This window comes from Brassica rapa, chromosome A02 (genome assembly GCF_000309985.2).
Source record: "Brassica rapa cultivar Chiifu-401-42 chromosome A02, CAAS_Brap_v3.01, whole genome shotgun sequence".
Lineage (NCBI taxonomy): Eukaryota > Viridiplantae > Streptophyta > Magnoliopsida > Brassicales > Brassicaceae > Brassica > Brassica rapa.
Window position 1 is genome coordinate 26112630 of NC_024796.2, and position 68187 is coordinate 26180816.

Below are 68187 nucleotides of genomic sequence, written 5' to 3' on the forward strand. Positions count from 1 at the left end.
TCTCTAAGCTAGGGCCTAGGGTTTTCCCACTTCGTCGCTTAACTCTCACCTCTGATGATAAACCATTACACTCTAAATTGCTCTATTCAGTGTCGCATATCATTGAAACTCTTTAAATTGATAGAATTTCATAGTACTACAGAAAACTTGATTAATATAATTTTTCTTTGTTGTTTGTTCTACTTTCCGAAGTTGTCCACTAAGACTTGTACGTCATGAAGGGATTCACTAATTTTCCAGACTTCAAATCCGAATTAGAACACATTGGTAGTTTCAAGGAGGAGGTGAACAAAATTGTTTACACAACCGACAACTACAAGAACAACCAATGAAAAAGAAACACAGCTTCTTGGACGGACTAAAAGAGTTCTCGCATATACCTTAGAGGAGCTCATGGAAATTCATTTTTTTATTTTTGTTAAAAGATCTCGCCTTGACCATATTTATAGGGTTATGTATATTCTCTTGCTCTATGTCTAATAAAAGGTTTCACTATTGTTTGGGGTTTCTAAGCTATTGTAAATAATTATTTTCTTATACTTGCATAGTTTGCGGATTTACTGGATAGCTAATGGGGATGACAATTAGTCAGCGTATCAGATGTTGAATCTCAACGGATATATGGGTCTCTGTCCGATATATTCATGGGAAAAATATTGCTAGAAATCGAATTCATGAAGATAAATCGAAATTTTTTTTAGACATCCACACATAAAATATGAAATATCAACACATAAAATATGAAATATCAACACATAAGAAATCACCGGTTATTCTTATATCAACCTAATCAATCTATTATAATATAGATTATATACAAAGATTATATACAACATGGGAAAACAAAAGTTAAAAAAAAAAGATCCCATACATAAGACTATACAATGCATCAATAATGTATCCGGCTCCGCGGAGGCTATACCAACTAGTTGAACTTGAATCAAATGATTCAGATAATTAAAAACAGAGCAGTACATGTTCGTATAAACCGGGATTAAAACAAGAATCAAACCGGTCAATAATTACTGCTAAGTAGCCGTTTACTTGTATTTTTTAAAACGACAAAAACAGATTAAGTAAAAACAGAGCCATGAATGAGAGAGAGAGGGAAGAAGAAGCAGAGCAATCGGCGCATTAATGGCGAAAACAAATGCCATTAATTGTTTTCTTCTTTCATCTTCCTCTACATTTATTGCTCCTCTCTCTCTCTCTGACTCTCTTTGTTCTACGTGCAATACAATCCAGAGCCATTGAATTGATGTCAGGCCGTTAAACTTTAAAAAAAAAGGAACACGACGAACATACACAAACCCATAACTCGATTTATCACCTTTCACTAATCTATGATCAAATCCTTAACATGGGTTTATCTAAAGATACGACCTTTAATCATGGGTTCGATCTGATTTTGATTCTAACTCAAGTTCCATCAGAGACTTCTTCTCTTGCCCTTCAGTTCCTAGCGAGCTTGGAGCAGAACAAGAAGATGTGTTGGATCCATTGAACGGCGATAACGGTTTAGGTGGAGGAGCTGAGCAAACTGGAATCACCGATCTCATATGAACAGATGGAGCAAGTTTCTGATGGTTTAACCCAAAACCTCCAGCAAACATCTCGGGGAATGGAAGAAGTTTACTATAACAGTTTCTTCTCTCCATTGATGATAAAGGAAACGACTTTATTATCATCTCTGGTTTTGCATCATCTGGGCTCCTCTGTTTTAGCCCTGCCTGTTCTTGAGACTTCTCTAGCAAGGATTTGACTTTCGATTGTTGTTGGAGATTTGTTGTTGAAGGCCAGAGTCTCGGTGGTAGTAGTGTTTGGTGGTGTTTCAGTGATGATGGTGAAGCTTCATTGGTATATGGATTAATCATTCTGAGCTTCTCACACAACATGTCTCTTGTGTCATGTCGGATTGCTCTTCTCCTTGAGTGATGTTGTTCTCTTCTTCTACCTTCTTTGGGTCTAAATCTTGAGAGGACTCTTGCAACTACCTCTCTTTCTTTCTCTTCACCTCTTTGAGAGTCCAAGCTTGTTGGCACTGTGTAACACACATGATAGACATTAACAAATGGATTTTAAAAGTTTTAAATTTGGAGGTAATTAATATTAGCTCACTTTTTCTCAAGGAGAACCAAGCTGCAATAGCAGCGTTCTTCTCAGCTTGCTTCTTAGTCTTTGCTGATTCTCCATTAAATCTCATCCCAGCAAGCTCCACAGTGCAAGAGAACGTTGGAACATGACCAGGTCCTGATCTCACACTTGTGTAAACCGGTAGATCAAGACCAGCTCTATGTGCCGTCTCTTGAAGCAGATTCTTGTAGATCCCAGTCTCATCCTTTGAGAACAAAAGGGTACAAAAACATCATGAGACTTTGGAAAAAAAAAACATAGAGAGATGGTGGAAGTGAGAGGAAAGACTTACAAGAACTCTAGCGGTTAGAGACTTTGAAGGACCCTTTGAAGAGAGAGCACTGAGAGCAACTTCAGCAGCTGAATGCTCAGCTTGTCTGAGAGTGGAACAATAAGTAGGGCTTTCAAATATTTCACCGTTGAAGTTTACACAAGCTTTGAATCTTGGAGCATGATCTGGTCCTTCTCTTGTGCAGGTATATGATGGGAGGCTGAAACAGCTTCTCTGTGCTAGCTCTTGCAACTGATTCTTGTACATACTTTTCTTTGGCCTGAGTGATAAGGGTTGAGAAGAAGATGAAAGAGTAGTAGACAACTCTAAATCAAACCCACCTGCTTAAATTGGTATTTAAGATTTGGTGCCTCTTTATAAATGAACCAAAGAGATTGTCTCTATTATGTAATGGACCAACTTGTTAAATTGCCATTGTAAAAAAAATTTTGGTGTAATGAGTGTTTGAATGAGAAAAAAAGCTTTATGGCCTCTGATGTTTTAAGTGAATTTTAAAAATGAAAAGAATCGTTTCAGAGTTTTTTAGAGTTCTCTATCACATGGTGGTTAGTAAGGCTCGTAATAAAGGAGGAGCAGAGGCTACTTAATGATAATAGTGACATTTCAGTTGAACTATGGTCCATGACTCCATGTTATTTGTATATATGTACATATATGTCTCTGTACATAACACTGAGGAAAATCTTATTGACTCTCTTGAAAGATCCTGTATTTATGATCTGATATATCTGTTAGATTTTTCATTTTCATGAAGTTAGTTTGATCTTCATGATTCAAGGGGTTTTTTTTCAAATGCAAAGTGATGTCCATATATTTGTAAGATGATTCCAAAAGGCTATCTTCACATAACTCAAGGCTTTAATTATTGATTTGGACATTTTCTTAGACTATCTTTGACTCAGCAGAGACCTCAACACACTCTTCTTCTGTAACCTTATCTTATAATTAGGAGGAGCATTACTGCATTAGGGTTCTTACGCATTAATTGCAGAGCCATGCTTCAAATGAAGGACTATATATAAATATGGTTCTGTCTTCTGGTCCACGTGTCTTAATAATTCAGTTGCAGCTTCTTGATGATAAGATAAGAAAGAAACTAGTTTTGTTTGTTTTAACGTAAAACATATGTCTCTGGTTAAATGTATAAACACAGCTAAAACAAGAACAGTCTGAACAATCCACAAGAAGCTCACTCATACAAACAAGTAAACACAACACACCACACCACACCACACCAATTCAACCTTTTTTGCTTACCACAACAAACCCAACACAAAAACACTTTCCACATTAAGAACATTGCTACTTCTTTTGCCTCAACAAACCACAAGCCTGCATAAAACTGATTTTAAGCTGAATAATCCAACAAATGTTCAGCTTTGTTCTGTCTTCCTTCCGTGCTAAATCTTGTATCTGAACTATGTAGGCCGGTTCTCAGTCACTAGACCACTTCCACTGCTGCTTCCTCCACCGTTCTGGTTTTGCTCTCCTCCCACTCTAGCTGCTAAGGCCATAACTTCTGGGGACATATCCCAGCTTCCGCTTTTCCTTCCCCAGCTTGAGCGCCTCGGGTGCATACTCGGCCTATCACTCTGTTCATCAACCGTCGTCCTAACATCTGGAGAAAGCTCTCCCAACTCACCGTCCTTAACATGTAGCCTCTCATTGTTACCATCTTTGCCATCACCACCATGTTCTGACATTGCTGAACCCATGTCAGCCCAAACAGCCTTCCTTCCCATCTCAATATCATCACTGGCTTTACCCATGTTTGGACTCATGAAACCCCCTGCTACAGATCTTGGAGGCAATGGAGGTTCACGATGGACCATGGCTCTAAAGTCGTTCTTTGAAGGAGGGATAGCAGAACAAAACGTTTCTTTGAAGTTGTTAACCACTCCTTTGTTGTGTGGGTTGCTTCTCCGGTCATATCTGTATCTGAAATTCTCATATGTAGTCTGCAAGAAGAAAGGGTTTTCAAAGGTTACAACGACTCCAAGGAGGATGAGGATTGGATTGGTAGCAATATTACCTGGTTTGTGCTGATGAGATATAGATGGAAAGCTGTCAAGCCACCAACGAACCACATAGATATGAATGTGTAGAGTATCAATACAATAGAAGCAGGAGTTTTGAGCATTGCCTTCCAAATGGTTGTATGCTCTGACTCAGTGATCTTCCTTATGTAAACCCAACAGAAGGCAAACACATATATACAGAGAAGTGTCGTGGAGAAGACAAACATGAAGAAGAATCTGTAGTTCCTCTGCAACAACCACCAGAACATGAGATAGTTTTTATGAGAACAGTCTTTAAGTTTGGACTGTGACTTACTCGCCCAATACATTGGCCAACCCAAGGGCAGTGATGGTCAAACTTTTCAACGCAGTTGTTACAAATAGAGCAGTGGGAACAGCGAGGAGGCCTATAGAGCATGCAAGTGTCACAGTACTTGACCTTAAACGTAACCCCATCAACCTCTACTTCCTTAATGCGAGGGAGTCTCAGCTGAGGAGTCTGGCCAGCTCCTGCATCCACGTTGCTGTTGTCAAGAGGTTCAGGCTCAGGAGGATGAGCGTTTCTAGGGATGATTCCTGGATCTCTTCCGGATGTAAGCAGCAGAAGAATCAAATCCTGAAGGAAAAAGATGTGCATGCTTTTATCATTACAACATCTTCAATGCAAAGAGAGGAAAAAGTATTACTTACATAAATGGTGAAGACGACGGCGACAGATACTATGGATACTCCCCAGTTATCAGAGAAGTCATCCATTAGCTTCCTGGCGACAAAGATGCAGAAGATTGTAACAGGGACAGCGATGAGACATATTGTTAGGGCCAGTGATCTCACGTCTGGTCCGAATACAAATCTTCCCTGAAGAAAGAATTTCTGAAAAAAAAACGGAGAAAACAAAAATGTAAAGTTTCATAAAAAAACTGGAGGAAGAATCAAACTGATGACTTGAGTTTATTACACAGGAGTCATGTACTAACTAACCACTAGAGGTAGTGTTTACTATCTATAACAAGAGAAGAAGCCAGGGATTAACGAGTTTATGGTTATGATTCTAATATCGAAAATGAAATAGGTTTGTTAAGCATTCAGTTAAGCAAAAAAGAGAAAGTGATTTTCAGTAAAACTGCTATAAATAGACATCAGTTATATAATCAACCTATGTAACACATTGAAGCTAACACTAATCAAATTAAACTAAAATGCCCCATAAATAGGGTAATTACATCAAAAAAAGCTTACGCCACCATTGAAAACGACATGAAAACATAGGATCCTCGACAAAACACTTGTTTGCTTAAAAAGTAAAAACACGAATAAAAAACAAAGTTCCAATTTTGAATATAGATAGAATAGCAAACAAAGCAACTAAGCAAGAGAAGATGAAAATATAAATTCAAATAACAGAGAGAGGAGAAGAAGGACAAACATTGCTGCCTTTCCAAGTTTGGTAAACCCGTAAATCAGAGTTGGATCCCGAATCGGATCGCGGAGGCGGAGGCACTACATACATCTCTCTCTCTTCAATCCTCAACCCCTCAATTTCTATTTTTTTCTATTTAAAAAAAAAAACAAAAGAGATGGTAAACTCCGGCGAATTGATTCTTTAGATTCCGGCGAAGAAAGCCGACAAGGTCACGAGTAAGCCAGCGATGATAAAAGAAGCTCTCTTTTTTTTTTTTTTCTCCTCCAAGTAAGTCTAATGGTGGGTTCCCTCCCCCACGCTTTTTTTACTTCTTCCTTTTTCTTTTAATATAGTATAAAGAAGAAACAAAGGGACTCGATATTTAGCTGATGTGTCACTTTATCATTGGTTTATCACTTTGTTTTGTGGGCCCAGTAAAGGAAAAGTCCGCAAATTTTTTTCACAAAACTTTTGTTCGATTTTGAAAAGGATATACTACTATATTAATTGATTGTGAAAGTTAAAATAAAAAAAATGTTTTTACTTTGAAAATCTCGAGAGAACAAAAAAAGTGGAAAACAAAAAAATGATGACAGCGAACCTATGCATATGCGTATGGGTTATGATGGACTCACCTTCTGCACAAACATTAATATTTGTTTTCAGCCTTGAAATTTGAATTATACCCCCCAAGTGGGCCTAACAATATGTCCATTATAAAATTTAAACCTACTAATATTTTAAAAAATATAATTTAATCTTTTTAATATTTTTAAAAATAAAACACAAGTACAAATTTTTTTTTTTAAAAATAAATGTTTTCACGTCTTTGTCGAAAACCCAAACATATTGTAAATAGTCCTTTCTAACGTTAATCGAAACCGAGTAACGTAGATGATAGTCCCTTCTAACAGTTTGACGATATATAAATAGGAGTGTCAAAAATACAAATGTACAAGTAATTTCAGAGAGGGAGAGGGAGTAATAAAAGTGGAATTCAAAGATCAGAGACTATCGATTAGATTCTTTTCCAAAAATCCGTTGAAGTACTCGTAGGGTTTACGTGATTTTGTCTAGTTAGTCGATATCTTTCCTCTTCTAAGCTTCATTTTATAGTTTATACATTTAGGGCATTGGACTTTGATGCCATTTGTAAACTAATAGCTCATCGTTTTGAGCTATTAATTAAGAGTATCATTGGTAAAATATAAAAAACAAGTATGTAATTTCTTAGACTCATTGGTTCAAATATAGCGGTTGTATTGTAAGTGCATATATATCCATGAACTTTTAGATGTAGGTGTTTGTTTTTATTTTAACATTGTGAAGCGATTTACACAACTGATTTGTTTTTAAAAAAAAAATATTTTTGTTTAACTATCCACAACTGTAAAAACTATAAACTTTTTTCAGTTTTTCATCTTTCTAAATTTGAAACGTTACGAAATAATGGACAAGAAGTGTTTCTTGTTATTGTCAAACACCAACATATATAACCGATCAAGAAGATATTACCCATTTTTTAAATAATCAAAGAACCAAAATGTTAAGAAGCATTGGAGTTATGCATATCGGTAAACCAAGAAAAAATAACATTTGTACCAACCAAATTCGGTTTAAGTATATAGCAGTTGACAAACAAACAAAATTAAGCAAAGAAAGTATCAGCAACTTTGCTCTTTCTCCGTTCAGCTCTTGTACAACCCTTAGCCCATCTCTTAGCATCAGAAACATATCTATCTCTCTCCAAACCTTCATCTCCTTCATTAACAGTTGACCCTTCAACTTTCTTCCCCTTATCTACTCCTCGTCCATATCTAATGTCATTTCCCTTATCTTTCCTCGCTATGTACTCAACCAAGACCTCCAATGCCTCCACTACTTCTCTGATTGTTGGCCTAGCTTTTGCGCGTTCCCGCAGACACATATACGCTAACTGAACGGCTCTTCTCACAGCTTCTTCCAAGTACGGATCACCTTGTATTCCTAACATCGGATCTGCAATCTTTCTTATGTTTAGGTTCCTGAAATATGGCAGTGCCTGTAAAGCACCAGCAAAGAGTCATCATAATTCATAAGATCATTTGGTTGCGTATGAAAGAAGCAACATCGATAAAACGTTCACCATAACAATAACTTAACTAAATTAAAAAAAAAAAAAAATTCTCGGCTAGCTGCGTTTATATATATTGATTTTTTAAAATTTTGGGAATTCAAAACTAATGTTTCATGTGGCTATGCCCAGAATTGTCATAGTCAAAACCATATATTTCTTCAGCGTTTAGGGTTAGTCAATATATGTTCGTACGTAAAATCATATTTAGAGAGTTACCCATCTAACAAGCAAACGTTGTGCACCCATGGTTGAGTCCCCAATAGGTTTGCGTCCAGTGATAAGCTCCAACAGCACAACTCCAAAGCTATAAATATCAGACTGCAGCGTCAGTTGCCCAGTAGCCGCGTACTCGGGTGCACAATACCCTAGCGTTCCCATAACTCTAGTAGTGACATGAGACATGCCTTCATTCGGACCAATCTTTGCAAGCCCAAAGTCAGAGAGCTTCGGTTCAAACCCATGGTCCAGCAGTATGTTTGCAGTTTTCATATCTCTATAGATCACAATAGGTTTTGAATCGTTGTGAAGATACGCTAACCCTTTAGCTGCTCCTAAAGCTATCTTCATCCTTGTGCTCAAATCTAAAACCTCTTGAGCAGATCTGATATCTGAAAAAAAAAATAAGTACTGTATTATAAATTTTGTTTCTTGAGGATGAAGTATAGTTTTGTTTTTTGTTTTACAGTGGATGTTATCTTCTACAGATCCAAGAGGCATATATTCATAGACGAGGCATCTTTGATCGCCTTCACAGCAATAACCATACAGTTTCACGAGGTTTTTGTTTCTCAACATTGAAAGCATTAGGACTTCCACAATAAACTCTTTGTTTCCTTGTATACTACTCCGACCAAGCATCTTAACAGCCACATCCTTTAACTGTAGACCAACAACATAGCCACACACACAAAAAAGATTATCCGCTCGTTAGAGACATCATATAGTCTTTTCACAACAACAACAACAACAAGAGCAGTTCAAGAGATTGTTTGTGATTTGATTGATCAAAGACTACAGTTACCTGTCCGTCAATCTCTAACTCTCCTTTGAATACATCGCCGAATCCACCTTGTCCGATCCTAGCATCCAGGCTGAAGTTGTTTGTTGCGGTGGCGAGTTGCAGGTATGAGAATTTTTTGATTTTCTGCGGTGGCGGTAGCAGTGCTTCAGGATCTGATGAAGACGTTGCTGGATTGGCTACACACACGATGAGAGTATGTATCACATGTTACACTAGGAACAAGTGGATTAAAGACACTTCGATAAAACCAAATAAACAATGTTTTGACCTAGAAACACACAAACCCTTGTTCGAGATTTATAATATCATTCATACATTAATGTGACATAAGACTGTAACTAGGTGTGTAAATAACAAAGAATGAAGAAAGGAACATAGGAAGTGAGATGTAACCAGAAGACGATGATGGTTGGTCAGGTATGGATTCCTGAACAGAAACGGGTTCCTGATTCTCCACATTATTACGTTTTGGTCTAAGTCCGAAACACAAGCAAAAAGCCATGTTTGCTCTAAAATTGATATTTCCGATTCTTTTCCGTTTAGGGGTGTCACTAAGGTCACAGCTATACACACAATTGCTATAGGATTACTGCTGGTTTTACCGTAACAGATATGAACTGAAGATTTGGATACAAGGACCAAGAGGAGAAATCTAAGAGAAACGTTGTTGAGCTATGAAGAGAGATCTGTTGGATAAGGTAGAAGATATAATGAATTAGAAGGGAGTTTTATTGAAAACTTGAGGCTTAGCGAAGAGGATTAGAGATAACGAGATTGAAGTTTTGAATGGGTTTTTCTTTGCAAATGATAGACACGTAATCAACAAGAGAGCATGGTTGCACCAAAATGGTATACGTTGACACCAATTGTTTCTTTCCTATACATAAAAGGTATATGATTTTTTTTTTGAGGAAATAAATCGTATATTAGATACCTTTCTGTGGGTAATAATATCCTACTGTATAAATTCTTGTTACGAAGTTTAAATCATCATCATCATCATCATCATCATCATATAATATAAAACTAAGCAAATAATAATATTTTTTGGTTATCATCGAAAAAACAAAAAACCTCCAACATTTTAATCGAATAAACAAAACAAATATTGATTTAGAATGATAGTTATATTTTAGTAGATTAAAAACAAAAAAAACTTATCTAAAACCAAACTGATATCCAAATTAAACATATCTAATATCTTCTTATCTTAAGAAATAACGAAATTAATAATTTTATTCCATGCAAGCCGCGGGTTATTACCTAGTTTTGCTTTAAAATATTAACTAAATTTTAGTCTCGCGCTTTTTAATTAACTGTGTGCTGTACGCTAAATAACGACGCTTTTTGTATTATTCATGCGTTATACTAAGTTAAATAACAATTAGAACCAGTCTTAATCTAAAGCCCAACAAACAAAACTTTTAAATGAAAACGAAAAAATTTAAAGAACAATAATTATAAAACTATTTTGTAATATATTGGGCTTAGATTCTGTTATGAAGTTTTGTGATTTTTTTTGTACATATGCTTATGAATGGATATAGCTACCTTGAACACAAAATTTGATTGTACTAGCTTTAAAACATATATATCACTATGTTATCTTTAAAGTAATTCTTTGTGATATCTATTTGATTGGCTAGATTATTATGTTTTAAAATTAAATTAATTGTTAACCTCAGACTTATTGTTATACGCAAAGATAACTGCACTTTTTGGTATTATTCGTGTGTTATACACAATTAATATAACTAGAACTTTTTCCGCGCTACGCGCGGATGATGTACTTTAAATTTGTCAAATTCATAATTTTAAACTGTATATTTTATATTATAGAATATATATATATAATATTTTTTAGTTATTCATGTATTGATCTGCAATAAATTTGATCTCTATTACTTAAACACATCAGTTTAAAATTTCAAAGTAACGTTTGAGTTGGGCTAAGATACCAATGCGAGAAGAGAACAACTATATAGCAAGGTTGGTTCGGGTGGTGAAACCTATTATCAGGGTTTTCGTTTTCAGATTCTTAGTAGTTAATGCTTAAGGGATAATCTCGCTGGTCTTAGATTATTTCACTGTAATTAAGTTGACACTGAATTTCTCTAAGATAAATGTGTAAAATTTTATAAACTCACCGTAAACCAAACCCATAGGCATGAATGCATTATCCCACATGGGATCATTAGGTAGAAGACTATGGAAACCTTGAGGGAGATATAATTTAAACACTTTTTTTTTGTCACTGACTTAAACACTATAGTTTGGTCTGTCACCTTTTCAGGTATTTAGTTAAAAGCTCGCAAACATAAAATTAGGAATTGGTTGTAATGAAAGAGCTACCTTATTGTACCTGCTAAGAAACTTACTCTTAACATTTTTCCATTGTGGTCATTTGTGGGCCTCTCAGAGTTTTTAATAGACGTCCAGAGATGGACTTCTCTAGCTACCTCCCCTCTCTATATCCTTAATTTTTGTTTTCTGAACTCCTCTCATCCTGGTCTTTTGCAAGTGTATTGTTAGACTCGTCAATTAGGTTGAAGCTTAAGCTTCTCTGACTTCTCTCACGTACCTTCAAATAAAAAGAGAAGACTTTTTTTGGTCAAGTGACCCAATTAGATATCACCAACCAATATAGAGAAACATGCAAATATATTTGTTAAATCCCTATGAACTACTCGCAAACGAATCCATGAAAAAACTTATGTACCAATAGTAAGGTACGATGAAACTTCTCTTTTATTCCATAAGTTAAAATCATAATAATCATGCCCATTTTGATCAAAAAACTAAATAATCACACCCATAAGTTGAAAGTATAATAACTATAAAACAAAAGCTTTTTAAGTAGCCTTCTGCTGTCAAAAGCTAGTTTTCATTTTTTTCATGATTGTTTCACAGGCCCCACTATGATGGTAAATTGGCTACATATGCTTTGTGCTCTCCTACGCTTGGTGACATGGTTAGGCAAGTTATAATAGTAACTTGGCTAGATATGTTTCGTGCCTACACTTAATGACATGGTGCAACATCATAAGGTCATTAATCATGGTTTCCTGCAACAACATCAACAATTTCCTCCTAGAAATTCTCTTATATGTACTTAAAATAATTATTTAATGAGGGTATATGTATGGCCAAAGCCAATGACCAGTCTTGGTCAGCATCAGCATCATCTATAATAATATACTCATAAGCAGGTTGTTACACATTCTTCTCTATGGTTCATCTTCCTCTCACCATCAACATTCCATGAAACTCATATGTCTCTATATTAATTCTTCTGCTTATCAAAACCCCACTTAAGCTCATCTACCTCTCCATTGTGACCAATAAAACCTCTAGATATATCTCTCTTAAGAACAATTTGTGCGCCTCATTCTTGATTTTCTTGGCTAGTTCCCAATGTAAAATTCTCTGCCATTTACCTTGTACACCATATCAACTCGAGCACGTTAGATGAGAGATATAATTATATTTTTCCAACATAGTGCAAGCTTACTATTCCTTATATAAGCAGGAGAGTCTTCAATGTGGAAACAAAAACTTTAATAAAATGCTTGAGTCTTGATAGATGCATTGAGCTACAAAAAAGACGCGTGTGATGTCCATGGAATTGTTAAAGCTCTATTTGAATCTTAGCGTGGGTGCAAACGGAAGTCAACATAATCATTTCACTCGGAAAAATGCAAGGTTCATCGGTTTTCTGTGGTTATTTTTGTTTCTCAAAAAAAAAACAATCTAGTAAAACTGATTACCTTTTGCACCCATGCTAAGATTCAAATAGAGCTTTGACAATTCCAAGGATAGATACATTGAGTTTCACATAACATTTTAATAATTTTAATTGTTTCGATATTCCTTGATATCAGCAAAAGCAAAATTATTAATTATTAAACCGACTCTTACATCTGGTTCGCTTGAGTACGGTACGTCTCGAGTCTGGTTAAATTCTCCCAAATACGATATATTAAGGGGTCCAGTCAACAATTTTGTCTTACCTCGAATAGTGTTGGGTTTGCGGGTCAACCCGCCCCGACCCCCCCGTTCCGCAGCGGATCGAATCATTTTTTCGATTCAAAAACTCGATCCGCATAACCTGCAAACAAAAACTTTTATATCCGCACCCGCCATGCCAAAACCCGCAGGTAATATTAATTATATTAAAAATAATTATTTTAATTAAAAATGATTATTTTTTAATTATATAATAATTATTTTAATCAAAAGTAATTATTTTTTATTTATATAATAGTTATTTTTAAAAAATACTATTAAAATAAAATATTTACAATTAAAATTATATAAATATTTACTGTTTTTTTATATATTTTACGAAAAATGTTTTTTTCAAAAAAAAAAACTTTTTTTTAGTTTGCGGGTTGGCGGGTACCCGCGACTCAAATTCGGCTGACCCGCACCGTCCCGCTCAAAATAATCTCGACCTGCACCCGCACCTGCGATTTAAAAATTTCAAATGGCTTGATCCGCACCCGTTCCGCGGCGGATCAAACGGGACAGAGCCCGTAGGCGATTGAAATTTCCAGCTCTAACCTCGAAGTACGTTTATACATGAATCTAGGTGTTCGTGACTCAACAATACAAATTCATGTCCACATTATACATCAAAATGTACACACGCACAATGTCTTTTTGCAAATACTTAACATCAGAAAACATGTCACGGTCCGTGGATGCGCCTTGGATTGCGTACAAAATCATGTCTAAATTAATTAAAAATTAAACCACCAAATATAATTAATTCTGGGTTACAAAACCCGGTTTGGAAATGTAAACCTAAAAAGTGTAACCTAATTATAAAAAAAAAAAACTCTACATCTAAACTTTTTTCCGTCAACTTCATCTCCTTCCCGTCAACTTCAGCTCCTTCGGTTTGTTCATCTCTGAGGCCAAGACCACCAGCCAAGAACACCACAGGTAAGCTTATTCAGCCTCCTCCACCGCGCTAAGCTACCATTGACGAAGTCGAGACCACCACTGTTGACGCCGAGACCACCATTGTTGACGCCGAGACCACGACCATCAAGCTTCTTCAGCCTACTCCGCCTGAGGCCGAGACCACCAGCCAAGAACACCACAGGTAAGCTTATTCAGCCTCCTCCACCACGCTAAGCTACCATTAACGAAGTCGAGACCACCACTGTTGACGCCGAGACCACCATTGTTGACGCCGAGACCACGACCATCAAGCTTCTTCAGCCTACTCTGCCTTTTTTACTAAGAACAGAAAAACAAAACCGGAATCAGAGAACACGAAGAGAGAGAGAGAGAGACGAAGCCCGAGACACCGTTCTGTAACACCACTTCTTCTCCTTCCCGGTTCCTTCTTAAATCTGTAAACAAAAAAAAAATTAATTACAAGTAATAGGAAGGTGAAAAGAAAGACGGAACAAATAAGAGGAAGGGGAAGTGGCTTTAAGACGAAGACGAAGTGTAAAAAGAGAGTTGAAACGACAAAGTGTAAAGGTCTAGGACAATCAAGCTGGGAAGGAAAAGACTGGGCCATTTCAAAATTTAGAAGCCCATTTGAATGCCCGATTCTAAGTTGATAGTGCGGTGCTGACATGGTCAAATAAATGTTTATGATTGGCTGGAATTAATAATCCTACGTGGACAGCCTAAGAACTCTAGATATCTTCATTTTAGTATAGTATAGATTAAGGCCGATCCTAATTTAAACCCAACCAACAAGATTTTAAGTGAACATTAGATTTTGATCCGCACAATGCGCGGGTGTTTATTTGTAGTTTTATATACATAGATATTTATTTTAGATAATTAATAGTATATATTTATAAAAATTTAATCAGATATTTAAATATTTATATAACTATTTCAGATATAATAATTTAATCAATGGTTTAAAACTTTCATATGTATTTTTTGTTTCTTATTATATATATTTATCTTATTATATATAATTTTTTTCATTTTATAAACAATAATAAAATATATATTAATTCATAATAATAGTTCATTTCTAATTACAAAATTAGTGAAAATATTTATATATAAATATTTTGAAAACTAAAAAATTGTTAAAATATTTATCAGTAGATTTGTTAGAATAATTATATATAATGAAAAGATATCATGATTAAAGTAGTTAAAAATATCTTATATTATTAGCTTTAATAAAATAAAAGTTAATTTTTTATATGTATTAAATAGTTTGCTAGTGTTAACCCGTCTTACCAACATATTATAATTTTGAACATAAATATTTATAATTATAATTATATAGCAGATAAAAAATATGATATAATTTTTATTTTTATTTCATAAATGATAATTGAACATATTAATGCATAATAATATTTCAAAATTAATTACGAAATTAGTTAAAATATTTATATATAATTTTTAAAAAATTGAGATCTTGTTAGAATCTTTTCAAACAGATTTGTTAGATTTTTTAAAATATATATTTTTATATTTAAAATAAAAATATCAAAAGATATTATGATTAAAATAGTTCAAATATTCTATGTGTTATTAGTTTAAATACAATATAGTTAATAAAATTTCTAAAGGATGGTCCAAAATAAAAAAACAAACACACATGAAAGAAGTCGTGATTTTTATTTTAATAGAATAGTTAATTGTAAGTCCAATATATTGCATTTTTATATTTTATGAAATAATATATTTTTATATAAACATAATATAGAAAAATTAAAATAATGTAATATAATGAATTAACTTATCTCTCGTTTATTGTATTTCAAATCTATGTATATATATATTGTTTATAGTGTTTCAGATAATTATTAACTAAATAAATCAGAAATTGAAGTATTTTTAAAATTTTTTAGATTTTGAAATGATATGAAATGTTAATTATTTCATTCAGTATCCAAATTAATATCATTATCATTCAAAGTAATGAAATAAATGTTACTTCACACGAGCACACAGTTTGTATAATTCTAAATTGAAAACATCAAACTAATTATTTTGGTTTATAAATGAATGATATTAATCTCAATTTTGTGATTATATTTTAGTTGTCACATAGGTATGAATGAAAGACATAATCTTGAAAATACTTTATTGTAGTGTATAGTCAAATGTCCGCTACATATTATGAGTTTAGATTGTTTTAGTATAATATTAGTTTTTAATAAAATAAAGAATAGATATCTATTTTTAATCAATTATGTTGATGATTATATTTTTTTAAAAGTTAAATGCATATATAACGACCTGATTTTTTCGCTGAATATAAGGAGACTCCTAATGCAATTAATATGTGGTTTGAAGATTAAAAATGATTGATCATTTTATCTTTAAAGAATAAAAAAACATTTAACCAAAAAAAATTAAAGGATGATCCATTTTAAAATATCACACATGAAAAAAATCATGACTTTTTTTTTAATATAATAGATAAAAAATTTAAAAACATTAACTATAAAATTGTTTTTTTCAGATGAAAGAAGGCATAAGGCTACGATTACATTTGATATATGTTTGTCACAAAGCTAAAATTAAAATCTCTATAATTTTATTTGATAATTCCGTTTTTCACGTTAACTATCCACAAAACTAAAATAGAAAATTATATACATATTTATAAAATTAATTTCAAAATATCTTATAATAGTAAGTAATTAAGATATATTTTAATATAAAATAATAGATATCATATCTGGTTTGGAAAAGTTAATATTAAAAAAAGAAATACAAATTTCTATATTTTGTCTATATTTATAAATAATAATATTATAATTTTTGTTTTTGTTTTGGTGTTGTTAAAAGTATAGTTTTCCTTATGAGGCTCAAATCAGGCGTATATCAAAATAAATGTAGGGCACAATGTAGGAATGTCAAACAGGTTGATCCGTCCCGTTCCGTACCGCAGTGGGTTCGTCTTCGAGCGGATCACGGTGGGTCAGACCCGCGCAGGCTGTGATCCTAAAAATGGCTGACCAAACCCGTACCGCAAAACATGTAGGCCCTTGCGGATCGCCCGCGGGACATAGAATTATAAATGGACATATGGCTCCTGAACGCTTCAAGACATGATTCAGGATGCTTTATCAATTTCATGACGCATCAGTAAGTTTGTTTAGTCGAGGATTGAACTGGATAAAGCAATACACTTGTTAGTTGAAGATTTTAGTTGTATCAAAACACTAGTTTATTTACTTTTGTTAGACTCTAAATATTTTAAAAATAAACAATACTTTAGTAGCTGAATCCAAATATTATAACTCATCCAAAATTAAATAAAACCAACACCAAATCAAAGATGCTAATCCAAAAAATAAATAAAAAGAAAACATCAATCACACTTCTTGTTTTTCATCTTTATCACCAACAAACGACAAAAAGATGGAAATTTCTCTTCTTCACCATCAACTTCATTCTCTGCAAATAAGAATAATAGAAGTCAGTTAAAGATATATTGAAACCTAAAACTCCAAAATGTATGATAATGTGAACAAATACATATAGGCAAGACTATGAAAAACCCATGGCAGGAACTAGATCTTTTTCTTCGGTGGAAAGTGAGTTTTCAAACTTCTTATGATGACTCGAAGAAGCTCCACCGGTGCAGATCGAAGGCGCATGGGAGACCGGAAGCATCATTGACCCTGAAACCACCATCACCGGAGCTATCGAATCACCTTCTCTCTCTCTCTCTCTCTCTCTCTCTCTTCTCTCTCTCTCTCTCTCTCTCTCTCTCTCTCTCAATGTTTTAGGCGAAAGCAGAAATGGGGACTTAGAGTTGTGGGTCTTTAAAATCCCACAGGTTAAGCCCATCCCGCTTTCGACCCGTCCCGCTTTGAACCTGTCCCGCTAGGCCTGTAATTTTGCGGGCTTACCAAATGGAGGCCCAATCCCGCCTTGCAGCCTTTACAGGTCAGGCCCGCGGTCCAGGTCTTTGATTGTCATCCCTAGTACAGTGTACCAAGGATGCAAAACTCAACGGCGGATAGACTAGCACGCAATATTATGAAGCAACCGTCTTTTATCGTTCACATGGGTGCATATCACCCAGTTTGGTTTACAAAATCAGTATGAGTCTGTAAAGTTGATGACAAAAAAAAAGTACGGCAATTCTCCTAAATAGACTATTTTCAAGTTTTGTTCACAAAATAGACCACAAGGAAGAAAATGAACAAACTGTTTTATTTAATAGGTAAAAGAACCGTAATACCCTAAAAATACAAAAAAAAATATATATATTTTTTATAATTTTAATTATATGTTTTCAAATTCGAACTTTTTGACTAAATCTAGGATCCTAATATCCTAGATATACAAAATGTTTCATTTTGGCGTTGGATTTTTGCTTCTGACATCATCTGAGAGTTTTGTTGGCCCGTTTCATTACTCTCCAACCGCCACTGTAGGAATGCTCAAGGAGATAATTGTCTCTGAATGGCCTAAAGGTGAGCTTAGAGTCTTTACTACAAGTGCTCTTTAAGTTTGGTGAACAGTTTCTTCACTAGTGGCTTGATAGACAAAGTCTAGGCTATTTTAGATCTGATTGTATTACTAATCACTTGTCTTAAACTATTAGACATCTGTTTAGAAACTGGTTCTGGCTCTCTTCAAGACTATTCTTTATTCTTCTACATTCAACAAAATCTTTTCATTTGTCACACTTTTGATTTCCAGTTTTACTTTTTAATGTGATGTCCCTAGACAAGAATATTGTTCCAAAAGCAGCTAGTGACATCAAGTTTATAAATGATGGTAAGATGTTGGAGAATGGTAAAATTGTTGCTCAGTGTAAAGCTCCATTTGATGATCTCCCTAAATCCGTCATTAAAATGCACGTTGTCGTGCAACCGTGTCCAACAAAACCAAGACCAGGTCTTATTCTGTTGCTTTCTCACCTCAGTACATCTTGCTTATAGAATGAATGCTTAGGAGTTCTATGTAATTTGGTTATTGGTTTGTTATCTTCTCTTCTATAGCAGAGAGGAAAATTAAAGAGGAAGAAGCCTCACAGAGAAGCTTTTGCTCATGTATCATAATGTGAGAACAAGTACTAGATCCAAAATCTGAACACAAGACTTAGGAAGCTTGTTTGGAGTCTTGCTTCACTGGGTTTTTTTGCACGAAGACCGTACAAACATAAATTTACCATCTTCATGCTTCATATTATGCATTCATCATAAGTTCAAACAAATCTTCATCAATGGCGTTATAAAGCTGGTCTATTGAAAGTTTATTTTTTTGCATTGTGATGAAAACTCTTCTTTTGGAGAATAATTATTATATAAGGAGAAGAGCTTCTAGTATGTGGTTCTGTTCATCTGTACACCTTAAGACCTATTTATTCTCCATCAGTATCTGCCCAAACATTTGTGTCAACAAATCATTAACCAGTGATAAACCGGTACAAACACTAATGATATATATGACATAATCCATACATAAGACAGAAGTGGCATTACCTTTCTATTCACTTTTTATTATCTCTTCAGAAGTTACATTATCAAAGTTCAGTACTTTTTCGACTTGTTATTATCTCCGCATCCATCCATTTCCTTAGGAAACTCATATTTTTAAACGTATATCTACTTCCGTCAATAATATTTCCTTATTTTGTACTATATAACTAGGATAAGACCTGCGCTTTGCGCAGGGTAAGTTTATTTGTATATATTATCGATAACTTTCTTTTTATATTTGATTATTTTATTTATACATATATAATATGTTTTGTTGATATTATATCATTTATTCCGATGGACCGGATCAATTTTTTTTAAAAAACTGTTGAACTAAACTATAATTAATATATCATGGATTGGTTGGATTGGACATTAAATAAATTATGACACAAAAACTTTAGTTTTTTTCCCTGAACACATTCTTGAAAAAAAAGTAAACAATTTGTTTTTACAGTTGAATTATTTTGGCATTTATCTTCCATATGATTTTGAAAAGTTTCGCATCAACCATCGAATTGATACATGTCATTTTAATGTTTTTAGTCGTATGCTTAAAAAACTTACATTTTGTAATTTACGGTCATTTAAAAAAAATTAAAATATAACATATAAGAAATAATCTAACATATAAGAAAAAAATAACATATAAGGTTTCCTCATTTTTGTAATCTAAAGTCATTTCAAAAAAAAATATAACATATAAGTTTTCCTTATTTTTGTAATTTAAAGTCATTTTAAAAAATTTAAAATATAACATATAAGAAAAAACATATTTTTTATTATATGGTTAATGTGATTGTTTAATTTTTTTTAATAATATAAAATTAAACAAAAATGAAGAATGATATAAAAATTGTTATCAAATATTTATTATTCATAGTCATTACTTGTCTTATATATGTTAATCATATTATGTAATTTCGTAGCTTTTATTTAAGGAAAGATTACACTTTTCTTATATTTTGGCTTAATATAATATTCCATAGTAATTGGATTTGGACTAACATTTTTTCAATTGATTCTTAAGCTGCCGCGTAAGCTAAATTGTCATCCTAATTAAGTGACACATAAGCAAAATTTCTTTTTTTAAATGATCATCAGTTAATATATATGGGATTAAAAATAATTGTTAAATAAATTAGTTATTATAGATTTATAAGATGAAAACAAAAAAATAACAATATACTAAATTTAAGACAAATATATGTCAAAGAAAGCCTTTACTTAAGAATAACCAATTATTCATATTAACGTCTCAAATATCAAGATCATATAAATAAAATAAACTACATGTATATAACTATATTATGTAATTTGCATAAAACTATACTATTATATTTTAATTAATCAGTTTATTCGGTTTGTATGGTTTGATCAGTTTATATTCTGAACCATATCTATATACCACGGTTTCTAGAAATAACATATATTCGGTTTATGTGGTGTTACCAAATAAACTAATTTTTCTATTTCGATTTTGTTCGGTTTTAGTTGGTCCAGTTTTTACCGAATTGAACATCATTAATTCAAATTACTAAATCGTAGATAGTTTGCAAACATGTTTCTTGTACTGAATCGTACGTAATATAGTCAATTTTTTTTTGTATTTTATAATTAAATCTAAAAATAATTTGTAAAAATAGATCTCTTTTTCCAAAGGACTAAACCAAACAGGTTTTTTTTGGCTGATTGCTAGTTGGAAAGATGATGGTTACTTATCGTTTAAATATGATTAGCTTATATGTTAACATCGTCTATAATTACTATTAACTAATATGATTTGCATTTACTATAATTTTACTTAACTCCCCAAAAAATATTTTTAGTTCTTGCCTTGACAAAGTTTTTGCATCTTAAATATAAATTTTTCATATTTTCACTTTTCTTTTACCTCAAGGCAATTATATTAGATATTTATGCATAAAGTATTAAGTTAATAGTATTGAAATCTATATATAATAAAGGAACTATCATTTATACGTAACTGTCGATATTTGGAGTAGAAGATCCACGCTCTTGGTAGATTATTTTCTTAAACAATGATTAAAAGTATTTTAATAAGGAAACTCTCATTTATATGGTCTCGAGCTTGGTTTATTTATACTTTTTATCATATACTTTTATGTTTGGGTTAGTATTAGTTTCTCTAGCGAATTGATTTTGGACTTACACATTATTTTAAATTGCTTGTCATGCTACCACATAAAATTAATTGATATTTTAATTAAGTGACACCTAAATAATTTTTTTTAATTAATACAAATTTAAAATTACAACCTTTTAAATTTTTTTCAGTCAATATATAGGGGATGACTTGAAGCAAGTTATATGGACTCATGGATTTGAATGGGACTCATGGATTTGAATGGTTTCAAATCGAAAATCTGATTTATTGATGTCATCATTATTACCTAGCTTTGGTAATGTAAACGTGAGTATATGTAGACGTCAAACATATAATTAATAAAATTGATTTATGTAATCAATATGTAGATATATCCACACAGATTACGGCTTGTAATTATAGACATAATGAATATATGTGCATGTAGTAGCCTTATTTGAGCAAGATCGTTAATTATTACTCCCTTCTTTTTTTAATATAAGTCGTTTTATAGCTATGCACGTAGATTAAGAAAACCATTAATTTTTTATATTTTCTAAACAAAAACATCATTAATTATTTACCTAACCACAATTCAACCAATAGAAAAATAAAAGATATATTATCATTGGTCATACAACATTAATTACTAATAAATTTTACATAGAAAACCGAAAACGACATATAATTTAGAACAAAAAAATTTCTCTACAACGACTTATATTAAAAAAGGGAGGGAGTAACTACAGTATTCTGTACAAATAAACGATTGCTTATGAAGGCAAATAAATTCGCCTAATATTTTCCACCTTTAAAACGGAAAGTGGATCTTTCTTGTTTCTCAAACGTCAGTTCCTTAATGTATGTTCCTTTTCTAACTCCAAATTAATTTCGATGGAAGACTTGGTGCAAAAGTAATCTTCTACTAAATACAAAATTAACTTTTTAAACACATACGATCACAACCACTTCTGTATTTCCTTATTTAACTCGAACCGACGATCTGGTTAATTTATTGATTATTAATGGTAATTTGACGGTTTGATTAGTTATATACATACTCGTTCTTACCTGCTATACTGTATATAGGAGATTAAAAGTCCACTGGAGTATATGTTTATAGAGTTCCAATTATATTGTTGTCTTCAACATAGAGAATAACAAAAATTGAACTACTGTAGAGATTCCAGTATACGGTACTTATATGTGATGAATATTTAGACTTTTATAGTGAATGTACATAATGTATATTTTTATCCAAAAAGATTTAACATTCGCAACAGACTTCTTTGATTACCATTTATAATCATGTGATTTGTTCAGCTTTTGGAAGATTCGTTAAACAGGCAAGAACATTACTCGAAACACACAAACAACTGATATATAAGGCACTCGGCCAGGACCTAATAATAATGATGAACCTAATAACAGTCACGAACCTTATTGATATATAAGGCTGTCGGCAAGGACCTAATGATAATGATGAACCTAATAACTCTATTCCGCCATTTTTATAGGTTCATTGATACTGTATTTTTGTTAAAGCTATTATACCTTCATCTTCATTGAACCTAATAAATCTTGTCCGCCATTAGTAGTTATGCAAATAATGCCAAACAGGTCTTAATACAGACGGCCCGGTTTTCATATGTATTATACATACAGTCGCCAATGTTTTCATACGGGTATTAATCTCCACTTTAAAATCGACTTTTCTTATGTTATATAATTATGGAAATACGTGACAACGTTATATTAAACTATGGTTTATATTAGGTGCTCTAGAATTCTTAGAAATAGGATTTAGAAGGCATTTAGAAGTGCCACATAGGATTGGGGTTTTTTTTAATTAATACAAAATTAAGGTTCTAATTTTTTAAAAGATCCTCAATTAATATATAAGGGATACAAATATTTTTCTTTAAATAATATGAACAATTAATCATCTTTTGCTTAATATTTTACTAGTGACACCTCTGTATGATTTGAGTAATAAATTGCTTTTAATGATTTTCATTATTGTTAATAAATATATTAAAATCACTTAAAGAGTGAATAAAATATGAAAATAAATTTGTTATCTGAAAACTGACTAGTGGCCGCTGTATTGTCTTGAATTAAATGAATGTGCAATACTTATGTGAGTGATAAACTATTTTTAGTGATTTTAACTATTGTTAGAGCCATAATTAACCAATTTCATTTAATTAGAAAATTAGTGAATTATGAAATTAAGTAATAATAACTTTTAAAATCAACAAGTGTGTGGCATTGTATAATTTGAAATAAAATTAATATATATATATATATATATATATATATATATATATATATATCTGACTAATAAATTGTTGTTTAGTGATCTTACCGATTATTGATCATCAATAAACACACTAAGAATGATCTTGCTTATTGTTAGCGTCGTAATCAATACTATTAAAAGGGAATCAGTCCTAAAAAATCTACTTAAAAAAGGTTGTTGCACCTACTTAATTAATTGTTGGACCATATAATAAATCTAACTATAAAATATCAATAAACGTCTTTCATACCCTATATTTTCTCCTGCAATCAACCGAAAATTATAAATAAGCAAATCAATTTAATTTTAATCATATGTCGATGGTTTCCACCTTGCTATATCCACTTTCTTCCATATTATTATACTTACAATATAAAAATATTGTTCTAGACACATTTTAAATATATATTGATTGTAACACTAAGAAATAGTGAAATCCTCATGTGAACATGAATCTGAATAGTATTTAATTATAAAAGTTACTCCATGAAACATTTCCTACGTAAATTTGATATATATATATATATATATATATACACCATGAAACATTAGTAATAGTTAAGTTCATTGTTCAATGTTTATAATACTATTATTGTCGATTGGTTTTAAGTTGCCCCTTTAACATTACTACCTGGATGATATATATACCATGTATTTTAATAGTAATGATTATTACAAATGAATAACAAAAATACAATTTATTATATGGGAAATTTAATCAATTTTTTTTTAAAAATACTATAAGATTTTTCTAGGTTTTTAGCAAGTCAACCAGTATTGGTTCACTGGTTAATAGCAGTTTTTTCGGTTAATCAGTTTTTTAATTAATAAATTTTTATTAAATTTAAATTTTATGGAAACATATGAGTTGATAGAACCTCTGATACAATATTACATGAAGAACATAAGCTATTCTGGATTTATATATCCATCAGGTTTACCGGTTCGACTATAGGTCCGAATCAGACTTGAAAGCCATTACTTATATCTTAATTTGTCTATAAACCACATATGTACCCTATTAAAAGGAGTTAAATAACTTGTATACTTTCTTCACACCATTTAAATGTGATGCACTATTAGTCCTCATCATTTGGTTTTAGTTCGAGTATTTTAGTTTTTGGTGTTTTGGTTCTATAAATATAGAAACCATTCAGGTATTTACAAAGTTTGGTTAGGTCTCAGTTAGATTATTTTGGTTTTTGGTTCGGTAACAAAGTTGGGAACTGGACCAGTTTCAAATTTTCAATTCCATAAATATATGATCTACTCGGTTTATGAAATCCAGTTCAGCTTTGGTTTTTTCAGTATGGTATGGTTCAGTTCGTGCTTTTGGATAAATATGCTCAGACTTATCCATTATCTTATATTGAAATTTGTTTAAAAGATATTTAATTTCGAAAACAAACCCGCATTTTTTAAACGCGGGTCAAAATCTAGTAAACACATTAAAATTTAAGTACTTTTGCAAACGTAACTCTCATAAATATTGTTTTTATAACGTTTCAAAAATATTGTTTTTAGTTTTTACTAAATGTTACATATTATATGATCGGAATTAAAAGAAAGGTAATAGATATACACATATATGTGAGTAATAGATTGTTGTTAATAATATTGTTAGCGCCATAATCTATATTATTAAAAGAGAAGTACAAATTTAGACTTACCCTTAAACTTATAAAGTATTTACAATCCAATGCCATTGAAAATAAAATAAACCTATTATTAGGTAATGCTTGTCTTTTCTAATTATTACATAATTTCTTTAAATAATTATAACACTAACAAAGATTTCGGCAACAAGAGAATAAAATATCCACTTTCCCTATTCGTAGGTTTCAAAATAATCATAATAAACAAAATATTCTAAAAGTTAAAGCCAAAAATATTGTGGCTAAAATCATGCCTTTTATTATTTTATGTATATTCTATTATAAATAATAAGCCAGTGTAAATTCAATATGATAAATATGTTTAAAAGTATAAAGTATATAACACCAGATTTTAAATAGTACATAAAATAAATTTATTATATCTTATCATAAAATTTTGATACATAAAAAATAAAAATATTTGTGCGGATATATGGATCATATTCTAAAAGTGTAAGTGATACAATTAACGAATTACAAGATAATTTATAATACTCAGTATAAATTATAAAATTATTGTTTTTAGAAATTTTATATTAAACAACTATTTTATATGGATAAAATTTAAAAATATAGATTACCACACTTACACAAAATAAATATTTATTTATAAAAATTAAAAACAAAAACTCGCGCACGATAAATTTTAAAAGTATAGATTATTACTTACATAAAATAAGTATTTATCTATAAAAAGTAAAAACAAAAGACGCATGGGTGTGCGGATCAAGGTCTAGTATATAAATTAAAATCCAACTTTCTCTGCAACACCACTTTCAAAATAATACTACTAGTATTTATGGTTTTGACTAAAGACAACACTATTTGACCGGATAATGATATGGACTCTTATTGTTAGAAAGTAAAAAATATATGTGAGTAATAGCTTATCGTTTAATGATTTTGACTTTTATTAACGCCATAGTAAAAACATTAAAATCCAACTATCTATGCAACAACACTTTCAATTATCGTTTACTCCCTCTTGCTCCTAAAAGATCTATGTTATAGTTTTTCACACTTATTAGAAAAACATATAAAATTATATTTTCCAATACATTATTTTTTTAATAAATTATTTCCAATAACTTTTAACCAATGAAATTTTATTAAATATAATTGTATTTTTGGAAAGTACAATTTTTCATGAAACAATGTATTGAAAATATAAAAATGTATATTTTTGAAACTATTTTTTTTCTAAAACATGGATCTTCTAGAAACGGAGAGAATAATATTTTTTCTTAGTTTTAGTGACGTAATAAACACATTAAAATCCAACCATGCAACAATACTTTCCAAAAAAATACTACTTTTCAGTTTCAATTACAGACACCATTATCTGATCAAAACTTAAAAAGGTAATAGATTGTCGTTTAATGATTTTGCTCGTTATTAGCACCACAGTAAACACATTAAAATCCAGCCATCTATGAAACATTAATTTCAAAAGTGCTACTCTCTCTGTTCCCGAAAGTAATATTTTCTAAAGTGTTCACGCTTATTAAGAATTCAATAAATGTTTATAATTTAATTTTTCCTTTACTTTATTATACACTTTTCAATAACTTTTCACCAATGAAATTTAATCAATTCAAATATTTTCATTTAATGTTTCTTAAAAGTATAAAAAGTACATTAAACATATAGAAAATCTATCTTACTGGAACAAGTAAACAATCTAAAACATCTTATTTCAGGAACGGAGGAAGTATTGTTTTTTTTTTGTTTTGATTAAAGACATCATTATATGATTGAAACTTAAAAGGCATTAGATTTCTGTTTAATGATTTTTCTCATTATTAGCGCCACAATAAATACATTAAAATCTAACCATCTCAATAACATCACTTTCTAAATAATACTATTTTTATTTTTGATTAAAGATGACACTATATGATCAAAACTTAAAAAGGAAATAGATTGTCATTTAATGATTTTGTTCATTATTAGCATCGCAATAAACACAATTAAATCTAACCATAATTACACTATTTGATCAGAATTAGATAAAAATAATATATATATCTGTATATATCTATACAATACTAAAAGCCACATATAGTGAGCAGGGAGCTTGCCACGTCACTTAAAATAATCAACCAATAAGAACATTTCATTTTTTTGGACTTAAATTTACGTTTGGACTGTGTGTATATGTTTGGGCTTTGTTTTCATTTAACCTAAAAACCTAAAACTAAGACCCATACCTAAATCTAAGACGTGATGCCAAGGCTTTTCTCCTCCGCCACTTCATCTTCTCTCTTCTCCTCTACGTCTTCTCCCCGTGAAACCAATTCGAGTCTGTTTTCTTCAAGAGTGAAGGTAAAATTTTCTTCAAGAGCTTTTGCTGAGGGTTTCAATTGAATCACTTCAATTTTTTTATCTCTTGGGTTTCAATCGAATCACACTCATTGATCTCTGATTCATTAAGAAGCTGATTGAGGATATAGATGAGTACGACGGTGACGACCCTCTCTTCCCATGGATAAAGTGAGTTCATTTTTTATCTATTCTTGATTATAAAAAGTCTTCTTGATCCTGAGATTTGAGGTTTCTCTCCAGGTGTGTTAAATGGATGCAGGAGGCGTTTCCTCCGGGTGGAGAGTGCTCGGGTCTGTTGGTGATATACGAGCAGTACGTGAGAAGTTCTGGCACTCGGACCGGTACAAGGATGATCTTCGTTACCTCAAAGTCTGGTTGGAAATGTAATGTTTTTTTTTAGCTCTTCCTTGAATGATCTTCTTTTGTATTGGAAGTGTAGTTTACTAAAAGGAAGTGGTTTATCCTTTTGAAGGCCGAGCATTGCGCTGATGCGGAAGTGATTTATAAGTTTTTGGAGGTTAATGATATTGGGAGGACGCATGGTTTTTACTACAGAGATTATGGGTTGCACATGGAGTATAAGGGTAAGGTGAAGACTGCTAATGAGATCTTCAATCTCGGAATCTCTAGGTGAGTTTTCTTCGTTTTGGGTCCTTGGCTTTTGTCACGTGATTTGATTAATAAAGTGTGAAACTCTGTGCAGGAATGCAAAGCCTGTGGAGAAGTTGAATGATGCTTACAAGAAGTTTATGTTGAGAACTATGAGAAGGACCACAACAGTTGATGATATAAGAAGTTTCTTCTGTATGTTTATCTATGCTTAAGTTTTTTTTTTCACATGGTGATTTAATGTTTTTTTTACCTATTACAGGAGCCAAAGGAGAATGACTTACCATCAAGAAGCTTTGGGACTGTATTGTCAAGGGGAGATAATAGTAGTGAGACACAGTAGTAATTAATTACTTTGGAAGTTTTATTAATATATTCTGTTAAGCTCTCTTACATGACAATGTGTTGTATAGATACAGGAAGACAAGCTTTAGGACCACAAGAAAAGAGAACAAATCTGAATCAGTAAGCAGTTTCATCATTATGTATCTCTTGCTTTAAACATATATATAAACTTCATCAAAACTCTAAATTATTGAGCAACTCTCTCTCTCATTTTTGTAGCTCATCCAAGGCACCTTTGGCTGTGTACAAGGATACTATAACGGGGGATCAAACAGAGTCGGACAAGTCAAAACCAGAGTTTGGTTCTTGGCTTATGCTTGGAGGCAGAGCAGAGAGGAACACAGAAAACAATGCCTTACATGGAAAATGGGCAGCATTCAAGGTCTTGCTTCTGCTCTAACTGCGAAAACTAAGCTAAACTTATCTCTGTAAACTGTTCACTTACCTGCATATATGTATTTTCGCAGGTTCCTCAGAAACCCATTGTGAGAACTGCTGCTTCCTCTTTTGAGGTTTTTGTCGATGAAGAAGAATGTACAGAGTAAGTTACACAATTTGTTTTTGTTTCCATAACAAGACATAGATGTTTCATTATTAACTTTTGATTATGAAACAGCAGTGAGGGAGTAGAGAAAAGGAAGAAGATTGAAACCATCTCACCATCATCATCAAACGTTTTGCCACTTAATGATGGCCGTGAGATAAAGAAGTAAGCATAAAACCCCTTCTTGATTCACCCAAACAATTATCACATGACTTGAGTATCTAACATTAATGTTTCGTTTATAAAAACTGTAGAGAAACAGAGCTTACTTTAGGTGTTCGTTCACTCACATTGAGTTTATTTTTCATTTGTAATCGTTTATCTCTACTTCTTGAGCTGTCTTATGATGATCTTTGGGTCATGTTGTTGTTGTTCAGGTGCAACGCATCGTAGAGGATCCTTCCGTACTGGTGGCTACATACGAAGGGACGCATAACCACTTAGGTCCAACGCTTCTAAAGGGAATGTTACATGACAAGTTGGATCACGCACTGTGACTTTGGATATGGTTTATGGTGGGCATAGATTAGCTGTGGAGAAGAATGAACGTGGCTGCTATATCTGGGAGGTTGATGGAGCAGTCTAGAACATGAAGCTTTCATTGAATGTTTTTGTTTTGATCTTCATCCACGGAAATTAGGAATGCATTTTCTACTCTTTCGAATTGTAGAGGTTACGTGAGAAAAAATGAGAACTTAAGTGTATATAAATATTACATGAAAAATCATTAGCATTCAAGTAAATTTAAATGTCATTTGTTTTAAATGTTAGAAGAAAGTTGATTCAATTGGAGCAATTAAGGGAAAATATTCATGAAAATATGGTATATGTATGCTATGATATTCACTTGGAACCAAGACATCCTTAATAAACATGCTACAATAGTTAGGGTGAAATTTGGTGTTATATAATCAAACTCTTTGAAATATTTAATACCATAACATTCTGAAAAAATATTTTTATAATGGAAGCATCACAGTATTTTATATTTTAAATTAAATGGATATCTTTAATAAATTCAAAACAGTTTTTTCATCAAAAATTTAAGAAATAATAAATTTATATTCCTTATATTTTCTGATAAGAATTTACTTTATAAATAAATATAAACTCGGTGATAAACGTCTTCATCATCTACATCTATATGTATGCTAAATCATTATAATGTAAACATGAGTATAAAAATAAAATATATAAATATAAAATAAACAAAAGAAATAATTGTATTAAATAACAAAAATACAATCAATATTATTCTATATATACTAATGTATAATAAAATTATTGTAAGGATTATATTTTATAAGTTAACCAGTAATATTTATTTCAAAAAAAATCTATTCAATTATTCTAATAACATGGTTAGCGTTATTTTCATATATAATAATACATATAAGATTCTAACAAACATGTATATTTATATCCTTTCTCAAAAAGAAAACATGAATCTTACACTATTAAAAGGAGAATATGAAGCCCTCTTAAGCTGTCCACGTTAGCGAAAAAATTCGCAACCAATCATTTGTCCATGTCATCATGGATGTTAAGTTGTTGGACCACGAATATGTGCTGTGTAATAGGCCATTTAGTTTTAATGACCCATTTGTTTTGTCATCTTCTTGCTCCAACCTAATTTTGTTACGACGTCTACAGAAGACATTCCAGAACTCACTGTCTTTCTATCTCTTCCGTATAACGCCTGCGACGGCTATAGTGACGAATTAAAGCTACTTAATTACTCATCTAGACAAATCGGCGTCTAACTTTCAACATCCCTCCTCTTACTCAATCATAACGATGCTTCCTCAAGCCAAAAATCTATTGCTCGGATCCTCAAATCCATTCCTAGCTTTATGGCAAATCAAACGGCAGTCACCACCACCCAAATTCATTCTCCACATTTCTTCAGTAAGGTTTCATCAGGACCTGGAGATTCCCAGTTGCTTTTTAAGCTAATCTATTTATGGAAAGCTCGCAATAATTCCAAAGGAGACATCATTCTCGGCCTTGAGATGTTGATGATTGATGAAGAGGTATGTGTCCATATTTCAATATTATGCTTCTGATTTCATACATATCTCTGATTTTTTTCTAACAGAGAGAGAATATGTTAACAAGATTCTATCCTGAAACTCAACACCTAAGAATTTTTAACGTTAAGAGATAATTTTTAAGATTTGTTAAATAAGTGACCATCTATGAATATGTTAATGTTTCTCAATATCCTTTTATGTAGTAATGAAATACAGAATTGTTCATATTGAAATCTACTACATATTTCACATTTTTATAACAAATAATCATTTACAAAATAATAAATACCAGAAAGTTTAATATTGAAAATAAATTATGGCTTCAAAACTTAAAGAATTGCTGAGTCATTTTATTGGTTATCAAAATTTACAGATTTAAGTATTCAAAATTATTACACATTTCTAAAATTATATATTTATATGAAATAAAAGTTATTTACCTATACTTCAGAAAATAATTCAAAATCAATCAGATGATATATAAGAAAATATATTATATACATAAGATGATAGAATTTTTTTATTTTATTAAATGTAGAGTATTTTAAATTTTAAGAAAGATTTAAACATGGTTACGAAAAGATTAATAAAGACATTTAATATGTTAACATAAATTAATGATATTTCAAACAAAAAAATATATCGAAACAAAAAAATGATATAATATTAAAAAAAAAACTTAATTTTTTTTTAAAAAAATCTAAGGTTTTAATGTTTATAGACAAATAAACCGCGCGTAGCGCGGGAAAATCTCTAGTTGTATTAAAAGGGTTATATGAGGAGTAGGGAAGCTGTCCACATCAGCAAAAAATTCCCAACCTATCAAAGTGACACTTCAGCTATAAATTTACATGTCATTTATTCTCGACTGGGCTTTTTCTTATTTGTTTCCTTTACATTAGGCAAGCCCATGAAGCTGCGAAGCCTTGACCCCTTTCAATGGACGCACATCGGCTTCATCTTTGTCCTTCTTATCGGAACAAAACTTATTGTTATAATCGCTTCCAATTCTCTTTTCTAACGTCTCTCTCCCATAAGATCAGTGATAAAGCCTCATTCTTAACTGCAAGTCTCAAACGGAATGAAACTTTCTGAATTCTCAGGTTCCTACCCTATATATTTATATCTCCGTACTCTCCCTTTGCACCTTCACCATAGCCACGAAAATAAAATAATTCACAGCATCAGCGGCAGCCAAGACCGGGAAATCAAAGGACAAAGGTTTTTTTTTTGGGACTTGGCGGTCTGGATCCACATCCTCAACCTCCAACATCGAAAGATCAGCTCGGTTTTGGACAATCTGCTCGGTCTTGGACAATCTCCCCATATGAATCTTATAATCGCCTCTGCCGCCACCGTTCATCGTCTTCATGGTTATAGTGACCAATGCTCCGGTAATACTTGGAAGAAGTGACGATAGTGATGATGACTCCACTGGTGAAAACGTAAGATCAACCGGTCTAGATAGTCAGCCATCTGTATCAGTCGTTCTTTTGAAAACCAAGGAGAAAATCGCTTGCTTCACCGCCGACCAAACACGCCAGCAGAAGAAGCACAAGAGTCAGAGCACTGTTAGTGATGCCAACGCTGGAGTCGACCCTGAGAGAATCTTCTCTCAATTTCACTGAGAAAGGTAAAACACAAAAAAACTCATTTTTAATCAAAAAATGGAGAACAAATATTTCTCTATTTTAAAGCTGTAATTTTCTATGGAGATTCTCATCGGGTGCACTCTAAAACACATCTTTGTCTTCTGCAGTAATGAATGGCTCTTTGTAACAGTTTCTAAATAAGGTTCTTTGTTGCGTAAAGCTTTTAAAGACAATGCAAATGAGATTCTCAATCGTCATTTCAATCTCAAACAAAGATTTTGCTTCAAGGTATGTATCCCAGTTTCTTTCACGGGAAGACTATCACACTTATCATTAGCAATCAACATGGTTTGTCTAATGATTTGCGTTCTTCTCCGTATAGGTTTCAGTTAATGGGGATGCATAGACACATGGAACAGCGAGTTGATTTTATGGACAGGGGTCCAGGTTATGTCTCATGCTCAAATCTTATATTTTCACTATGGTTCTCCCTATGGTGCTTAACTTACGTTGAATTCAGGTGCTCGCTGTGGTGAATAATCATGGTTTTTCAAGGGATGATTTTAACATCGAGCATAAAATCCATCAAAGGACGTTAATTCGGGAATGCTACAATGAGTTTTTTATCTTCTAAAATTTGTTTTAAGGTTCTTCGAAATGGTCTAGAAAAGCCTTCCATTGATTTTGCAGATTTTCTTACATACGCAGAGCCAGTAACTGTCGTTCTTCTTCTCAAGTTTTCCAACTCTGGTGCTGTCTTGAATGTAATCTCTCTTCACTTTTTCTTTTAAAGCATTAGTAAGAAAAAAAAATTATGATTATAAGAAATTGTTGCTTATTGTTGTGTGCAGGTTACAATTGAAAATATGCAAGGAGGCAATGATTTAAGGTAAAAAAAAATTTCTATATAAGTTATGTGTACGTTCTGTTATTGTATTGCTTCAATCCTGTTATGAGATTCTTGATTTCGAGTTATTGCAGATTTGTTATATGAAAATAAGGTCAATACTTTCCAAGGAGGATAGCTTCATAAGCCTATCAAGCAATGATGAATTAGAGGGATATAAAGAAGATGTAAGGTTCTTGGTTCAAATTTCCACTGAGAAAGTTGTATTGATCATTTGTGATTTTCACAGGGCTACGAGTGTTGGTCTAGGAGTTTCAACTTATTCTATTGGTGAATCAAGTGGATGGATGGTTCGGAAGGGAATGCACACTCGCCAGTTCCTGCAACAAAGAACGGACACTGACGATCAAACAGAGACAGGTGAAACATGGACTCCACTTCTGAACATGTACAAAGCCCAAATGCAATTCTGTGAGGATTCAAAGCTTATGAAAGTTTTCTTAGAAGTTGTGAGATCACTCTATGAACTTTTAGTTGTATTAATAGATGAAAAAAAGTGCATAGATATTGTTGTGTATTGGTCCTTACCTAAAAGAACTTTGAGATGTTTTCTATGTAATATATTTTATGAGGTTACAAACAGTAACTACGCACAGGGTGTTTGTTCTATTCTTGAGGTCTCTTTTAAACTGAAACTCTTAGACCATTACCTGTATGATTTTTTTATTGTTACGAACGTAGGATTGAGTTTCTACTGTTTTCAGGGGACATTTAGAGACGAGACTTTATATATTGTTCATATATAGCACTAATATTAGAGCTGAGTTATATATTGTCTAATGTAGTTTAGCGAAAAAGAATAGGAATTTACGCATATATTGTATCTGTTGTAGCTAGCATAGGAAACAATTGAGGTATGTGGTCTAATTTTTTGATCATTTGTAATTTTCTTACTTTAGTCTCACACTTTTGTGCTCATCTTTTTTTCTGATAGGCAAGATACTTTTTCAAGCAGATAATATCAAGAGCGAGTGATTGCCATGATGTAGTAAGAAATGACTTACGAAGTTCTACTCAACTCCCGCAGACATACTAAAGCTTTGTTTATCATCCCTGTAGTCACATTATTTTCAATATTCTCATAGCAAATACACCAGACTTAGAGGAAATTGGAAATATACCACTTTGTTTATAATCATGGTCGAATGCAACCATATATGACATCGAGTTTCCATTTTGGTGAAAAGAATTCTGTGTTTGGGTAAGGGTAATATCACCTTGATTTAAAACTCATCTATGTTTTAAGTGATTGTATGGGATCATCATTCTCTGTGTAGCCTGAACTCTTTATAAATTAATCAGCACCAGATAACCACAAAATAAAAACAATAAATCATTGACAGAGTCTTTGATTTTCAGATTAACCTAAAAGTAAAAAAGAACATGAAAAAGTTAGTTGTTTATATGACGCCAATTATATGACACCAATAAACACTTCTAAACTAAAAATAATAAACAAGCCTTAAAAATTGGTTGTTTGTATGATCCATCAATAAAAAAATATTTTCAACAATTCTAATTATATTACAATGGGATTTTAATGTTCTGGATTTTTCGTTTACAAGCCATAACAATAGAAGTTTTTCTCCTCACTTAAAGTAACAAACCTAGAAATCTCAGAATCAAACATTGTACCATATCATGCAAAAGATTGCTGAACTAAGAAATATATATATAGAATAATTAATAATTATAAGAAAGTAAAATACTAAGAAAATAAACAAAATAGTACAAAAATTTATCCATGCTGTCAATATTTTTAAACCCGACTTGGACATTGAACCATACAAATTCCAGGATCACCAGCTCATTGGATCAATTGTTTCTAAACCATGGATCAATAAATTAATAAATCTTATTATAAATTTATATATTAATATAATATTATTAATCGCCTAAAATATTAGATAATATCAAAAACATGTTTTATATCAAAATATAATTGCAAATTTTATTTTAAATCTCAATTTTTTATTTTGCCATGAAAAAAAAATTATTTAACTAATTTATTAATAATAAATTAGGATTTTGTACAAAAATTAAGAAAAAATAATTAAATAGCAATTACTATTTATAAAATATAGTTTTGGCTATTAAAAAAAAATTTAAAATCTAAAAAATTACATTGCGAAGATTTTCTTTAATTGTTACCTCCAGTCTATTATGTATATACTATTAGATTTCCATCTTTATTTATAATGTTATACCAATTAAGTTTGTGTAAAGGTCAATTTAGGTTAGAGCATTACCAATTGATGCATTTGGCTTCTCGCTATACTACCTCCATCATAAACTGCTTAATATTTAACTTTAGGAGTCTAAAATAATAATCGAAGTATGTTTATACTCTAACATACATACGATATTGCAAGGTTGTGTATTTTATACACAATACTAATGACAAATATATCTGCATATGTGTAATGCACATAATCAATCTAAAGTACTTTATGTAGTATCTAAGCATGAAATCGTTTATAATAAAATCTTCCACAGGTTTCACAGTATTATAATAAATACTTATTTACAAAATAATAAATACCAAAGACATTTTAAAATTGAAATATCATATTAAAACAAATAAATGATATAATATAGCACATAATAAAAGTACTCTATTTTAAACTTCTATGTTTAAGTTATACTTCCTCTATTTCAAAATTATCAATGTTTTGGATAACAAAAAAAGTTTTAAAAGATATTTATTTTTTACATTCTCAATGTATTTTTACTAGGTAATAATTGTAAACTGTAAATTGTAAACTTCGAAATAAATAAATTATGATTACTGAATTTTGACCGGTTAAAAATTATAGAAATAGTTAATCACAAAGAAGAATACATTTATAATCAATATATAAGATAATTTTTTATATGTATGAAAATTTTAAAACTTACATCTTTTAAATATTAATTTATAAACAAACAAACCGCGCGTAGCGCGGTTAAATCTCTAGTATATATAAGAGTTATAGATTATCGTTTATTGATTACAGTATTATTAGCGCCGCAATAAATAATTAAATCTATTACAAAAATTAGATTTAAATAGTTTTTTCTTTTGTCAGTTTGCATGAGATATAATTTCTGGAAATACATACCTTTTAAGTTCCTTATAAACAATAGAAAGATGATTTATTTGACTTTTATTTTTACCTCATTAAAGGGAAAATCCATAAATGTAAAAAAAGAAGAAGATAACTTCCATTTTATTCCACAAAGAGAGTGGTTACAATGGTAAAATGGACACAAGAATAGCTTATAAATAGGCACAAGACATGACACAAACATGCATACTTCCATCTTCACCTCTTTACACCAAACTGAAATAAACGAGAAGGTAATCTACATTTCTTACTCGTGTCTGTTTTTTTTACAGTTTCTTTCATTAGATTCTAACCCATATTGGCCAAACCTCTGATTCTGATTATAATGTGAGATCCCTGTAACCTCTTTAATGAGAGATGATCATCAAAATTTTCTACTTTTTTTTGATAAGTAGTGTATACTTCTATTTTATTGACCAACCATTTTGGCTTTCTGATCATCTGTCGTCCATATGTGTCATGCAATTTAGTTTCTTGATTGTGATATCTATTTTAAGGATCTCCATGCACCTTTGCTTTCTTTTGTAATACTGGTGTCAGTTACCTCCCCAGTATAAAACAGTCTTCGCTGTTGTGTGGAAGACTGGTTTGAGCCTTGAGATTTAGTCCTTAAGGAAAAGGTTTTAAAATTGATTTTCATGGTTGAGTGTTGTTTCTGGTAAATGTTGACATCATTTTAGCAGGAAAAATGCCGAAGGTGCCAAGCAACAGGACCAGAGTGTCACCATACCCGCTTCGCTCTACAAGGACTCAGAAAGAACCTATCGAGGCACAAGGCCCAAGCCAATGGGAGGATGTCTTGTGTGTGATCTGCTAGGAAGCGCCACACAATGCCATCCTCATGCGGTGCTCTTCATCCTCTACTGGATGCCGTGCTTACATGTGCGATACGAGTGTTCGTCACTCCAACTGTTTCAAGCAGTACCGCAAGAAAAACATGAACCGCGTAACCAAGGTCTTTAACTGTCCTTACTGCAGAGGAAAGGTCTATGAGGCGATGAAGGTGCAGTCGGATGGAAGGAGAGCTCTAAATGTTAAACTGAGGTCTTGCGCTTTCGAGAACTGCAATTTCTCTGGGACATATTCTCAGCTTAAGAATCACTTGAAAGCTGATCACCCCGGTTCCACCCGACCTTTGGTTGACCAGGAGAGAGAGCGGGTGTGGGAACAGATGCAGAGAGTTACTCAGTACAATGATATCAGTATTGCAGCTGGTCTCCCATGTAGCGGCCTCGAGGTTTTGCATCAACAGCTTCCCGATGTTCCTCCTTGTCTGGTGATCCTGCTCTGGGTCAATGGAGTGGTTCAGGGCATTTTGCATCATCAACTTCCCAACAGTCTTCCGCATAGTTTCGAGATCCGGGCTGGGGCCAATGGGGTTGTGCGGAACTATCTTCTGTGCTTCCGCGGACTTGGTGCTGCTTCGCCTCTCATTATTCATGATTCTTAGCTTTGTATAGCGTCTTTTTAGTAGCCAAAGTTTTGAACATTGTTCAAAAGTTTGATATCTAATTAAACTTTTTGATGTCTCAAAAGTATCCATAATGTTCAAATTATCATATCATCATGTAAGTCATATATATATATATATATAAGGTGATTCTCCCGTTCTTTTAAATAACGTAAATATATGATAATAACCAATTAATGTTTTACTTTCAGTTTTAAATTTTCTTATCGCATCAATTTCTCCAAATTCAACAATAACTTTTTTGTTCTAAATTATATATAAAATTTTGATTAATTTTTTTTATTTGCATTTAGGTTGGGTGTTATCTTTATAGTAAAATTATGTATAACTTAATACCTATTTCAGAAAATTAAATAGAAAATAACAGGTTGACTGATTCAAAATTACACAAACAAACATAAGAATTACATTTGCTTGGGATTTTTGTTATATGTATATTGGATTTTGTACGAATATAAAGAAAAATTTAAATTAGAACCAAAGTAAATATTAAGGAAAAAAAACGATTTTTCAATATGGTAAAGTATAATACTTTTAGTTTATTGAAAGCATCTAGAGTTATGCTAGTTTAAAAAGCTTTTGTAATTATTTGATCAAAAATATGTTTATAGTAAAGAAGTATTTTGAATTTCGTTTTGTAATATATATATTATCTTTCTTAAAATATTTGTTTTTAAATATTTAAACATTTTAAGAATGAACACCAATTTTTGGGATTTGTTTTTGAAAAAACATCTTTTATTACTTAAATATTTTTTATAACTTTATAGATATTTTATCTTTTTGCAGTCTGATAAAAATGTAATTAAAAGTGTGGTTAATATTTTTATGAAAATCCTAATATGCAAAAATGAATAAACCATCTTACTAATAGTAACTATAAAACATGTTTAGTCAACTAAAGATAATTCGTTCTATGTTATTAAAATTATTTTTTTAATAATATACCTAAATGTATAGATATAAATATATATTTCTATTATTTTTAAAATATATAACAGAATGTCTTTTAAGATAATATTTTGATATGAAGATTTTTTTTAATATTAAAATTATTTTTTGTGAATTTTCTTTTTTTATGAAATCACATTATATATTAAATATGTACATATTAAATTTGTTTTAAAAGTTTAGACATGTTTCTTTTTTATGATATATATGTTATTTGAAAAAATAAAAATAAAGCTAAATTAAAATTTAGTTGACAGTACTTAATAAATAAAAAGTTTAATAATGAAAATTATTATATAGATTATTTTTAATTGTTTATGAGTAACCATGTAACTGAATATAGTAAAATTAAATATGAACACGGAACGCAAAAAACAAACTTCTAAAATAGTATTATAGAGATAATATTCAGCGTTTTCAACCCAAAAATAAAAAGTTGTGCATACAGAAAGTACAACCTTAAGGTTGGACGTTTTAGAGTATCATCAAGTTTGGCTCATCTTTATATAAACAACCTATTTCTTCTTCTAGATAGTCCTCTCTATTGATCCAGAACTCTGGTGCGTCCTGCAACATAAATCCTTCAACAAATTTTCTCTTGACAATCATTTCACTTACTAGAGTTTCAAGGATTTTTTTTTTGCGAGTTTGGAAAGAGCACAATGTAAGAAAGAAGATTTAATAGTTTCTTCCAGCTTTGTAACAAAACTGTAATCGTCAATCTACAAATGTGATGGAAGGAAAGTATGCATTGCCAATTCACTATTGTACTATCGAAAAGCCGTTTTTTTTTATATAAAGAAGAAACAACACACAAAAAAAAAGCCTCTCTGGATCAAACATCACTCCAAAGCTTCAAAAAAGAAACAAAACAATCTCTGACTGTGTCTGTCTCCACCTACAAGTTTCAAACAACATCTGCCCAAAATATGTCACAAACACTCAAAAGAGCTCTTGGAATGAATCTCTCTTGCATCATCATCATCATCCCTCTGGAAGTATCAAAACTGAAATCAGCTCAAGTGTGTGTTTTGCAGAAGGTTTTCAATAAGCATAGATTTTCACTCTTACTCAGTATTAACCTTTTCTTTTCTTTCTCCATGCTAGTTGTACAATAACATCAATATTATAACAAAAGAAAAGGCTAAGGTTTTTCAAATCCATTAAATCCCAGAACCTTGAGAATCATCTTTCTCATCACTCTCTTGCTGATGATGATCTTCATGTGATGGGTTATGATGAAGGGTATGGTGAAGAACTATACCCTGAGCTTGAACCTGAGCTTGAGTCATCTGCTGATAAATCTGTGTAAATGAACGTTGATTAAAAACTCCAACGTTACCTTCCTGAGCAAACCCTAACTCAAGTCCAGTCATCTGATTGTTATTACGACCCAAAATGGATATATAACTCATACCTCCAGGAAAATCAAACCCACCAGCTCCAACCCCAGCTACATTTGTCCATAACCCACATGGTACATTTCACCTAGAAGCTTCTCTCCTCCTCATTATCCGCCGCCAACTCCCCAATTTGGTCTACCACTACTAGACCCACCACCACTCTCTAACTCATAACTGATCATAAAACCAGCAGTGAGAGACCCACCTTGATGATGATGATGATTGTTAGAGACAGTAGCAGCTGTTGGATAATTCCAAACTTGTGGAAGCTTAACATATTATTAGATGTTTAATACTCCCTCCGTATTTTTTTATTTGACGTTTTCCAGCTTTGCACAAACATTAAGAAAAGTGATACAATTTCTATTTTAACCTTTTCAATTGCTTTAGATTGACTAAAGATGCTAGAAGTCACGTTAATATTACAAGGGTAGAAACATCAACTTTTATCATTATTTGCATTGAACTCCGTAAACGTCAAGTATATTGACACAAAAAAAAATCACTAAAACGTCAACTATTCCCGAACGGAGGGAGTATATATGTTAAGATAAACACAATAAGGAAATCTAAAAATAGGAAAATGAAATTTTCTATTTAGGTTAGATTTGTGTTTTCCATATCCTACATGTAAAAAGGAATTGTCTTTCATATAAATGTAGGTCCAATGGAGAGTTGTTCCATAAGATCGAAGGTAGAAATATCGAGAGCTTTAGTTTTGAGCAATTTTTTAAAGGTAATAATAAAAGTTGTTCTTATAATTCTTGTGTTTCTTAAGATTTGAATTGGTATCAGAGGCAGGTTTCAATCATGGGACCTGTGGGTTATGGGCCCACCATGCTTCTGCTGGATTTAAAAAGCTTTGTATAACACATAAACACATAAATTGCAAATATATGAAACTTGACGTAACTCATATAAAGCCTTGTGTAACACATAAATTCGATCCTCTTCTCCTTTCTTCTCAGAACCAGTCGGTCTATCTATAAGCTCTCATATCTTGGTTCTTGTGATAGATTTCAACTCGTCTGCCATAGCTTCAATCCAATTTTCTTCACAAAATAGATTAAAATCATCTGAGGCAAACTCTCCTCCTCTATATGTGCATCATATATTGAACTCAGCTAAGTTCAATCTAAGTTGCACAAATAGAGGAGGAGAGATTGCCTCAGCTAAGTTCAATATAGGATTCATGGATAGAGAAGGAGAGTTTGCCTCATATGAGTTTAACCTATTTTGTGAAGAAAATTAGGTTGAAGCTATGGCAGACTAGTTGAAATTTATCACAAGGAACAAGATATGAGAGATTGTAGATAGATCGACTGGTTCTGAAAATAAAATGATTGTTAAACTTCTACCAAATTTGAAACATATAAAATTAAGATTTAAATTTGTAAGAAAATAAAAATATAAATTTGATGCAATTGAAAAGAAATTATATTTTCATTTTATTTTCTTACAAATTTAAATCTTAATTTTATCAGCACCATTTTTAGAATATGATCCGTGCATCCGCCATTATTTTAAAGTAGTAATAAAACATACTCCAAATATTAAGATCAAAATTAATGATAATGTATAATAAATTATTTTATTTACATGGTAAGTTGGTATATGATCAAAGCTTAAGAGGCAATAGACTGTTGTTTAATGATTTTGTTCATTATTAGCGCCGCAATAAACACATCAAAATTTAAAATCAAACTATCTCTACAACATCACTTTCAACATAATACTATTTTTAGTTTTGATTAAAGATGACACTATATGATCGAAACTTAAAAAGGTAATAGATTGTCGTTTAATGATTTTGTTCATTATTAGCGCCGCAATAACCAAATTTAAATCTAACCATGATTACACTATTTGATCAGAATGAAGGAAAAAATATATATAAGTAATAGATTATCGTTTATTGATTACGTCTATTATTAGCTCCGCAATAAATAATAAAATTTATTACAAAATTAAGATTTAATAGTTCTTTTTCTTTTGTTAGTTTGTATGAGATATAATTCCTGGATTACATACCTTTTAAGTTCCTTACAAACAATAGAAAAAATGATTTATTTGACCTTTGTTTTAACCTAATTAAAGGAAAAATCCATATTTGTTAAAATAAAAGATAACTTCCCATTTATTCCACAAAGAGAGTGGTACAATGGTAAAATGGACAGAAGAATAGCTTATAAAAAGGCATAAGACATGACACAAACATAAATACTGCCCATCTTCACTTCTTGAGACCAAACTGAAATAAACGAGAAGGTAATATACATTTCTTACTCGTGTTTTTTTTTTACAGTTTCTTTCATTAGATTGTAATCCATATTGGGCAGACCTCTGATTCTGATCATAATGTGAGATCCCGGTAACCTCTTTAATGAGAGATATTATTCATCAAACTTTTCTACTTTTTTTTTATAAGTAGTGTATACTTAGAATTTTATTGACCAACCATTTTTGCTTTCTGATCATCTGTCGTCCATATGTGTCATGCACCTTTGCTTTCTTTTGTAATAGTAGTGTTAATTACTTCCCCAGTATAAAACAATCTTCACTGTTGTGTGGAAGACTGATTTGAGCCTTGAGATTTAGTCCTTAAGGAAAAGGTTTTGAATTTGATTTTCATGGTTGAGTGTTGTTTCTCGTAAATGTTGACATCCTTTTAGCAGAAAAAATGCTGAAGGTGCCAAGCAACAGGACCAGAGTGTCACCATACCCGCTTCGCTCTACAAGGACTCAGAGAGAACCTATCAAGGCACAAGGCCCAAGCCAATGGGAGGATGTCTTGTGTGTGATCTGCCAGGAAGCGCCACACAATGCCATCCTCATGCGGTGCTCTTCATCCTCCACTGGATGTCGTGCTTACATGTGCGACACAAGTGTTCGTCACGCCAACTGTTTCAAGCAGTACCGCAAGAAAAACATGAACCGTGTAACCAAGGTCATGAACTGTCCTTACTGCAGAGGAGAGGTTTATGAGGCGATGAAGGTGCAGTCGGATGGAAGGAGAGATCTGAATGCTAAACCGAAGTCTTGCGCTTTCGAGAACTGCAATTTCTCTGGGACATATTCTCAGCTTAAGAATCACTTGAAAGCTGATCATCCCAGTTACACCCGACCCTTGGTCGACCAGGGGAGAGAGCGGGCGTGGGAACAGATGCAGAGAGCAACTGAGTACAATGATATCAGTACTGCAGCTGGTCTCCTGCACAGTGGCTTGGAGGTTTTGCTTCAACAGCTTCCGGATGTTCCTCCTCGTTTGGTGATTCTGCTCTGGGATTCTTAACTTTGTTTATCGTTTTTTTAGTAGCCAAAGTTTGAACATTGTTTAAAATTTTGATATTTAAATAACCTTTTTGATGTCTCTAAAGCATCCATAATGTTCAAATTGTCATATCATTATGTAGAGCATATATATATATATATATATATATTGGTAATTTTATGTGATTTTTTTATAAAGTTAATATATTATAATAACTAATTAATGTTTTATTTTCAATTTTAAATAATTTGTTTTTATCGCATCTATTTCTCCACATTCAATAATAATTCTTTTTTTCTAAATATATAAAATTTTGATTAATTTTTTATTTGCATCAAGGTTTGTAGTTATCTTTATAGTAAAATTAGGTATAACTTTATACCTATTTCAGAAAATTAAATAGAAAATAACTAAAGTTGACTGATTCAAAATTACACAAACGAACATAGGAATTATATTTGCTTGGGATTTTTGTTATATGTTTATTGGACTTTGTACGAATATAAAGAAAAAGTTAAATTAAAACCAAGTAAATATTAAGGAAAAAAAACATTTTTTTTTCAATATGGTAAAGCATAATACTTTTAGTTTATTGAAAGCATCTAGAGTTATGCTAGTTAAAAAGCTTTTGTAATTATTTTATCAAAATATGTTAATAGTAAAGAAGTATTTTGAATTTCCTTTTGTAATATATATTATTTTACTTAAATTATTTTTTAAAAAATATTTAGAAATTTTAAGAATAAACACCAATTTTTAGGATTTGTTTTTTAAAAATCATATTTTATTAGTTAAATTATTTTTATAACTTTATAGATATTTTAGTCTGAAAAAATGTAAATAAAAGTGTGGTTTATATTTTTATGAAAATCCTAATATGCAAAAATTAATAAATTATCTCACTAATAGTAACTATAAAATATGTTTAGTCAACTAAAGATAATTTGTTTTAAGTTATTTAAATTATTTTTTTTAATAATCTACCTAAATGTATAGAAATTAAATATTTTTATTATTTTAAAAATATATAACAGAATGCTTTTTAAGATAATGTTTTGAAAGGAAGATTTTTTTTAATATCAAAATTATTTTTTGTGAATTTTGCTTTTTATGAAATCACATTATATATTAAATATGTACATATTAAATTTGTCTTAAAATTTTAGACATGTTTCCTTTTTATGATATATATGCTATTTGAAAAAATAAAAATAAAACTAAAATAAAATTTAATTGACAGCAATTAATAAATAAATGGTTTAATAATGAAAATTATTATATAGATTATTTTTAATTTTTTACGAGTAACTATGTAACTGAATATTGTAAAAATAAATATGAACACGACACGCAAAAAAACTGACTTCTAAAATAATATTATAGAGATCAACCCAAAATAAAAAGTTGTGCATACACAAAGTATAACCTTAAGGTTGGACGTTTTAGAATATCATCAAGTTTGGCTCATCTTTACTTAAACAACCAATTTCTTCTTCTAAATAGTCCTCTCTATTGATCCAGAACTCTGGTGCGTCCTGCAACATAAATCCTTCAGCAAATTTTCTCTTGACAATCATTTCACTTACTAGAGTTTCAAGGATTTTTTTGTTGCGAAAGAGGAAGCATTGAGGTTTGGAAATGCTGTGAAAGAGGACAATGTAAAAAAGAAGATTTAATAGTTTCTTCCAGCTTTGTAACAAAACTGTAATCGTCAATCTACAAATGTAATGGAAGGAAAGTATGCATTGCCAATTCACTATTGTACTATCGAAAAGCCGTTTTTTTTTATAAAGAAGCAACAACACACACAAAAAAAAGCCTCTCTGGATCAAACATTACTCCAAAGCTTCAAAAAAGAAACAAACAATCTCTGACTGTGTCTCCACCTACAAGTTTCAAACAACATCTGCCCAAAATATGTCACAAACACTCCAAAGAGCTCTTGGAATGAATCTCTCTTGCATCATCATCATCCTCCTTCTGGAAGTACCAAAACTGAAATCAGCTCAAATGTGTGATTTGCAGAGGGTTTTCAATAAGCATAGTTTTTCACTCTCACTCAGTATTAACCTTTTATTTTCTTTCTCCATGCTAGTTGTACAATTACAACAATATTATAACAAAAGAAAAGGCTAAGGCTTTTCAAATCCATTAAAGCCCAGAACCTTGAGAATCATCTTTCTCATCACTCTCTTGCTGATGATGATCTTCATGTGATGGGTTATGATGAGGAGTATGGGTAAGAACTCTATCCTGAGCTTGAACCTGAGCTTGAGTCACCTGCTGATAAATCTGTGTAAATGAATTTTGATTAAAAACTCCAACATTACCTTCCTGAGCAAACCCTAACTCAAGTCCAGGCATCTGATTGTTATTACCACCCAAAACGGATATAAAACTCATACCTCCAGGAAAATCAAACCCACCAGCTCCAAACCCAGCTACATTTGTTCATAACCCACATTGTACATTTCACCTAGAAGCTTCTCTCCTCCTCATTATCCGCCGCCAACTCCCCAATTTGGTCTACCACTACTAGACCCACCACCACTCTCTAACTCATAACTGATCATTAAACCAGCAGTGCGAGACCCACCTTGATGATGACGATGATGGTTAGACACAGTAGTAGCTGTTGGATAATTCCAAGCTTGAGGAAACTTAACATATTATTAGATGTTTAATATGTTAAGATAAACACAATAAGAAAATCTAAAAATAGGAAAATGAAGTTTTCTATTTAGGTTAGATTTGTGGTTTCCATATCCCATATGTTAAAGGAAAATTGTCGTTCATATAAATGTACGTCTCATGGAGAGTTGTTCCATAAGATCGAAGGTAGAAACATCGAGAGCTTTAGCTTTGAGCAATTTCTAAAACTAATAATAAAAGTTGTTCTTATAATTCTTGTGTTTCTTAAGATTTGAATTGGTATCAGAGGCAGGTTTCGATCATGGGACCTGTGAGTTATGAGCCCACCACGCTTCCGCTGGATTTAATAAAGCTTTGTATAACACATAAACACATAAATTGCATGTATGTGAAACTTGACGTAATCCATATAAAGCCTTGTGTAACACATAAACTCGATCCTCTTCTCCTTTCTTCTCAGAACCAGTCGGTCTATCTACAAGCTCTCATATATTGGTTCTTGTGATAGATTTCAACTCGGCTGCCATAACTTCAATCCAATTTTCTTCAAAAAATAGATTAAAATCATCTGAGGCAAACTCTCCTCCTCTATGTGTGCATCCTATATTGAACTCAGCTAAGTTCAATCTAAGTTGCACCAATAAACGAGAAGAGGTTGCCTCAGCTAAGTTCAATATAGGATGCACAGATAGAGGAGGAGAGTTTGCCTCATATGAGTTTAACCTATTTTGTGAAGAAAATTAGGTTGAACCTATGGCAGACTAGTTAGAAATCTATCACAAGGAACACGATATGAGAGATTGTAAATAGACCGACTGGTTCTGAAAATAAAATGATTGTTAAACTTGGACCAAATTTGAAACATATAAAATTAAGATTTAAATTTGTAAGAAAATAAAATGAAAATATAATTTCTTATCAGTTACATCAAATTTATATTTTTATTTTCTTACAAATTTAAATCTTAATTTTATTACAACCATTTTTAGAATATGATCCGTGCATCCCCCATTATTTTAAAGTAGTAATAAACATACTCCAAATTTTAAGATCAAAATTTATCATAATGTATAATAAAGTATTTTATTTACATGGTAAGTTGGTATATGATCGAAGCTTAAGAGGCAATAGATTGTTGTTTAATGATTTTGTTCATTATTAGCGCCGTAATAAAAACATTAAAATCTAACCATCTCTACAGCATCACTTTCAAATTAATAATATTTTAAGTTTTCATTAAAGATGACACTATATGATTGAAACTTAAAAAGGCAATAGATTGTCGTTTAATGATTTTGTTCATTATTAGCGCCGCAATAACCATAATTAAATCTAACCATGATTACACTATTTGATCAGAATGAAGGAAAAAATAATATAAGTAATAGATTATCGTTTATTGATTACGTCTATTATTAGCTCCGCAATAAATAATTAAAGTAATTACAAAAATAAGATTTAGAAGTTCTTTTTCTTTTGTTAGTTTGCATGAGATATAATTCCTGGATTACATACCTTTTAAGTTCCTTACAAACAATAGAAAAAAATGATTTGTTTGACTTTTGTTTTAACCTCATTAGAAGGAAAATCCATAATTGTAAAAATAAAAGATATCTTCCCATTTATTCCACAAAGAGAGTGGTACAATGGTAAAATGGACACAAGAATTAGCTTATAAAAAGGCATAAGACATGACACAAACATACATACTCCCCATCTTCACCTCTTGAGACCAAAGTGAAATAAACGAGAAGGTAATATACATTTCTTACTTCTGTTTGTTTCTTTTACAGCTTCTTTCATTAGATTGTAATTCATATTGGCCGGACCTCTGATTATGATCATAACGTGAGATCCCGGTAACCTCTTTAATGAGAGATGATCATCAAAATTTTCTACTTTTTTTTTTGATAAGTAGTGTATACTTCTATTTTATTGACCAACCATTTTTGCTTTCTGATAATCTGTCGTCCATATGTGTCATGCAATTTAGTTTCTTGGTTATGAAATCTATTTTATGGATCTCCATGCACCTTTGCTTTCTTTTGTAATAGTAGTGTTAAATACTTCCCCAGTATAAAACAGTCTTCACTGTTGTGTGGAAGACTGATTTGAGCCTTGAGATTTAGTCCTTAAGGAAAAGGTTTTAAATTTGATTTTCATGGTTGAGTGTTGTTTCTGGTAAATGTTGACATCATTTTAGCAGAAAAAATGCCGAAGGTGCCAAGCAACAGGACCAGAGTGTCACCATACCCGCTTCGCTCTACAAGGACTCAGAAAGAACCTATCAAGGCACAAGGCCCAAGCCAATGGGAGGATGTCTTGTGTGTGATCTGCCAGGAAGCGCCACACAATGCCATCCTCATGCGGTGCTCTTCATCCTCCACTGGATGTCGTGCTTACATGTGCGACACAAGTGTTCGTCACGCCAACTGTTTCAAGCAGTACCGCAAGAAAAACATGAACCGTGTAACCAAGGTCATGAACTGTCCTTACTGCAGAGGAGAGGTTTATGAGGCGATGAAGGTGCAGTCGGATGGAAGGAGAGATCTGAATGCTAAACCGAAGTCTTGCGCTTTCGAGAACTGCAATTTCTCTGGGACATATTCTCAGCTTAAGAATCACTTGAAAGCTGATCATCCCAGTTACACCCGACCCTTGGTCGACCAGGGAAGAGAGCAGGCGTGGGAACAGATGCAGAGAGCAACTGAGTACAATGATATTAGTACTGCAGCTGCTCTCCCGCATAGTGGCTTGGAGGTTTTGCATCAACAGCTTCCGGATGTTCCTCCTCGTTTTGTGATTATGCTCTGGGGTTCTTAATTTGTTTAGCGTTTTTTTTGTAGCCAAAGTTTGAACATTATTTAAATTTTGATATCTAAATAACATTTTTGATGTCTCAAAAGAATCCATAATGTTCAAATTGTCATATCATTATGTAGAGCATATATATGGTAATTTTCGTGCTTATTTATAAAGTAAATATATTATAAGAACTAACTAATGTTTTATTTTCAATTTTAAATAATTTGTTTTTATCGCATCTATTTCTCCACATTCAATAATAACTCTTTTGTTCTAAATAGATAAAATTTTGATTAATTTTTTATATGCATTAAGGTTGGTTGTTATCTTTATGGTAAAATTATGTATAACTTAATACCTATTTCATAAAATTAAATAGAAAATAACTAAAGTTGACTGAATCAAAATTACACAAATGAACATAACAATAATATGTTTAAATTTATTTTAAATAATATTAAACACAAGAATTGGATTTGCTTGGGATTTTTATTATATGTATATTGGGTTTTGTACGAATATAAAGAAAAATTAAATTAAAACCAAAGTAAATAAGAAGAAAAAACAAAGATTTTTTTCAATATGGTAAAGTATAATACTTTTAGTTTATTGAAAGCATCTAGAGTTATGCTAGTTAAAAAAATTTTGTAATTATTTGATCAAAAATATGTTTATAATAAAGAAGTACTTTTAATTTCCTTTTGTAATATATATTTTCTTTCTTAAAATATTTGTGTTTAAATATTTTAATTTTTTTAAAAGTATACAACAATTTTTGGGATTTGTTTTTGAAAACTCATCTTTCATTAGTTATATATTTTTATAACTTTATAGATATTTTTTTCTTTTTTTCAGTCTGATGCAAAAAAAGTAAATAAAAGTGTGGATATTTTTTTATGAAAAAACTAATATGCAAAAATGAAGAAATAATCTCAATAATAGTAACTATAAAATATTTTTAGTCTTTTTTTTTTTAACGCTGATTTATTACGGTCTTACAATTATGATATAGGAAAGATTACATAGACGATTTAACAACCGACAATACTACCTGCCTTATGAAGACCTACGCCTAACTGCATCACCTGAGCTGTCCTATGAAGATCCACGCCTGGCCAGATTTACTTGCACCATGTCGAAGATCCCTTGCAAGTCTTTCCTCTGTAGTCTGCATAATTGTTTAATAAACCGCTTTCTCCGGGACTTGAAACCTGGATTTCCTGTAATCTGCAATAAATTGCATAGTCTAGGATTCGAACCCCTGACCTGGGTGTAGAAGCCTTTAAACCTTAACCAATAGGTTACGGTGCTTCCACTAAAAATATTTTTAGTCAACTAAAGATAACTCGTTTTTATGTTATTAAATTATTTTTTAATAATCTAACAAAATATATAGATAGAAAGAAATGTTTTATTATTTTTAAAATATATAACTGAATGGTGTTTAATATAATGTTTTGAAAGGAAGATGTTTTTAATATCAAAATTATTTTTGTGAATTTTATTTTGTATATGAAATCAAATTATACATTAAAATATGTACATATTAAATTTGCTTTAAAATTTTTAACATGTTTCCCTTTTTATTTTATATATGTTATTTGAAAAAGGTAAAAAGAAAACTAAAATAAAATTTAGTTGACAGAAATTATTAAATAAATAGTTTAATAATAAAAATTATTATGTATATTATTTTTAATTTATTAAGAACAACTATGTAATTGAATAACGTAAGCATATATTTTCACTCTCACTCAGTATTAACCTTTTCTTTTCTTTCTCCATGCTAGTTGTACAATTTCAAGTCCATTAAAGCCCAGAGCCTTGAGAATCATCTTTTTCATCACTCTCTTGCTGATGCTCTTCATGTGATGGGTTAAGACTATGGTGAAGAACTCTACCCTGAGCTTGACTCATCTGCTGATAAATCTGTGTAAATGAATGTGGATTAAAAACTCCAACATTCCCTACAACCCTAACTCACGTCCAGGCATCTGGTTGTTATTACCACCTAGAATGGATGCAAAACTCATACCTCCAGAAAAATCAAACCCACCAGCTACATTTGTCCATAACCCACTTGGTATATTTGACCTAGAAGCTTCTCCTCCTCCCCCTCCTTCTCCGCCTCCAACTCCCCAATTTGGTCTACCACTACTAGACCCACCACCACTCTTAACTCATGACTGATCATTAAACCAGTAGTGAGAGACCCACCTTGATGATGATGATGGTTAGCGACAGAGGCTAAAGCAGAGGCCGGTATTGTTCCTGAACCGGTGGAAGCAATTATAGACGGCTCAGCGTGTTGAAGCAGCCACTGGATAGTCTCGCCGTCCTGTGACCCAATTATCTAGTTAACTTGAAAATCCAAGCTGCTTCTTACCGTTGTTGGCTTCTTTGTCGGAAGCGACCACGATCTCAAAATCCTTAATCTCAGCTGCTTCCTGATGTCGCGGTGGCTGTGGTGGTGGGTTCAAGAAGTTTGGTTCTTGCTGTCGATTTGTGTGGGGACGGACGGGTCCAGACCTCGAAATCCAATAAGACACAATAAAGAAAAAAGTAGTCATCTTCGATCTCAAAAGATGAGTCAAGAAAAGAAATGAGCTCAACACTTAAAAAGTACTGTGAGACTTTAGTTTTGTCTTTTTATTCATTGGTTTGGTTTGGTTTGTTACTAATAACAGAGAGATTTCGAGTCTCTTAGGTTTCTGACCAAACACTGTCTCTTTAACACCATAAACAGCAAAGTGAACAAACAAGTAAACCTCTGAAGAAAAAGCAATGACTGTTTTTTTTTTTTTGGTAAAATGTTAAAATTTTATATCAAAGTTTTAAATTTTTGACAGAGATTACAAAGATAACAAGTAGCGGGAAACTAAACTAAACTACACAACACAACTAGACTACACAACACAACTAGAACAACAATGCGGTAAACTAAACTAAACTACACAACTAGAACAACAATGACAAGAAACCGAAGCGGGAAAGCTAGGCTAGCAACCAGCTAAGCAGCGGATCGGGCATAGACCAACGCAAGCTCGGAAGGTCAGAGAGGAGGAAACAGTTGCCACGAGCCGAGAGATAGGCGCCTTCAAACCTAGAAGCTACGGAATCATGCAGCTTCCGAAACCCAACTCAACACAGACCAGCTCGAAGAATCAAAGCGCAGACCTACAAAAAACACCAGACAGATGCACCCTCGACAGCACGAGAGCGAGTGTCCACGCTTCGAAGAGCAGATCCAAAGAATGCCGTCTTCAGACCCAACCCTTCGTGACCTTCTACACCCGTTGAACCGAACCCACATATAGAGGGAGCGGACCCGCACAGAACTCACCCTCCAAAAATACACCTACAAGAGAAGAGGCGGACCGAGGGACCCACTGCGGCACGGAGACTAAACGCAGAAACCAACACCAAGGAGTACAAAGCCGCACACTAAAAGGGGATGCGAGAGCGAGGCGCAAGGCGCACCGCCGAAAACTCCTAGGAAGGGGCAAGGAAAACCGCCAGAACACCGTACCGGAATAGCTCGCAAAAGGCAAAATAAGCACCACAGGTGACACGTACTACCACCAAGCGCCACCGTTCAAACCACGTGTTGCCACCACGCGCTGCCAATGGGAAAGCCTTAGAATCGAGAAGTAACCCGACCCGACCACCTACGAACCCACTCGCCTTCTCCAGAGACCACGAGAGGAGCTAGAGGAGAAAGAACACGACCGACTCGACAAGAAGCCAAAACGTAGCACAGAGACCAGCAAGGCTTTTCAACGCTACACACAACTACACTCTCACAGAAGATCGGTCGAACTCAGGGAAAAAATGAACCAGACAGAAACCCTAAACCCGCCGTGGAAGAAGAAGACGAAAAGATACGACTGAGGGAGAGAACAACAGATGACGACAAATAAAAGAAATAGAAATAAAAAGGGAGGGACCTCCAGCGGTCGCGAAAAAGGTCGCCGCGACGACCGCCGGAGGAAAAACATGACTTTACTGTTACGGTGGCTTTGATGAGAGAAGGAGGAGAATCTAGATCAATGACCATTTCACATGTAAATCCTTTGATCAACGTAAATGAGAATCTAAGGCCAATTCTAGTGGGACAACAAAATACCAAAATTGGTGTAGTTTCTTCTATAAGTATATATATATATATATATATATATATATATATATATATATATATTAAAATTATAATTTAGATAGATTTTCATTTATTTCTTTTGGTTATATATTAAATTAGTTTGTATAAAGTTTCTTTAAAAATGATATGAAAATATTTATAATTATCAAAAAAATAAAATTAAATATAATATCTAAAATTTAAAATTTATAAATATTTTTTTTTGATGAAATTTCAAATTTATTGATCAAGGCAAAAAAAAATATATGTACAATCCTAGTTGGTTATGGTTTAAAAAATGGTGGTAAAGAATGCAACATCACTAATTTATAAATATTTGGTGGAAGCAAATGGTGTTATGATTAAAAATTTATATTTTAAAAACAAAATTGTATAAAAAATTTAAAACTGTATAATCTATTCAAATTATAATTATGTTGTGGATGATCATGTCTGAATAAGCTTCTTGTTGGATTTAGGGATCTCTTGGCCTTAATGTCATATTGCTGATTGATAGATTGCTAGGGTTATTTATTATATTCTACACCAGGATTGTTAATCGTACTTGAATGTAGAGTAATTAACTAGAACCTAGAATCATATGATTGTTGTAAGACACCAGAGTGTAATCAATTACCTTAACCTAATCATGTTGGACTAATTATTTAGTTGCAACGGTGTTGGTATAAGAATTTAGTTAACATAATCGAATCTGATATAATGCTTGTCTGAGTCACTGATTCTGCAAGATAATTGGTTTTTAATAGAATTAGGCTCTAATATTTTTCTACAGAAGAGATCTGGGTGACTTACAATTGAATTTGAATTCTAGCATTGTTCTTAACAAATCATTGGAACCTATTGATTGCAGTTTTGAATCATTTGTCTGATTTCCCTAAATCTAGCGCCTTCTCATCCGTTACACAACTGTTTAGATTTACTGTTTTGTTTTATTGTTTTATACTTCTGGCTTATCTTGTCATGAAACTATAAATCTATTATGTGATCTCAAGTTCATGTAGATTTGATCCTTAAGTATTACAGAGATCCTTTTGTTTGAGAAAATAGCTTAAAGGTTAATCTGAGCGTATCACATATTCAACTACAGCCTTGAACTGAACAACTAAACAAAGAACCACATAATCACATTTTCGATAAACAAACTGAATACATAGATACCACTAAAAATATATGTCAGGCTAAGACATATTAAAGATCAAATACCTTTTTCATTAACAAACTTATGGTCTTTGAAAAATGCCTCGAACACAAACATCTTCTGCTACCTGAAACCAAAGTAGGCCCGTGAATAATGCTGATTTTTATAGCTGTGGGAGGGGAACAAAAGAAAGAAATACACACATCCCTTTAAGTGCAGATACCGCTAAAACCAACTATGTAGACGGAAAATGTCATCATCTACTGTTTTCGGAAGCCAGTTACTACCCGCTTTCTCATGAATAATGGAACCAAGCAAAACAAATGTCAAAAATATGAAATAAGTATTGTTTAATGTTTGTTATGTGAAATCGGAATTGTTGAGAGTGATACTGAATGAGGAAAGAACACTTGAGATGATTAAAATTGACACAAAACTAATAGAAAATCCTTGAATGATGATGCGTAGACAGAGGTCAAGAACAGTAGATGATGTTGCCAAAAAGCTCAACTAAAGATCTCCTGAATCAAACGAAGAACAAATGGTTTTTAGAGATTATGGAGTTTATTGGTAAGTGATTTATTAGCCGCCTAAGCATTGTGATGTGGGTAGTGATGTGAAATCTATCAAAAAAAATTCTGAAGTTTTATATTTAGGCTATAGCTTTATTTTTATTTATTTTTGCTATAGAATACAGGCTGTAAGATTTCTGTTGTATCTATAAATTCTATTGCTATAGATTTATATCAATAACTTTCAAAACACTAAATATAACACTTTAGGAAAATGAATTTTCAAACCCAAGTGGGTGTCGAGGCTGTTTATCTTGTGAGCAAAGTGGGTGTACTGAAATTTTTCATTTTTGGGTATATCAGCCACATGCCACACCTGAAGTAAGCAATACAATACACAAAAGGGCCATAAGCAACACTAAAGAGCAAACAATGTTGGTTAAAATCATGTTACAATGTGGTAAAAGTGAAACGGAAACAAGTTTGCCTGGAAGGGGTTCTCTCTCATCATCACAAAGTTGGTAGCTGATTTTCTCATTCGAGGATTAAATATTGGAAGCAGGGAATATGAAGAGAGTATCAAAAACAATAAGATTAAGAAATGTGTTGTCATTTTATTAAGAACCAAACACGTGGCAGGAAATAAAGAACAACTTTGTCTCCAGGGTTAAATTTATTCTAACATGGCAAGAAATAATGATCGATCATAAATAAGAACCTCTCATTCCCAACAGGGTAAACATCAACAGAGTTACCCAAAAAGCTTAGTTTTCACTATATATGGTGGTAGCAATGAAGTGGATACCGGCTGCCTACACCTGCTCATAAAGAAAAGTAGTCCCACCATGGTTGGTCATCTTAATTACATGTCTCTCCACAGAATAGGATTGAAAGGCTTCCAACTTCGTTGGTAGGCAAAGTGTATATATAGCCCATGATGCTGAACGAATTATTAACATTCAGCGTGGGATTGATGTGTGGATTGTTATAGGGCTATGTTCCTCTTGTTGGATCCTTGTGGCAGTCTTAACATCTTGTTTCACCTTTGTTTCTTTCTTTCTATGAGTCTCTTTGATATACTTTCAGTATCATTACTATTAAACATAAAGTGTCTCATATCGGATGTTGGAAGAGATCCTTAGTAATATACAAGATAAATAGGCCACTCCACTTTGTTGGGTTCCTCCTAATGGGGAAACCCAATGGTGTGATTGTGGTGAAAATGAGCAATAATCTAAAGGATCAAAGTGACCACTTCAGGAAAGAGCAATGGATCAAAGTGTCCACTTCAGAAGTTGAGCAGTTGATCTAGGAGATGATATTTATCCATCGATGCTCTAGGTAACACAATCACATATTTGAGTTATGGGCCAATGATATTTATCCATGAGATGGTATTGAGCCTTGGGGGTTAGTGAGATACTATATAATTCTCTTGACCTAATTTTTGGAGAGATAGACTTACAAGAATCAAAAAGGCAAAAAAGAGAAAAGAGAGAAGAAGGCAGAATTCGTCTGGGTTTGTAAAGGCAGATTTGGAGGGTCAAACGGATTCTGATCGGGCTGATATTTGGTGGGAAGCTTCTTCAGTAAGTGAGTTAAAGGTTCACCGAAGGGATTTGGATTTCAACGGTTGGATCTTTTGTTGTCTGGGTTTTAGTGAAGCTGGTCGTCACAGTTCTTCAGAAGTGATGTCTTGAGAGTTTGGTAAATCCGACGGTGAGATCTTCTCTGATTAAGCTTAAATTCGGCAGAGGTGTTTTTGACTGGTTTATCTTGGATTTGTACGGTGGGATTAGTCTCTGGTTGCCGGAATCCTTGTGAGATGAGGTCGTTTGGTTGCTGCTGGTTTTGAAGCTTTGTGTTGCTCTCTTGTTGTTGTTGTTCTTGTGTTGGAGATAGCTCTTTATAGCTTGAGTCTCTGTTCTGTTCAGGTTGTTGAACAGGGAGGACGTAGTTGTACTCACATACATTTATATAGTGGATTGTTGAGTAGACTACGGTCCCGTGGTTTTTCCTTTTCACATCGAAGAGGTTTTCCACGTAAAAAGTGTTTGTCTCATTTAGTTTCTGCTTATACTATATCCTGCTATCGTCGAAGTATTTTCCTCACAGGTTCTCACAAGGTCGGGGCGAACACGATCGCTACATTCCGCTGCGCCTCGTGCCCGCTTTTTCCAACACACTTATCACCAATTGCTTTTAGGTTGGAAATTCATCTAGCTTAACAATTACAACAAAAATAATTCCGGTTAGAGCATTTGACAAGGGAGAAATAGAGAGTGTTCCTTTGAAATTTTTCATCATACTTGCTTTAATTAATACCTCCCTCCCACCCTGGTTTTATATGACGCATGGTGGGTGTCCCATGATAGTTTAGCTTAGTTTGCTTTAAGTAAGGTTAGTTCTGTTTGTAATGATGTGTTCTATTTGTGATGTTTTATTATTACTCATGATTTTTTTCTTCCATATGGTTATTTTGTGGTGTTATTTCCATGGAAATTGGCGATGATTAATCCCAACTGTTTTTGTTCCATTTTTCGTGCGCGTGAATGTTTTATTTCAAAGAGAATTCGAGTAGAGATGTCTTTTGAAGAAAAAAATTATATACAAGTACAAGAAAAAAAGTAATGCGATATAATTTAGAAGATTGATACAATATTAGTTATATACATCAAGTAAACCCATACTTATTTTATTCTTTTGAAGATTGATACAATGTTTTATTATTTTTAGAATATTATAACCCCAAATTTAAACTTCAATAATTAGTATCCTTCCAAAGGAAAAAATTACATTATTTAGAAACTGTCCAAGGATAAAATTCTTTGGTCGGTTTTTTATTTTTCACTAAGGATAGACCTTTAGGATCAGCAATATATTCGCGTATCTGACCACATCTAGCGTTGTAGGCTCCTCTATATGCTCTCCATAACATAACAAAATTCCTATTCTTCTGATCAGTTATTCTACATTTCCATACTATTCTCCTTGATGATTCCACAACCGGGAAGCTGTATATACCATTGAATTTTACATAAGTGATACCTTTGCTTTCGTCTCTGTTGGACGTGCAACCGATAGAGATCGTATGATCAGGTGCAACTTGGTTTTTAAATTGTAAAGTGTTCGGAGCGCATCCAGAACTTTCTTTAAAACCAAAACACATAACAATAACTAACATAAAAATAATGAGATAATTCATTTTTGGATGTAAAGATTTTTTTTTTTTTTGGACAAGGATCTAAAGACTCAAAGGTCCCAAGTGTAAAACTTATAATTTCTTTTGTGATAAATAAGGTAATATGCTAAATATAAACGCAAAATATTAACCAAGCATATGGTGGGAGGAGAATTCAGTGTCGAAAAGTAAGGTAATTCCATACAATCAGATCAAATAAATTAATACTGCAAATTAATGTTGACCAATATATCTTTTTTTTTTGTCAACAACATTACAGACTCATATTGACCATGTAAACCAAACTGGGAGATGTTGATCCATGTGAACGACGAAAGACGGCTGTATCCTGACACTGCGTGCTAGTTTATCCGCCTTCGTATTTTGCGTTCTTGGCACATGAATAATCTCTGATCGTATGAAACTCTCTTTCAGATTCTTAATATCTTCCAAATAACTTGCAAAAGCTGGTCATTCTTCTGGTTCCGAAACCATCTTCACCAATTGAAAACAATCCGTTGCAAACGTAACCTGAAATTGTCGTAACTTTCTCATACATTCCATAGCCCATAGTAGCGCCTCCATCTCTGCATGCAAGGGAGTTAGAGTAGCCCGTACATTCCTTACTCCCAACAGTCCCTCAAATCCTTCTAAAGTACTGAACCAACCCTGACCAGAGAAAATATTCCCCTTTTTCCATGCTCTATCTATAAAACACCATCAACCGGGAATTGACGGAAGAGACGTAACCTATACATGTGTTCCCGTTTTCTGTTCATTCAAAAGTTGTGCCTCTGCTCAGAGTGTAGATTCCATTTTTGCCAACTTAAGAATATCCTTAAGATCCATATCCAAATTACTAAAAACCTTATTATTTCTTTCTTTCCAAATATACCATAGTATATAAGCAAATTGATGATCCTCCATATGTGTTGACCAATATATCTAAAGAAACAAAATTCTAAGATTGTAGAAAAAATATCACTACAAAAAGGTATTGATAGCATATTACGAAAGTGTTGTTTTCTGAAGTGCTATAAAAGATTGATTTTTATTTGGTTTATATTAATAGCAGTTAATTAACGCTATTGAGCGGCAATAAAAAATCAATGTACCGCCAAAAATTTTCAGGACTTGAGGATAAAAATTAAACAAGCGCTAAATATATGAACATATAAAAGAAAGAAGTTAATCTTACTTAACCAAAACTTTTTATTGGTTGCTTTATCATTACACGGATCACACTTTTAAACCATTGATTAAATGAATTCAATGGCCCAGGTTTCTTGTTCAACATTCTTCTCCATTATTTCAGTCATATATGCATTTCTTCTCCATTAAAAAATATATAATTTAAAAATGCTATAATAGAAAAGAGACTTATTATTGTTTGGGCAGAGATAACGGTTTCAATAACACTAATACTAATATGTAATAGTTTTTTTCTTATGCTAAGAAAGACAATTTTTTCTGTAGTCGATGCAAGTGTAATACCAAGAGGATATCTTGGCATCACTTACTCTCTTCTCAGTAAATTTTGTTTTCGTTACTTAAACAATACCAAACTCTTTGCTTCAACTGTGGTATTAAAGGCTTAACATAATGTACTGCATATGTTGGTCTGCAGCTTGTACGGATTCTTGTCTATAGCTTGACACACTTCACAAATAGCTGGCCAGACATTCTTCGTACTGAGCATCAAATGCTACTTTTCCGCTAACTTGGGATCCCTGAACAAATCTCTATTTTCTGTTAACTGTCGGAGGAAATACTTTAAAAGAGGTATGCCGATGAGCATTCGAGTGAGATATTCCCTGAACAAAGCTGGTTTTTCTCTCCACTTCGCACTGCTCTCTGGTATTCCTTGGTTGATACTTGGTGAGTTTAATCAAGTGAAGTGCGCCGATTAGCATTCGACATCAGATAGGTTCTCTTCGACTTGGGGTATGCGTGACTTCAATAACTGCCTTGCCACAACATTTATCTCAGACCTTCCCTTCTGTGGTAACTCGTTTACTTGGACAAATAATCAAAGGTCTTCTATAATCTCTAAGAAGTTGGACAGGATTCTTGTTAATTATGACTGGCTCAGTGCCTTTCCAATTTCGATAGGAGTGTTTGGCAATTCATGAATATCTGACCATAGTCTGTGCTGTGTCTTCTTAGATAGTCATAAGCCTAAGCAGAAAAAAGCCTTTCAAGTTCTTTACCATGCTGAATGACAACCCCGAATTCTCAGTCTTGCTTAAGGAGTGCTGGAACACTTTTCAATTCCATGGTTCATCGATGTTCAAAGTTTCCAGAAAGCTAAAAGAGTTGAAGAGTATTATTCGTACTTTCAGTAAAGATAACTACTCATGCATTGAAAATTTGGTCAGGGAATCTTTTGAGGAATTTCTTCAGCACAAAAATGTCTTGTTTAACTCTCCTACTACTCATGCTGCTGCTGAGGAATGGAAAGCTCATACTAAGTGGCTGCTACTAGCAAAAGCTGACGAGTCTTTTCTCTATCAACGCTCTCGCGTTAACTGGCTTGACAAAGGTGATTCAGGCTCCATGTTTTTTCATCGCTCAATGCGTTCTCGCCAATCACAGAACCAAATCATCCTCCTCTTGGACGATAATGATGTTATTTTGGAGACAAGAGAGGAGATCATGAACCACACTGTGGACTTTTATGAAAATCTTCTTGGTGGTACCAGTTATCAGTCTTCTCGGCCTCTGTGGAAGAAATAGCTTCTCTTGTCAGCTACCAATGCCCGACTTCAAGATTTGATATTCTAGCAGCTCCTTTCTCTAACGAAGAGATCCAAAAGGCTTTCTTTTCCCTCCCTACAGATAAATCTCCAGGTCCAGCTGGGTACTAAGCTGAGTTCTTCACGGCTAACTGGAAGATTGTGGGATCATATATGATTAGTGCAGTGGCTGAATTCTTCACCTCGGGTAAGCCTCTCCAGCAATAGAACTCAACTAGCCTAACTCTTATCCCTAAAAAGCAAAATGTAGTCAAGATTTCGGATTTCCGTCCAATCTCTTGCTGCAACACTGCTTATAAAGTTATTGCAAAGCTGCTACCTCTGAGGTTGAATCAGATCCTACCAGATTTTATTTCCAATACCCAATCAGCCTTCATACAGGGCATATTGCTTCTTAAGATTGTTTTAATGGACAGAGTTAGTTCAGGGGTATAACAGCAAGAGTATATCGAAGCGTTCAATGCTAAAAGTGGATCTTAAGAAGGCTTTTGATTCTTTAAATTGGAGTTTTATTATCTCCATACTTCAAGCTCTGCGTCTTCCTCCATCTTTTATCAACTTGATTTCTCAATGCATCACCACTACCAGATTCTCGGTGGCTGTGAATGGAGAGTTGGCGGTTATTTCAGGGAAGCTAAAACTCTAATATGACATCTAAAATTTCATATTACTTAGAAAATTCTATAAAAATAATAATGAAGATTGCAAACAAAAGAAAACATTGCAACAAATCATCAATTAAATATAGAAAATAGAACACATAGAGTCATAGTTTCGAATTTTTATATTTTCAGATCGGATATGAATCAGTTTTTACCATTCGGACCTATTTGAGTTGGTTCTTTTGGGATCCGGATCGTTCGGATCAATTCTTTTTTTGTGAAATTTTGAATCTAGTTAGACCATCTCCAGTGATACTCTATTTTCTCTTCTCTAATTTCCTCTAAAATAGAGTAGCTCTATTATAGAGTAATTTTTGCTCCAATGGTGTTACTTTATAATAGAGTTACTCTATTTTAAAGTAAAATATAGAGACACATAATTATTTTACTCCATATGTTAGCCCTCAAAATCAAATTTGTATACAGCTTTTATTAAGTTCTTTGAAATAAATTTACAGTAAAAAAAATGAAGGCCAAAGAAAAAAAACTCTCCGCCTATTTCTAAAGCAAAAAATCTAAAGATACAACACCAACCAATCAACCCCAACATCCCTATATATTCTATTCTATAATAAATTAATTTTATTATAGAGTAACACCATTGGAGAAAAAAATTATTCTATAACAAAGTTACTCTATTTTATAAGAAATTATAGAAGAGAACATAGAGCACCATTGTAGATGCTTTAGGTAGTTGTAAATTTTCAGTTCATTTCTGATCATTTATTTTTGGGTAGGTTCTGGTTTAGATTTTTGAGTCCATGTAAAAGTTTAATGTCTAATATTCAACATAGTGCAAAGAGGATCACAGTTAGATATAGATCTCATTGGACGGTTCATGATAATCTTTACAAAACATATAAAATGATCAGCTGTAAAATTATTTTTGCAATGTTTTTCATAATTTGAGACCAACTTAAAATCTTTTTATGTGAAAGAAAAAATAAATACAAACCATATAATGTATTTTGTTCTTTTCATTACTAGCATGGCACAATAATTTTTTTGTTTGTTTATAACTGTCGTTTTATACTAGTTTGTTTATTGGGCTTGTGTTTAATTTTGGACCGGGTCATGCTCTCAATATTCCAAGCTACAGTTTTGTTTTATTTGGTTATTTTTTTTTCTTATCCAAGCTATACTTCAAGTAATATGAATGAATATTGACTGATAACAAATGAAAGAATAGGACAGTAAGATGTTTATCTACTTCGATAAGATTTTATTTAAAAAAAAACTCGAAATATTGGTATGTGTATCAAAATGATTACTTTCTTAAATCATAATTTTGGATTGAATCTGTTTGGATTTGTTGGATATTCGTTGGAAGTTTGTAAAATGTAACCAAGAAAAATGTTCTTCAAGTTATTGTCTAGTTATTTATTAATAATATAGTGGTCCATGCTATTTTCAAAATACTATTTTTATATTTCTCATTTGTGATTTTTTAAATTTCAAACTAATCGTACTTATTTATCATGTCACATTAATACTATATATGTTGAAATCATATTTTCTGCTCGGAACTGATTGAAATCATATTTTCTGCATTCTCTGCACGGAACCGATTGAAACAAGAGACCATCTATTTTTCCAATGTGATGCAGCGAACAACTAGGTTGAACGGTCGATCAAAGAACTTTAGGGTTCTTGAGACCTGTTCTTGGATCAATCAAGAGTTTCTTTCGATAGCTTCTTGAGACCAACTTCCTGAATAAGATGAATTTAATCGAATCTTGTTCAAGGCAACTCAAAATAGATGAACTGAATCAAATCTCTTTTAAGGTAATAAGCAAAAGCTTTATTATTAATTATCAAAGTCTGAATACAACTTTAGGCTTCAATGCCTATTTATAATAAATCCTTAAATCAAGAAAACCCTAATCTTAACTAAAATAGGAAAACCATTAAAATATAGAAAATACAAATAAAAGGTAATTATCTAAATTAATATAACTAATAAAATAAATAACAAGATATTTGGAAATATTCCAAATACTTATCTGCATCATTCTCTCCGGGTTGGAAAAGATTCGTCCTCGAATCTTGAATAGGTTTTTCGTGGCTGAAATCTTCCAATATTTATCTTCAAATCCGAAATTTTCATAAAATCGAATCTTCTGACTTTTCCCAAAATTTGCACGTAACTCGTCCTGTACGGGATTTGCACGGATCTTGTCCCGTCCGAATTTTGCACGAATCTCATCTTGCCCGATTTTTGCACAGACGAAATTTGCAAAAGAATCTTCACTGAAAATGAAATCGACAACGCGGACATCATCTTCATAGACATCGTAGATCGGATCACCATAGATCTCTCGATAGATCTCATAGTTTTCTTCTCTCTCAACAAAGGGACTTTCGTCCTGGATAGGATAGATATTCGCACTCACCATGACATCCAGAATCGTTCTTCGATTAAGAAACCAAAGAGACGCAGCTCTGATACCACCTGATGCAGCGAACAACTAGGTTGAACGGTCGATCAAAGAACTTTAGGGTTCTTGAGACCTGTTCTTGGATCAATCAAGAGTTTCTTTCGATAGCTTCTTGAGACCAACTTCCTGAATAAGATGAATTTAATCGAATCTTGTTCAAGGCAACTCAAAATAGATGAACTGAATCAAATCTCTTTTAAGGTAATAAGCAAAAGCTTTATTATTAATTATCAAAGTCTGAATACAACTTTAGGCTTCAATGCCTATTTATAATAAATCCTTAAATCAAGAAAACCCTAATCTTAACTAAAATAGGAAAACCATTAAAATATAGAAAATACAAATAAAAGGTAATTATCTAAATTAATATAACTAATAAAATAAATAACAAGATATTTGGAAATATTCCAAATACTTATCTGCATCACAATGCCCGTTTTTTAGATGGTATTTGGAGAGAACTAACTCAGAAACTATCAGGGAGTCGACATACTACAACTTGGATAGATATAGTAGCTATGATTTCGGATGCAAGCTGGGAAAAAAAAATTATGTTTCTCCTCAGGTATGCTTTCCAGTCTGCTGTCCATTCTATATGGCGTGAAAGAAACCGCAGGAGACATGGGGAGCCAGCTCAAACCATGACTCAACTGCTCCACTATATTGACAAAGGAGTCCTCAACCGCATCGACACTCTTAGAGGCTGTGGAAAAGGAAAATATTCTAAAGCTATGAGGGTATGGCTAAGCATGAGATGAAGGAAGAGGCAGATTCTTGATTCTTTGTTTTCTTTTAAACTGATTTAAACAAGTCACATTCTTTGTAAAAAAATAAATTTAACATTCATTCAAAAAAAAATTATATTTTCATATTGAATAATATACCGACCCAAATACTGAATAAAATAGCATCTGAAGATATCATTTTATATATTATATCTAGTCCAGTGTAAATTCAAAATGTGATACAGACCGTTTAGTCTCCTATATGAAGAACTCCAATTACTCAAAACCCATAAGATCAAATTCTATGACAAGCGGATATTATACGTGGAACGTGTTGAGCGTTTCATAAAATATCAACGCGTTACTCAAAATATCTAACTCCACTCTTGTGTTATGATATATGAGCAATATGAATGAGTATAACCGATATGTTTTCACTCATCCAAACATATGTTTGTGTCGATTCTATACGTCTGGTTGTGGACGTACGTTAATTTATTTACGATCAAGCGAAGTGATTGAGAAGGTGTAGCACAATCCGCGATCAAAAGTCGTGGTGGTGCCCAATACTTGCAAAGTTGCAACTACAAGAAATGTAAAAAATAATAATAAAAGATAAAGATTGAACCAAGAAGAAATCTACGACGCACATTTCTGATCATATATGTCATTTGTCGGTTTTCGCATGTGCAACAGTGAGATGATAATTGAGTGTACGGAACAAATCAATCCCCATGCATGTGTATCGATCAGAAAGATATAAGAAGAAGAAAGATCTTAAAAGCCTGCATTGAAATAGCTCTTTCTTCTTTTGTTTACTTTGGGACACCACAAATACAACGTTGTATATTTGCTTCTTGTTTCCTTGTTCAATTATAAAGATACCTTGTAACATCATAATGGATATTTTTATCTATTTCCTTTAGAAACTGATGAATGAAAGCTGAACGGAGCCGTTTATCTTTTTGAGAAATATATCATGAGATTAGATTATCAGAGGTCTAAGCATTCCAGTGCAGTATGATTCAGCATGTTTTTTCATTGTTCAGTTTCAACATGTTTGGCCATGTTAAATGCCTAAGAGCAATCTCATTGGGGGTTCCTTGCTCCTAGGTTCTTAAAATACATGTATGTATATGTATATATTATATATGCGTATGTAATTGCAGGGTTCTAAGTTTTACAGAAAATCCAACCGAAAATTTTTTACTTAAGAAACTTTCAGTTGGATTTCTTGTAAAACTTAGAACCCCGCAATTACATACATATATATAATATATACATACACATACATGTATTTTAAGAACCTAGGAGCAAGAAATCCCAATAAAGTTGCTCGAGCAGCATTAACACTCGTATCTTAACACGAGTTTCTAGAAATTAAATAATTAAAATAAATAAAAATTAGGAAAAAGAAAATTGAGAGGCTCTTAATTAAGAGCATTAAAAACAGTGTTAGTCATGACACATACAGTGAAACCTCTATAAATTAATAATGTTAGAATTACACCAAAAATATAATTTTTTATTAATTTATAGAGATATTAATTTATACTAATTGAACTAAAAACTCAATTTGGGACTATAAAATTATATTATTTTATATAGATTTTTAGTGTATATTAATTTATAAAGTATTAATTTGGATTTTCTGCAAAAGAACCCTCAATGTGGTTTTGTTTTGCAAATTAATCCGCAAACTCAAAAACCTACAGGTCAACCCTCCAAGTGCCGGTTAAACCGCAATATAACCCTCGGCCGTATATATGTGTATTTGACTATGTATAATTTTAACATTTTTCAATACTATGTCGTTTTGGCACTACAATCTCACATGTTTTGAACAACAATCGGAATGGGATTCGCGTTTCCGCCTCATCTCCGCATTCTTCTTCGAGTGTTATCGTGGCCAGAGCAAAAAACAAAGACCCGGTCGCAAATGGGACTCTCTTGAGGAACTAGATACTTCTATTTCTTGCTTGAGATAGAAACACAACATCTCCTTTTGAAGATTTACATCACTTTCCGTTTGTGGGGAAAAAAGCATGCAAGAATGAACAGTGTTGTGTCAACTGTTCATGAACGATAACTCATTAGTTACAACTGTGTTGTGTCACTGTCATGTTATGTTTAGGTCCTACGGTCATAAACGTGGTGGTAAAGCGGACCTAGTATATTTTGTACCGGTCTTTATATTTAAAACCGTTTTTCCTACCAATTATCTAAAGCACAATCATATTGTCCTTTTTAACTTAACATGTCATTTTCTTTAATAACACTACATGTTTCATTAAAGGTAATCAAGTAATATTAATAACACATCTATATTGGATCATTTTTTTTGAATTCAGCCCACATCAGATATCTCTTGGGCCATTTGGACCGATTAAGAAATCAGATCCAATTCTCACATTTTTTTTTTCATTGGGCCACTGAGTCCAAGTTCAAATATTTTTTTTTCAACTATTCTTAATTATTATTTTTTTCTTTTCTTAATATAATATAAGCATTCATAAAAAAAATTGAATTTTTTCATTGAAAAGTATAAATCTTTATTAAAAGTATATAAACTTTTTATTAAAATATTAACCACAAAATAAAAATAATTTATCAGAGTTATACCAACTTAATTCAATAAAGAAATAAATTTAAGTATGAAACAATTCTTTCAAGTATTAAGATTTTGAATTTTAAAATTAGGCACGGTTTTGATATTATGAATTTATGAGCGAAGTCCGAGACAAATCCACCTAGATTCGGTCAGTTAGTGGAAGCCTCCTTAGTCCAATGGTTTGACTAAGGATTCATTAATGCTTCTATATTAGCAGGTCCAGGTTTCAATTCCCAGAGAAAGTGATTTATTAAACAATCACTACAAGAAAACATATTTTTTACGAGGGCAATATACGTTGTAACTTCGTCGTAAACGGAGTGTTACGACGAATGAACTTCGAAACACGTTTCGTCGTAAAACGCCCGTCGTAACCGACGATTCGTCGTAAATGACTTGTTACGTTTACGACGAAATATATTCCTCGTAAAGCGCAGGGCAGATATTCGTCGTAAATGACACGTAAAATTTCGTGGTAAACTCCACGTAATGGATTCGATGTAAA

The 68187-nt window shown here is 32.4% G+C and overlaps 9 protein-coding genes, 1 long non-coding RNA gene and 1 pseudogene across 22 annotated transcripts; 6 read left to right on the top strand and 5 right to left on the bottom strand.

Annotated features, from left to right (window-relative positions):
• Positions 1-1022: 1022 nt before the first annotated feature.
• LOC103854282 (double-stranded RNA-binding protein 3) lies at positions 1023-3274 on the bottom strand. The gene is made up of 3 exons (XM_009131215.3): positions 2426-3274; positions 2119-2338; positions 1023-2041 (listed from the first exon to the last, which is right to left on the bottom strand). The coding sequence occupies exons 1-3, from the start codon at positions 2669-2671 to the stop codon at positions 1386-1388; spliced, it is 1122 nt and encodes a 373-aa protein (XP_009129463.1). The 5' UTR covers positions 2672-3274; the 3' UTR covers positions 1023-1385.
• A 275-nt stretch (positions 3275-3549) lies between these two features.
• Positions 3550-5953, bottom strand: LOC103854281 (probable protein S-acyltransferase 7). Its single transcript, XM_009131214.3, has 5 exons — positions 5870-5953; positions 5134-5316; positions 4760-5059; positions 4458-4691; positions 3550-4383 (listed from the first exon to the last, which is right to left on the bottom strand). Exons 1-5 carry the CDS (start codon positions 5951-5953, stop codon positions 3844-3846), a joined length of 1341 nt encoding a protein of 446 aa, XP_009129462.1. The 3' UTR covers positions 3550-3843.
• A 14-nt stretch (positions 5954-5967) lies between these two features.
• LOC103854280 (serine/threonine-protein kinase CDG1-like) lies at positions 5968-9509 on the bottom strand. 2 transcript variants are annotated; one of them, XM_009131213.2, is made up of 5 exons: positions 9376-9509; positions 8983-9158; positions 8645-8840; positions 8178-8569; positions 5968-7886 (listed from the first exon to the last, which is right to left on the bottom strand). In XM_009131213.2, the coding sequence occupies exons 1-5, from the start codon at positions 9482-9484 to the stop codon at positions 7494-7496; spliced, it is 1266 nt and encodes a 421-aa protein (XP_009129461.1). In that variant the 5' UTR covers positions 9485-9509; the 3' UTR covers positions 5968-7493. The 2 variants fall into 2 exon arrangements, with proteins under 2 accessions (XP_009129461.1, XP_033141776.1); XM_033285885.1 differs by having other exon boundaries at positions 8178-8840.
• Positions 9510-11817: 2308 nt separating this feature from the next.
• Positions 11818-13658, top strand: LOC117132163. Its single transcript, XR_004455676.1, has 2 exons — positions 11818-11851; positions 11893-13658. It is a non-coding gene; the product is annotated as an uncharacterized LOC117132163 (long non-coding RNA).
• Positions 13659-14965: 1307 nt separating this feature from the next.
• LOC103854279 (mitotic spindle checkpoint protein BUBR1-like) lies at positions 14966-34452 on the top strand. Of its 12 annotated transcripts, XM_033285887.1 has the most exons (11): positions 14966-27813; positions 27922-27981; positions 28054-28193; positions 28287-28443; positions 28517-28601; positions 28685-28751; positions 28836-28887; positions 28987-29149; positions 29235-29308; positions 29384-29476; positions 29689-32000. In XM_033285887.1, exons 3-11 carry the CDS (start codon positions 28067-28069, stop codon positions 29702-29704), a joined length of 834 nt encoding a protein of 277 aa, XP_033141778.1. In that variant the 5' UTR covers positions 14966-27813; positions 27922-27981; positions 28054-28066; the 3' UTR covers positions 29705-32000. The 12 variants fall into 12 exon arrangements, 1 of the variants encoding a protein (XP_033141778.1); XR_004455681.1 differs by lacking the exon at positions 14966-27813 and adding exons at positions 33104-33224; positions 33319-33383; positions 33457-33700; ... (1 more) ...; positions 33918-34010; positions 34073-34452 and having other exon boundaries at positions 28054-28617; positions 28836-32977; XR_004455684.1 differs by lacking the exons at positions 14966-27813; positions 27922-27981; positions 28054-28193 and adding exons at positions 33104-33224; positions 33319-33383; positions 33457-33700; ... (1 more) ...; positions 33918-34010; positions 34073-34452 and having other exon boundaries at positions 28382-28443; positions 28517-28617; positions 28836-32977.
• On the top strand, positions 18287-18884 carry LOC103854356 (membrane-anchored ubiquitin-fold protein 4-like). Its single transcript, XM_033285304.1, has 2 exons — positions 18287-18413; positions 18670-18884. The coding sequence occupies exons 1-2, from the start codon at positions 18287-18289 to the stop codon at positions 18882-18884; spliced, it is 342 nt and encodes a 113-aa protein (XP_033141195.1).
• Positions 34453-37132: 2680 nt separating the features above from the next.
• Positions 37133-49709, top strand: LOC103854276 (annotated as a pseudogene).
• On the top strand, positions 43456-44067 carry LOC103854353. The gene has a single exon (XM_033285305.1). It carries the CDS (start codon positions 43456-43458, stop codon positions 44065-44067), a length of 612 nt encoding a protein of 203 aa, XP_033141196.1.
• Positions 46198-46874, bottom strand: LOC103854351 (transcription factor TCP20-like). Its single transcript, XM_033285306.1, has 3 exons — positions 46853-46874; positions 46577-46678; positions 46198-46487 (listed from the first exon to the last, which is right to left on the bottom strand). The coding sequence occupies exons 1-3, from the start codon at positions 46872-46874 to the stop codon at positions 46198-46200; spliced, it is 414 nt and encodes a 137-aa protein (XP_033141197.1).
• LOC103854350 lies at positions 48910-49521 on the top strand. Its single transcript, XM_033285307.1, has one exon. It carries the CDS (start codon positions 48910-48912, stop codon positions 49519-49521), a length of 612 nt encoding a protein of 203 aa, XP_033141198.1.
• Positions 49710-50633: 924 nt separating the features above from the next.
• Positions 50634-56499, bottom strand: LOC117132164 (transcription factor TCP20). Its single transcript, XM_033285889.1, has 4 exons — positions 53451-56499; positions 51918-52032; positions 51584-51841; positions 50634-51432 (listed from the first exon to the last, which is right to left on the bottom strand). Exons 1-4 carry the CDS (start codon positions 53558-53560, stop codon positions 51313-51315), a joined length of 603 nt encoding a protein of 200 aa, XP_033141780.1. The 5' UTR covers positions 53561-56499; the 3' UTR covers positions 50634-51312.
• Positions 56500-68187: the final 11688 nt, after the last annotated feature.

Coding starts and splice junctions, on each gene's coding strand:
- LOC103854281 (XM_009131214.3), bottom strand. CDS start 5,953: ATGTATGTAGTGCCTCCGCCTCCGCGATCCGATTCGGGATCCAACTCT. Junction 5,060..5,133: donor CCGTCGTCTTCACCATTTAT/GTAAGTAATACT, acceptor TTTTTCCTTCAG/GATTTGATTCTTCTGCTGCT. Junction 4,692..4,759: donor TTGGCCAATGTATTGGGCGA/GTAAGTCACAGT, acceptor TGGTTGTTGCAG/AGGAACTACAGATTCTTCTT.
- LOC103854351 (XM_033285306.1), bottom strand. CDS start 46,874: ATGGAACAACTCTCCATGAGAC. Junction 46,679..46,852: donor GGAACAACTCTCCATGAGAC/GTACATTTATAT, acceptor ATTATCCAACAG/CTACTACTGTGTCTAACCAT. Junction 46,488..46,576: donor TGGTGGTGGGTCTAGTAGTG/GTAGACCAAATT, acceptor GAACAAATGTAG/CTGGGTTTGGAGCTGGTGGG.
- LOC103854356 (XM_033285304.1), top strand. CDS start 18,287: ATGTTTCATTTTGGCGTTGGATTTTTGCTTCTGACATCATCTGAGAGT. Junction 18,414..18,669: donor TGTCTCTGAATGGCCTAAAG/GTGAGCTTAGAG, acceptor TGATGTCCCTAG/ACAAGAATATTGTTCCAAAA.
- LOC103854350 (XM_033285307.1), top strand. CDS start 48,910: ATGCCGAAGGTGCCAAGCAACAGGACCAGAGTGTCACCATACCCGCTT.
- LOC103854279 (XM_033285887.1), top strand. CDS start 28,067: ATGCAGGAGGCGTTTCCTCCGGGTGGAGAGTGCTCGGGTCTGTTGGTG. Junction 28,444..28,516: donor TTCAATCTCGGAATCTCTAG/GTGAGTTTTCTT, acceptor AACTCTGTGCAG/GAATGCAAAGCCTGTGGAGA. Junction 29,150..29,234: donor GAAAATGGGCAGCATTCAAG/GTCTTGCTTCTG, acceptor GTATTTTCGCAG/GTTCCTCAGAAACCCATTGT.
- LOC103854353 (XM_033285305.1), top strand. CDS start 43,456: ATGCTGAAGGTGCCAAGCAACAGGACCAGAGTGTCACCATACCCGCTT.
- LOC103854280 (XM_033285885.1), bottom strand. CDS start 9,484: ATGGCTTTTTGCTTGTGTTTCGGACTTAGACCAAAACGTAATAATGTG. Junction 9,159..9,375: donor CCAACCATCATCGTCTTCTG/GTTACATCTCAC, acceptor TCGTGTGTGTAG/CCAATCCAGCAACGTCTTCA. Junction 8,841..8,982: donor AGTTAGAGATTGACGGACAG/GTAACTGTAGTC, acceptor GTTGGTCTACAG/TTAAAGGATGTGGCTGTTAA.
- LOC117132164 (XM_033285889.1), bottom strand. CDS start 53,560: ATGGTCATTGATCTAGATTCTCCTCCTTCTCTCATCAAAGCCACCGTA. Junction 52,033..53,450: donor CTTTTTCGCGACCGCTGGAG/GTCCCTCCCTTT, acceptor TTGGATTTCGAG/GTCTGGACCCGTCCGTCCCC. Junction 51,842..51,917: donor TTAAGGATTTTGAGATCGTG/GTCGCTTCCGAC, acceptor ATTGGGTCACAG/GACGGCGAGACTATCCAGTG.
- LOC103854282 (XM_009131215.3), bottom strand. CDS start 2,671: ATGTACAAGAATCAGTTGCAAGAGCTAGCACAGAGAAGCTGTTTCAGC. Junction 2,339..2,425: donor CTCTAACCGCTAGAGTTCTT/GTAAGTCTTTCC, acceptor TTGTTCTCAAAG/GATGAGACTGGGATCTACAA. Junction 2,042..2,118: donor TTGGTTCTCCTTGAGAAAAA/GTGAGCTAATAT, acceptor TGTGTTACACAG/TGCCAACAAGCTTGGACTCT.